At 40.2% G+C, this 60,991-nt stretch overlaps 4 protein-coding genes across 5 annotated transcripts; 2 read left to right on the forward strand and 2 right to left on the reverse strand.

The window, feature by feature from the left end:
• Positions 1–9,449: 9,449 nt before the first annotated feature.
• LOC306867720 (sterile alpha motif domain-containing protein 3-like) lies at positions 9,450–15,097 on the reverse strand. 2 transcript variants are annotated; one of them, XM_079413554.1, is made up of 9 exons: positions 14,950–15,097; positions 14,252–14,449; positions 13,750–13,910; positions 13,486–13,573; positions 12,993–13,148; positions 12,535–12,741; positions 11,634–11,802; positions 11,260–11,339; positions 9,450–10,482 (listed from the first exon to the last, which is right to left on the reverse strand). In XM_079413554.1, exons 4-9 carry the CDS (start codon positions 13,534–13,536, stop codon positions 10,189–10,191), a joined length of 957 nt encoding a protein of 318 aa, XP_079269680.1. In that variant the 5' UTR covers positions 13,537–13,573; positions 13,750–13,910; positions 14,252–14,449; positions 14,950–15,097; the 3' UTR covers positions 9,450–10,188. The 2 variants fall into 2 exon arrangements, with proteins under 2 accessions (XP_079269680.1, XP_079269681.1); XM_079413555.1 differs by lacking the exon at positions 13,750–13,910 and having other exon boundaries at positions 14,950–15,089.
• Positions 15,098–21,077: 5,980 nt separating this feature from the next.
• Positions 21,078–28,238, forward strand: LOC306867137 (methylosome protein WDR77-like). Its single transcript, XM_079412683.1, has 10 exons — positions 21,078–21,261; positions 22,715–22,900; positions 24,354–24,495; positions 24,576–24,625; positions 25,684–25,754; positions 25,837–25,891; positions 26,499–26,570; positions 26,648–26,756; positions 26,879–26,947; positions 27,741–28,238. Exons 1-10 carry the CDS (start codon positions 21,177–21,179, stop codon positions 27,862–27,864), a joined length of 963 nt encoding a protein of 320 aa, XP_079268809.1. The 5' UTR covers positions 21,078–21,176; the 3' UTR covers positions 27,865–28,238.
• LOC306867136 (uncharacterized protein) lies at positions 27,975–36,650 on the reverse strand. Its single transcript, XM_079412682.1, has 5 exons — positions 36,453–36,650; positions 34,805–34,893; positions 32,111–32,198; positions 29,845–31,954; positions 27,975–29,141 (listed from the first exon to the last, which is right to left on the reverse strand). Exons 1-5 carry the CDS (start codon positions 36,529–36,531, stop codon positions 29,042–29,044), a joined length of 2,466 nt encoding a protein of 821 aa, XP_079268808.1. The 5' UTR covers positions 36,532–36,650; the 3' UTR covers positions 27,975–29,041.
• Positions 36,651–41,962: 5,312 nt separating this feature from the next.
• Positions 41,963–46,872, forward strand: LOC306867342 (guanylyl cyclase-activating protein 1-like). The gene is made up of 4 exons (XM_079412948.1): positions 41,963–42,319; positions 44,610–44,759; positions 44,857–44,947; positions 45,028–46,872. Exons 1-4 carry the CDS (start codon positions 42,122–42,124, stop codon positions 45,165–45,167), a joined length of 579 nt encoding a protein of 192 aa, XP_079269074.1. The 5' UTR covers positions 41,963–42,121; the 3' UTR covers positions 45,168–46,872.
• Positions 46,873–60,991: the final 14,119 nt, after the last annotated feature.

Below are 60,991 nucleotides of genomic sequence, written 5' to 3' on the forward strand. Positions count from 1 at the left end.
TAATACTAATGTAAGGCCCTGTTTGGCTTGTTGATGATAACTTCAGTGATGAGTGGTTAACACGGCATTTCCTAGGTATTGTGAGTGGTTGCTAGGGTATTGTGAATGATCGCCAAGGAGTTGCTAGGATGTTCTGGGTTGTTTCCAAGGTTTTGCTGGGGTGTTTTAGGTGGTTGCTACTTGCTAGTGTGTTTTATATGGCCACTAAGGTGTTCTGGGTAATTGACAGAACGTTGCTAGGTGTTATGGGTGGTTGCTACGGTGCTTTGAGTCATTGCCAGGGATTTACTATTGAGTAATGGATGGTTGCTAGGGTGTTTGCCTGGGCATTGCTAAGATACTATAGGTAGTTGCCAGGGAGTGGCTATTGTGTTCTAAATGGTTTTTAAAGTGTTCTGGGTGGTTGCTAGGGTGTTGCTAGGGTGTTCTACATGGCTACTAAGGTTGTCTGGGTGGTTGCTAGTGTAGGGTATTGTGGGTGTTGCCAGGGAGTTCCTATACTATTCTGTGTTGTTACCAAGGTGTTGCTGGGGATTACAGGTGGTTGCCAGGGAATTGCAAGTGGGTTATATGTGGTTACTAGGGTGTTTTAGGTGGTTGGTACTTGATAGTGTGTTTTATGTGGTCACTAAGGTGTTCTGAGTAATTGACAGAGCGTTGCTAGGGTGTTATGGGTGGTTGCTAGGGTGTTATGGGGCATTGCTAGGGTGTTGCTAGGGTACTGGAACCCTCCATTTTGTTTACTGCTGAAGCCGGACCTCGAGACCGCGGCCTCGCCTACTGATGCTACCCGCACAAGGCAGCGTCGCAAGCGGTGTGAGAGAGGACGGAAGCGCGGTAAGCGCGGAGGTATACGAGCTAGGCTAAGAGCTAACCCCACAAGACCGACTCTTCCAACACTCATGATCTCAAACGTTCGCTCTCTGGAAAACAAACTGAACAACATCAAAACCAGCCTCCCCAAAACACTCGACCCGCTTCAGTTTGCATACTGTCCAAACCGATCTCAGTCAGTCCGTGTCGGCCACAACACCTCGAGCTCTACCACACTGAGCACAGGTGCCCCACAAGGCTGTGTGCTCAACCCGCTGCTCTTCACTCTGCTGACCCACGACTGCACTGCCAGGTTCAGCTCCAACCACATCATCAAGTTTGCTGATGACACAACAGTGGTAGGTCTCATCAGCAACAACGATGAAACGCACTACAGAGAGGAAGTGGCACAGCTGGCTGAATGGTGTGGCACTAACAATCTGTCCCTCAATGTGGAGAAGACAAAGGAGGTTGTGATGGACTTCAGAAGAAACTCCGTTGACCACCCCCCACTGACCATCGACAGCTCGACTGTGGAGAGAGTCAGCAGCACTAAATTCCTGGGGGTGCACATCACAGAGGATCTCGCCTGGACCACCAACACCATGTCCCTCTCCAAAAAGACACAACAGTGCCTACACTTTCTCCGCCGGCTTAAAAGAGCAAGTCTCCCTCCACCCATCCTCACCACATTCTACAGGGGCACCATTGAGAGTGTGCTGACCAGCTGCATCACTGTCTGGTATGGGAACTGCAGTGCTGCTGACCGCAAGACCCTCCAGCGGTCAATGAACACAGCTGCAAAGATTATCGGTGCCCCTCTCCCCTCCATCCTGGACATTTTCCTTACACGATGCTCCAGCAGCATCGTGAAGGACTCCACCCATCCCTCCCACAGTCTCTTCCAGCTCCTACCATCAGGTAGACGGTAATCAGAGCCCGCTCCGCCAGACTGCTCAACAGCTTTTTCCCCCAGGCTGTGATGGTGCGTTCACACCAGACGCGAATGAAGCGTTAAGCGCGAGTGATTTACATGTTAAGTCAATGCAAAGACGCGAATAGACATCCTGCGGCGCGATTCGCGCGAATGAGGCGGCGCGAATTGAGCGTTTCGAGCGTTTGACGCGCGGAACGCGCGATTCCCGCGAATCGCGCAAGTTCAAAAATCTGAACTTTGGCGGATATTCGCGCCGCGCTAACCAATCAGGAGCTTGCTCTAGTAGTGACCTGATTACGAGGCAGAAATCAAAACAACAGAGGACTAAATCATCGTAGCTGTATCCGGAGCTGTACTATAGACCAAAGATTACCTGTTAGATTTACCCAAAACAAATTATATCTTATGTTTATCCACTACAGAGACATCAGAGCCAGCGGCAAATGTCAGAAGGACTAGCCGAGGTTATGCTCCTCTCTTCGGGATACATGAGCACGAGCGCCCGGTGATCGCCTGGAGCTCACGGCTCCGAAATCGGCGAAGCACATTTTCAAATAGGGGCTGTTTTTATAAATAAACTGCAGATTTGAGTTTTAAACAACTACATTCTCGGCTGAAATACACGCGTCCAGTGTTTCCATAGCACATAAAGGGCTGATTTTATTTGCCAAATTCTATACATATGCTCTCTGTGGCAGTCATTGTGCCCCCTGGCAGAAGCCCCGCCCATGACGCGAATTCGCGTCTGTTGTGCAGTGAATTTCACGCGCGAATGAAGCGAATTTCACGCGCGAATGAAGCGAGTAAACCCAAAATGTTCACGCGTCCAACTACGCGCGATTTATTCGCGCAAGTCGCGTCCGGTGTGAATGCACCATAAGAGCCCTGAACTCAAACCACCCCGCCCCCCCTCTGAAACCCCATGCAATCCCCTACCTCCTGAAACATGCTAGGATGTTCTGGGTTGTTTCCGGGGTGTTGCTGGGGTGTTTTAGGTGGTTGCTCTTTGCTGTGGTGTTTTATGTGATCGCTACAGTGTTCTGGGTAATTAACAGAGCATTGCTAGGGTGTTCTGAGTCATTGCCAGGGTGTTGCTAGGGTACTATAGGTAGTTGCCAGGGAGTGACTAGGGTGTTCTAACTGTTTATTAAAGTGTTCTGGGTGGTTGCCAGGGTGTTGCTTAGGTATTATGAGTGCTTGCTAGGATGTTCTTTTGTGCTTTCAAAGATATTCTAGATGGTTGCCAGGGCATTGTTTGGGTATTATGGGATGTTGTGCGTGAAGTGAATGTTTGTTAAGCCCTGTTCACACCAAGAACGATAACTTTAAAGATAATTATAAAGATAACTCTGTGCCTTTATCGTTATTGCTGTGGTGTGGACTTTGCTATTCTTTAATATTAAGAACAATTTTTAGAACTGTATCTCTTTATCGTTTTCTTTATAGTTATCGTGCTTGGTTTGAATGGACGTTTAGGGTGATATATTGTTACTTAGTGTTATTGGTGGTTGCTAGGGTATTATTTTAGAATAAAATAGAACAGAATTGAGCTGAATATGTGACCCAGTGGTTTCAATAAACCAAAAAAAGCAGTGCGGATCCAGACACAGTGACCGTGGTGAACGTGTGTGAGTGTGTGTGTTTGTGTGTGTATGAGGTCAGCTGGAGTCTCTCCCAGCAGCTGATCATGTTCCTCACGTCTCTGTGGGCGGATTCAGTCAGGATCGGCTGTATAAATGCTGAATTATGGTGCGTTCACACCGGCCGCGACTTGCGCGAATAAATCGCGCTATTCGCGCATAGTTGGACGCGTGAACATTTTGGGTTTACTCGCTTCATTCGCGCGTGAAATTCACTGCACAACATACGCGAATTCGCGTCATGGGCGGGGCTTCTGCCAGGGGGCACAATGACTGCCACAGAGAGCATATGTATAGAATTTGGCAAATAAAATCGACGTAAAAAACGGCGTTTTCTCGAATATTAAAATCAGCCCCTCCTTTTCTACACAGTCCAGCCCCTTTAAGGAAGTAGGCAGTCATGACTAGTAGAATGTGGAACTGAATGGCGATCTGCTTCATCCTGTTCAGTAATGTTAGTGTGACCAACATTTGGACTTTCATCATGTGATATTTTTACTTTTTCATTGGGTACATGTGTATCTTCGTCTTCTTTATCATATGTACACAAATTGTACAATTGTATTATCCTTTGTGTATGTTGATGTTTGTCAAATACGGTGAGCATAGGCTTGTAAGTACTGTTAGCTGAAGAGCAGTGGTCTGGCTCATTGTAACCTATGTTGCTTTAGTGAAGGGAGTTCAAGTCTGAGCTCCGATGCTCGTTTTTTCACCTTTTCGTTTGTTGTGTATTACAATGGCTTTTCAATTTTGGAGAAACTACCCTTTCTGTAAATAACAGGAATAAAGGGAAACGTTATTATTCAACAGCTTATATGAATCAGTTGAAGCAGTGGCGTCGGTTTTTATTGTTGATTAAATTTGATTTGCCATATGAAGGCGCTTGTTTTGCTCCTTTAGCTATAGACTTGCTTGCAGTTATGCCTTGAGTACAATATAAGTACATTTCTGTTGAATAAAAAATTTCAAAATTCTGGCCTTTTTTCTACGGTGACGCACTGCTGCAATATTATTATTTCCACTCAATGAATAATGCTGTCATTAAAACGACATCATTTTCTCGTTAAAACGATATATTTCCTCGTAATAACAATATATATTATGTCATAAAATCGATTAATTTTTCCCGTTATAGAGATTACATGTGAGCCAGCTAAGGATTGTCGATGCTGTCCCACAGGATCTGACTTGCTGAAGATGATCAGATTAAAACAGTTATTCTGAATAACCGACTCGGGCTTGGGATATGTCCAATGACTCAAATTTGATTTAACACCAAATCGAAATGAGAACAAACAAACCAAATAAAGATAACTGACAATGATAATTGATAAATGACAGTGGAGCGCAGCATTCCTACAGTATAAAGCATGGAAGTAAGCCTACAAAATAGCATTTAACACAGAATCAATCAGATCTGCTGAACAACAAGTTACAAAATGAAATGGCAGTGTTGGAACTATACCGTGGACTTTGGGGGAGCCCACCTTTTTTTCTTTTCTTTTACGGGGGTCTATGGGATCGTGCGCAATAGACCTAGCCCGGCCCGCGTCCGACAGCTCATCAGAATTACCGGCCGAGTCCGTCTTTTTTCCCTCTTCTCCTAAAACAGTTTATACTACTGTTTCGGCTATTAAAATAGTTCCGTTTTGTGTGTAATGGCAAAATTAATATATTTTGTTTCTTTTTTTATTAAGTTAATTTAGAAAAACGTTTGGAGCATTTTTGTTCTTTAAATAGCCTATAAGTTTTAGTTTTTTAAAGTAACGACCAAGCGGCCAGCGGCATGAGCTGATCATAGCCTATGTTTGATAAATTTAGCCTTCTCATATCATCACGACTTGCCTAAAATAACATCTATAGATATACTAAAACAGTTCAAGTATATAACAATGTTTAAACGTTAAACCTGCTATAATAATAATGTGCTGCTAGCCTATATCTGAGTTTGTGCGGAGAGTGGACGCTAAAGCGCGCTCTGCAGGACATGGAGGCTCCAGCAAACACTTTCAGTGGAAACAAATTAAAATAGCCTGCACTGTCATTTTTTATTTTTTTTTATTTTTTTGATAAAGGCAAGAGTAATACATCATTCGGAACTGTAAAGGGTCTACTTGTATTTGTGCGGCAATGGACGGCGTTTAAAGTGGCAAAGAGCGCTGCAATAAACGCGCCGCAGGGTTGGTGATAAAGTGGCCAGCAGTTTAAAGATATAGGCCTTTGGTTAGCCTATAGTACAGATTGTAGCCTTTTTTTTTTTTTTAATTAACCAGGCTTTAAAAAATTATGAGATCTTGGTGGAGAAATTGTACTAATAACCTTACGAATATATTGTAAACACTTTAAAAGAGACAGACTTTTGTGAAAGATGTTTTTTTTTTCTGTTTTAGAACATTGTTAAATTTATACAATATTTATTGCCTCAAAAGTTTTTAATATTTTAGGTTATAGGGGTGGATAAATTTATCAGTTATTTATTATTCATGCAACCATATTTTGCTAGTTTTCATGAACCATTCCTATGGTGCTCTTATGTATGTCTTTAGCATGATTTTGTTAAAATGTATCTATGCTGTACTGAATGAAATAGCATAGACATTTTCATGGTTTGCATATTCCATTTCACAGGGTGCGAACTACGACTTCAGCGCAGCGGAATAGTTCTGCGTTCAAATGCATACAATAGGCTAAAGCTTGCTGCAAACCCCAGCAAACATGAATGTGTCTGCAGGAAATAGTAAGGAGAGATTTGAATTATTTACTACTAAACTAATGTTTTCTGAGTCTGTGTCGCAAGGATGAAGTTGTTGATCCTGACTCGCAGTCTCCTCATTAGACGCGCCTTTAGAGAGAAATGAGTCTTTGTTGATTATGATTAAGACTATAATAAGAGTTTTTGTTTTCGATTTTTTTTATTTCGTTAAGTGATAATTTAAAGCTTTCTATAGATATATTTATCATGTCTGTGAGGCATGTTTTCGCTCAGCTTCGGTTCATTTTTGTGAAGCGCACCTGTTCAAGACGCAGAAAGCGCATCATGCTTGTTTTATTTGTTTTATAAAATAACTACCTTTTGTATTGTGAGTGCACACAAATACAAGTAGACCCTTTACAGTTCCAAATGATGTATTACTCTTGCCTTTATCAAAAAAAAATTAAAAAATAAAATGACAGTGCAGGCTATTTTAATTTGTTTCCACTGAAAGTGTTTGCTGGAGCCTCCATGTCCTGCAGAGCGCGCTTTAGCTTCCACTCTCCGCACAAACTCAGATATAGGCTAGCAGCACATTATTATTATAGCGCAGGTTTAACGTTTAAACATTGTTATATACTTGAACTGTTTTAGTATATCTATAGATGTTATTTTAGGCAAGTCGTGATGATATGAGAAGGCTAAATTGATCAAACATAGGCTATGATCAGCTCATGCCGCTGGCCGCTTGGTCGTTACTTTAAAAAACTAAAACTTATAGGCTATTTAAAGAACAAAAATCTCCAAACGTTTTTCTAAATTAACTTAATAATAAACGAAACAAAATATAATAATGAACTATTTTAATAGCCGAAACAGTAGTATAAACTGTTTTAGGAGAAGAGGGAAAAAAGATGGACTCGGCCGGTAATTCTGATGAGCTGTCGGACGCGGGCCGGGCTAGGTCTATTGCGCACGATCCCATAGACCCCCGTAAAAGAAAAGAAAAAAAGGTGGGCTCCCCCAAAGTCCACGGTATAGTTCCAACACTGCCATTTCATTTTGTAACTTGTTGTTCAGCAGAACTGATTGATTCTGTGTTAAATGCTATTTTGTAGGCTTACTTCCATGCTTTATACTGTAGGAATGCTGCGCTCCACTGTCATTTATCAATTATCATTGTCAGTTATCTTTGGTTTGTTTGTTCTCATTTCGATTTGGTGTTAAATCAAATTTGAGTCATTGGACATATCCCAAGCCCGAGTCGGTTATTCAGAATAACTGTTTTAATCTGATCATCTTCAGCAAGTCAGATCCTGTGGGACAGCATCGACAATCCTTAGCTGGCTCACATGTAATCTCTATAACGGGAAAAATTAATCGATTTTATGACATAATATATATTGTTATTACGAGGAAATATATCGTTTTAACGAGAAAATGATGTCGTTTTAATGACAGCATTATTCATTGAGTGGAAATAATAATATTGCAGCAGTGCGTTACAGAGCCGGCGCCAGGGCACCTCCATCAGGGGGGCATTTGAATTTCCAGGGGGGGCACAAATCACGTGTGTGTGTTGGGGGGGGGTGAGGGGGTGAGTCGCTGACGCTCGCTAAAGCATGCAATCGCTTTCTTATGTGCGCTGTTTTATTGGTTTCACTTTCGCTTTTGAAATCGATCACGTTCAGCAAGGAGATTAAAAAGAGCTTGTCAGTAAAACTTCGTAACGCCATTGGATCCTCAAGATCTCAGCGAAAGCTCGTAACTAGAGCCCTGCACTGGCCTCAAATTTAGGCCCTAGCCCCGTCCGACAGTTTATCAGAATTACTGGCCCGAGTCCAACCCGAGCCCCCCCCCCTTCTCCTAAAACAGTTTATTTTGATTAGATTAGATTAGATTCAACTTTATTGTCATTATCTGAGTACAAGTACAGAGCTAATGAAATGCAGTTATACTACTGTTTCGGCAATTAAAATTGTTCAGTTTTGTGTGTAATGGCAAAATTGTCATATTTCGTTTTGTTTTTTTTATTAAGTTAATTTAGAAAAACGTTTGGAGCATTTTTGTTCGTTAAATAGCCTATAAGTTTTTGTTTTTAAAAATAACGACCAAGCGGCCAGCGGCATGAGCTGATCATCAATTTAGCCTTCTCATATCATCACGACTTGCCTAAAATAAAATCTATAGATATACTAAAACAGTTCAAGTATATAACAATGTTTAAACATTAAACCTGCTATAATAATAATGTGCGCTAGCCTATATCTAGTTTGTGCGGAGTGACATGGATTTATTTCAGTGGAAACAAATTAAAATAGCCTACGCCGTCATTTATTTATTTATTTATTGATAAAGGTAAGAGTAATACATCATCCGGACCTGTAAAGGGTCTACTTGTATTTGTGTGCACTCACAATACCAACAAAAGGCTTTTATAAAACAAATAAAACAAGCATGATGCGCTTTCTGCGTCTTGAACAGGTGCGCTTCACAAAAATGAACCGAAGCTGAGCGAAAACATGCCTCACAGACATGATAAATACATCTATAGAAAGCTTTAAATTATCACTTAACGAAATAAAAAAAATGAAAACAAAAACTCGTTTATTATAATTTTAATCATAATCAATAAATATGCATTTCTCTCTAAAGGCGCGTCTAATGAGGAGACTGCGAGTCAGGATCAGCAACTTCATCCTTGCGACACTGACTCAGAAAACATTAGTTTATTAGTAAATAATTCAAATCTCTCCTTACTATTTCCTGCAGACACATTCATGGTTATGTTTGCTGGGGTTTTGCAGCAAGCTTTAGCCTATTGCGTGCATTTGAATGCAGAACTATTCTGCTGCGCTGAAGTCACTTGCGCACCTGCTGCTGCTGCGGGACACTAAACACCATCGAGCTGCTCTCAGTCGCGGCACGGTCTCCTGTTGTTTCCACCAGCGCGGCAATTTTTTTCATCGCCAATGGATAGATGTCTACAATATAAAATAAGGAGAAACCCAAAACAGGCCCGATGCCCGGCCCGCGTCTGAACTATGATGTGGAAATTGGCCCAAAGCCCGGCCCTAGAGGCGTAAAAAAGTCGGGGCCCGTCGGGCCAGGGCCGAAATGCAGAGCTCTACTCGTAACTCCACCCCACCTCCTTTCAGATTGAGCGCCGCGCACAGCCTGGAGGAAACAGATATCCGCTTTTTCTCAATGCAACACTCTCAGAAAATAAAGTACATAATTGTACCTTTAGGGGTACAATGGCTTGTCACTGGGGCTGTACCCTCAAGGGTACAACTTTTGTACCCTTGGCATAGGGTACATATTTGTACCCTTGTGATTTGTACCTTAAGAGACCAGTCTTGTACCTGTGGTGACAATTTTGTACCTTTATTTAACAGTACAAAAATGGACCCTTCAAAAAGGGTACAAAATTGGCTTTGACAGGGTACAATCGTTGACATATTTATTACTCGCACACGCTGTATTAATATCAGAATTTATTAAGTCCTTTTTATTTTACATTTCATTTTAAACACAATGTCTAACTGTGACATAACTTGTGGTCAACTGAGTTAAGTGTCATATGCCTTAAAAGTCCATTTCATCTCCTGGTTTCAGTAAAGTCCATTCTTTATCAACCTTGACACTGCATGCATGAAAGTGATGGTCATAGAACAGAGGAATCAACATTTTTCCACATAGTGTCTATGTTAAAGACGTACTTGATTTGCCAAAACAATGGAATACGCTCAGAATGCAGTACATCTATGACAAATACATCTGACCGCATACTTCACATTGTTGACGGTTACTTCAGACACACGTTGGATAGCTTTCTCGGTTAAATCTACATCACAGAGGTTGTGATTGTCCATCTGGGCTCTCTGCAGCTCCACAGGTAAAGATAAAAATGGAGTGGTCACACTTTTTACCAGGGCTTTCTCAAATTCACCCAGCATACTCCCACAAAACTCCCAGCACTGTCTGAACTGGTGTCTGTTGCTCAGTGTTGTAGCTAGGTTTATAAAATTTCTGCAGTTAGTTTCATCAAGGTGAATGTCTTCCTGGAGCATTTGGGGCACTGGTATGGACGAGGCATGGTGGAGTCAGTATAGGAGATTTATTTGCCTAGTGACAGTTATTGGCAGAGGCTGGTCACCATCCACAACTATTTTGGCAATGTACCTTTGGAGAAACATCAGAGTGTTCAGATGTCTTGGATATGCAAAATTGAACACGAAGTATGTGCAGAAGGCTGAGATGATTCCTTCGTCGATTCCTGAGTTGCGAAACACCTCGATGTGGTCCACTTTCAGAATGTTTGGAGCTCTCCTGGCAAAGGCCATTTTCCAGTCTCGGTCGGTGAACTGAATAGTTGGGTACAGGCTGTCAAGATCAGTCTATTCAAAGCCAAAAGGAAAAAAAGCAAAATTAACCTGACATTCTTACCATTTGGTGTAAAATATTAATACCTCACAAATTCTTGTAACGAACGAAAACAAGTTAATCCATTCTGACATATTGCACTTGCTCTTTAAGGAGGAATGGGAGGCTGTTGTTCATTGATAGGGTTGTTAAAATATCAATGATTAGCATTGTGTTATTGGGTAGATACACTAGATTACTAAGCACATGCATCATCTACATTCTTTGCATACACATTATATGCTCAAATAGTGGTTTATAATTAGAATGTGACTATATTCTGATGTGGTGTGCAGATTCGGTAGATAGTAAATTAGATTTTGTTTTGGGTGTTCATGCTACACAATTAGAGTAAAATTTTATTTTGTAGTCATTGTGCACAAATATTGTGCTTATGTACTCAAACTTCCGCCTTTTCCTTTCACACAAGAACAGATATGAATAGCGGTTAAAACTTGTTTGACTGGAATTAAGCAAGAACTGATGAATCTAAAGTAATTTAACAATGGTGGAAGACAAAAAGCAATAGGACCATCCAAGCAAGTCTTCAGCGTAGCAACAATGATGAGGTGATCAGCCTTATTACCACTTTACATACCACTTAAAAGTAATTAAATATTTAAAAGTGGATAAAGTATTCCTTTAAGTGGAGACGTGTGGTGTTAATATGATTTTCTTTCTATCAGTACATTTGTCAAGTGTATTTGGTGTTATGGAGGTGAACAAAAGAGATTTTAGCAAGCAAGACATACCTCTCCAAGTGTAATAAAGTGATCAATGTTCTCCTTGAAGATGTAAGGCAGAAAGATGAGGGCTGCCCTAAAGTCAATATCTGCAAGACATGAGATATACTTGATATTTAAACAACATTTTTCTAATTCAGAAGCAGTGCAAGTAAATATAAAAGGTCATCACTAGACATTTGGTCCAGTGTAGATGTCAATTTCAGGTAAGCAATTTGAATATAAAGATGATTTTCCCACAAAACCGGTGTTAATTAACACCTCAATTCAAGTACACCGTTTTATGACATAAGAATAATAACAAATCTAAAATAGAATTAAAGACATATTAAGGCCCACGACTTGGAAACACTGTGGTATAGGCATTAACATTTAATCAGTACCTGGAAGATCCTCAGTAAGAGCTTCTTTTGTCTCCAGGTAAAACTGGAATAGTGGGCATTTCCTTTGAGCTAGTTGAAGCACCTTCGGTACAATACATTTGAAGCCTTCATTGAATCGCTGACACAAGTTCCCTGTTGCTGGATGGATACGTTCCAACTCATCACACAACTACAGAAGAAAAAACATCAAGCTTTATTCCATACCAGAAATCATCATGCAGCTTGATACTAATCTCAGAAGCAGTACTTAAATGGCATATGGAAGATATGTGACATTTGTGTGTAGACTACATGTTAGTTTTCATACTAAACCATTAAAATTCACATTTATTTCCACGGTCACATTTTTAATGATGATTAATAACATTTCAGTTACATAGTGGTTTTTGCTTGTTTATTAGAGTACAATACATTCACCAAGTTTGACCCAATAACTCCTTCCCTGTCATGAAAACTTCACAAGGAATCTCTCCCGGTGCTCCGGTGACTAGCTGGCTTTTTTCCTGCCAGACTTTCAGCAACTTTCATATGATTGACACCAGCTTTGTGTCGCATCCTGCCCGCTACTCGGGACGTGGTGTTTTGAACGATTAGTGAAGGTGCACCGCAGCTGGCGGGGTGGGGGGATTATGGTAGGTTGTAGTTACTCGCACATTGTGCTCGTAAATCATTTTTCCGGTTCGCACGTATCGAATTTTAGGGGCATATGCGAGCAAAATGGTCGCACTGTAGAGCCCTGTATCTGTGTGTACGTCATTTTGGAGCAGTACACTCCTGGTGAAGTTCTCATTTTCATGACAGGGAATCAAACTTGGTGCATGCATTACACTCACACGGACCAGCAAATAAGAATATACCGTTAAGAATTCTAACTATGACCTTAGGATACATTTTTACTTACCCCGGTGGGTGTCCTTAAAAAAGGGTACTTCTTAACTGTGTCCTCTACAGTCATGCCATTAGCAATCTCCTTTTGCCGCCATGCAAACGTCTGCTGCATTCGGTCTCGTACAATCCTGAAGTCAGGTTGCATCTTCTGGTACTGGCTATTTAAGACATTCACATGAGCCTCAATGGAGGATGGATCCTCACCCAGAACACTTGGTGCCTTTATGGGAATTGAGATCGAGAGAGATACACTTACAAACACATCTGACATAAAACTAAACAATAAATTGTCTTGTGTAGTTCCATTGAGTGAACCAATCTTCTATCAATCTGATTGAACTTACTTGACCAACCTCATAATTGATAACTACAAAACTGTGAAAAAGAAAATACGACAGATACATTAACCAACTAACTACAACTTAACTAAGCCTCATTTATTACCAATGCACCAAGCTGGGCATCACTGACCTTGGACACCTTTCTCTGACTGGTCCTTGCTGTTTCTACAAGTTGCTTTGATTTTGTGTGGCCAAACTTCTCCTTACTACCTCTCACTTCACTGTTGTCAACCAGAGGTGCACGCTCCCATTTGAATTTACGCCTCAGAGACATGTGCCATGTGTGCTAATTGAAACAGAAATATTAATTAATTAAAAGACTGCTCAGGCATGAAAACTGGTCAGGGGTAAAAAAGGTGAGATGGACACGGCAGCAAAAAAATGCAACAAGATAAAGATACCGACACGTTTTATCCTGTTGTTGACGTTAGCCTACATTACATCCAGGTTGCTGCTACTCGTCTCCATAAATGAACAATTAACCTAGGTAACATTACCTAAGTTAGGGTAACATCCCAAACCCCACCCCACTTTTCTTTTATGACAGACCTGCACATAACATTGAGAAGATGTAATACCTCATGTTAAAAATACTGTGTATAGTTATTTGCTAATGCACTTACATAACCATTTCCCTCGAGATCCTTCAGGAAAGGATATTTCGCAATCAGCATCTTTACAACTTGCACATATTCTGAAGTTGTGGGATACCTACAAGAGAAGAAATGTAAATCAATTGAAGGCCATCTGCCTTGAAATAATCATGCACCAGGACAAACACAATCCATTTTTTTTTTTCAGCATGAATTTTGTTTCATGGGGCAAATATGCTCTACAAAGACTTCAGTTAAAATATTGGTGTCTAACATTGCCTTCAATACACTTACGTGCATTGTGTATTGTGCCACAGCCTCAGAGAACCCGGATCATTGTGTGTCTATCCTTTGGATTTTTCTGGCATGGTTCTTTGTTGTCTAGTTTTGTTTGTAGGTAGCTGGGGAATGCTGGAATGTCAAAACTACCAGGCAGTCTCACATTAGCTCCATTCCTGTATTATAGATTTTTTTTAACTTTTAATTTTAGGTGTAAATCAAATTAACAAACAGTTTACACTGCTAAGACCCTTCCAATTAATAGGTTACCAAACACCACGTAAAGTGCAGGCCTGCAGTCTTTGATAATATATCTTAAATCCTTGCAACAGGTCAGGTATGAAAATTCAGGTAGCCTGAATTAAAAAATGCAATGTCTGCCCCAAATATTAACTGCTATGAGGACAATAATTACTAGAACAAAAGTTATGGTACTAGTGTTCTTAAGCTTCAAGTTGGTCACTAAAGCTAAGATGAAACTTGGAAGATGCTTTGAAAACATCATACATTCACTAACCTTGGTATAAATTAGCTGAACTAGATTGCTGGCATTCCTCTGGAGGCACAGGCTCTAATGTCAGCGTTACTACAGGCTCTTTCAGCTTGCATACAAACTGGTTGAATTTGACCTGCTTCTTAAAAGATCCTTGAAACAAGTATGATACCATAGTCTCTGTGAGGCCACAGTCAACTGTTTCACCAGCCACGTCATTATCTGAAAGAAAGTAAACATAGGGATATGAAACAGCTGTGCACTTGACTAAAAAGTAATCCAAACAAAATGAAATAATTTGACCAGCACATAATAGCAACAACATTAGCTTTGTGGCCAATGCTCATGTTAGGTTCGGTGCATGAATATACACGATATAAAAATAAATAAAACTCGCGTGCAAATTAATTAACGTTAATGTAATGCGGAACTACTGTTATGCCTGGTTCAGACTGGCCTATGACGCCACCAACTGTCAAGCTTATGCACAAGGCCCGGTCATAGTTTAAAGTACTGAAAAGTCCTCTGCAGTCCTAATAATGTATTATATTAATATTAAAAAACATTGCCTGACCAGCCAAGGAAAAATTCGGTAACATTCCACGTTTCATCCACTAGCAGAGGACATAGCAGTATACAATTTGGCGGGGTAACATTAGCCCGTTAGCATTGGCTACCACAAATATTTTGTCAAATAAAATGGCATTTAAATAAAAACTTACCTCTGAATCTCTGGGCTTCGACGTCGGTTACTTCTATGCCTGCTTCTGATATTTTTTGAAGGACCTCCTCGGTTGAAAGCCCTGTAAGAACCATGAGTAACCGTCTGCCTTCTTCTCCACCGATTGCCGAAAGAAAGACCGCGAAGTCGCGAACTGGACGACGTTCTCTTCAATTGAGATTCAAGCAGCCAATCGGAGCTGGCTCTACATATGTGACACATCTTTCCACCAATCAAAAGTAGTGAGCTGGCAGTCTCCGTTCCCGCTCTCTCCAGTAAATTAGGGAGGGATAATGTACTCAGGCTATGCAATGCAAAAATGTTTCTGATGAAATAAACTGAGAATCAGCCATTTGTGTGTTTATGTGTGTTGTTTTTCATTTACATAATCAATATAATATTATAATTTCATCAGCTGGATAATTGTATTATAATGATTTAATATCAGCAAATTGACTTACAAAACTTTTATTTCCTTAATTTCAAGGCTACTCAAATATAGTGATTAGTTCAAATCTACCTTAAATAATTAAGGTGTCATTAAAACCTTTAAACAACTACTTTTATATAAATAAAAAAAAATTGGCTTAGCAGAAGCTCTCTCTTGATATTGTACCTTAACCTTTAAAAGAAACGGTACATATATGTACCTTTTAATGCTGGGGAACATATATGTACCTTTTTGACCCTCAAAAAGGTACATATATGTACCTTGAGGTCCAATAATAAACCCTATGGGGTACGTTAGTGTAGATTGTACCTTGGGGTACAGAAATGGACTCCTACTGTACCCCTATTTCTGAGAGTGAAGGGTAAATAAATAATAACTTATGTTTGAATAGTACAAAGTTTTCTTTACTCAGCAGGCTCGTCCAGGGGGGGCACTAGTGACTCACAGGGCGGGCCAGGCCCCCCATTGCCCGCCCATGGCGCCGGGACTCGTTACCGTAGAAAAAAGGCCAGAATTTTGACATTTTTTATTCAACAGAAATGTACTTATATTGTACTCAAGGCATAACTGCAAGCAAGTCTATAGCTAAACGAGCAAAACAAGCGCCTTCATATGGCAAATCAAATTTAATCAACAATAAAAACCGATGCTACTGATTCATAAGCTGTTTAATAATAACTTTTCCCTTTATTCCTGTTATTTGCAGAAAGGGTAGTTTCTCCAAAATTGAAAAGCCATTGTAATACACAACAAACGAAAAGGTGAAAAAACAAGCATCGGAGCTCAGACTTGAACTCCCTTCACTAAAGCAACATAGGTTACAATGAACCAGACCACTGCTCTTCAGCTAACAGTACTTACAAGCCTATGCTCACCGTATTTGACAAACATCAACACAAAGGATAATACAATTGTACAATTTATGTACATATGATAAAGAAGACGGAGATACACATGTACCCAATGAAAAAGTAAAAATATCACATGATGAAAGTCCAAATGTTGGTCACACTAACATTACTGAACAGGATGAAGCAGATCGCCATTCAGTTCCACATTCTACTAGTCATGACTGCCTACTTCCTTAAAGGGGCTGGACTGTGTAGAAAAGGAGGGGCTGATTTTAGTATTAGAGAAAAGCCGTTTTTTACGCCGTCTTTGTCAGACAGAGCGCCGTACATTACAGCGCATTATGGATGGCCAAACGGCGAAATTAACGGCGTTTTGGATTGCACCAATAAACGCCGATATTGACGGCGGTTCTGCCGTGAAAACGCCGTAATTTACGGCGTCTGTACTACAAAACGCATGTACGGCGGTTTTTCGACTAGAACGCCGTAAAAACAGGCGCTTTCTGGACACCAGGCGCCTGGTTAATGGCGAATTATGACCCTTCGGCGTTCCATATAATTGAGCGTTTCGAGCGTTTGACGCGCGGAACGCGCGATTCGCGCAAGTTGAAAAATCTGAACTTTGGCGGATATTCGCGCCGCGCTAACCAATCAGGAGCTTGCTCTAGTAGTGACGTGATTACGAGCGAGGCAGAAATCAAAACTACAATAGAGGACTAAATCATCGTAGCTGTATCCGGAGCTGTACTATAGACCAAAGATTACCTGTTAGATTTACCCAAAACAAATTATATCTTATGTTTATCCACTACAGAGACATCAGAGCCAGCGGCAAATGTCAGAAGGACTAGCCGAGGTTATGCTCCTCTCTTCGGGATACATGAGCACGAGCGCCCGGTGATCGCCTGGAGCTCACGGCTCCGAAATCGGCGAAGCACATTTTTAAATAGGGGCTGTTTTTATAAATAAACCGCAGATTTGAGTTTTAAACTGTGATAAGGACCCGAGCAGCCACAAGGAGGTTCACAAATGCCGGAGCGAAGTTGGCGTCCACAAAGATGTTTATTTAGAGCAGATGTGCAAAAATGTGCAAATAAATAGAACTGAGAGCTTACAACACAGATTGATATAAAAACAGTATAAACTGCTAAGTACTAAGAACAATACTAACTCCCCTCCAATTCACTGAGGCTAGAGTTTTACATGCTTCACAGCGCAATCCCATTCACAAGCTCATTATCCTTTGCAGTAGTGACGGCCATCATAAACAGTTTCCCGCTCTCCCAAATTGGGACATACCATTTCTATAATATAAAAACTCTTGACTTTGATTCATACATGAGATTTAGAAACAAGAGCCTAAATAAATACCAATAATAATGCAAATCAAAAACGAATAAATCATAACATTTGAAATGCACTCATACATAGAATTAGCATAAAATTAGCACTTTTACAAGAGTACATTTACTGCCACGCCTACTCGGCTGGATCAGAAATACATTCAAATAAAACCAAGTCGAACGCAGTAAAGCAGTGATGGAAGGCAACTAAAGTCTCTCCATCACATAAACAACTACATTCTCGGCTGAAATACACGCGTCCAGTGTTTCCATAGCACATAAAGGTGATTTTATTTGCCAAATTCTATACATATGCTCTCTGTGGCAGTCATTGTGCCCCCTGGCAGAAGCCCCGCCCATGACGCGAATTCGCGTCTGTTGTTCAGTGAATTTCACGCGCGAATGAAGCGAATAAACCCAAAATGTTCACGCGTCCAACTACGCGCGAATAGCGCGATTTATTCGCGCAAGTCGCGTCCGGTGTGAACGCACCATTACAGAGCCGAGACGCAGAGCTGGACTTCAGCAAGTGAGTAAATAACACTCGTATTGGTCAATGTTTCATGTGCTCTGATGATAGAGCTGACCCATGTCCTCCAAACAGATCCGATCATCATGGAGACGCTGAGGGAACTGGTTCCCTTCATCAGAGAGGTGCTGAGCCAGAAGCCGAGCCGTGGGCTCCTGAAGGTCTATCTGGTGGGCTCGCTCCTGGCTGTCCTGGGCTCAGTTTTAGGACTGCTGGAGCTGGTGTTTCAGCCCTTCAGTTCTGAAGACCTGGAGATCAGCTCTCTGATGACCCCACAGGACAAACACAAACTCTCTGAAACCACACTCAGAAGCTCTGCTAACCGGATACACGCCTTCTAAACTCACTCCAGACCCGTCCCGCAGGAGGAATGATGTTTATATCGCACCAAAGACCAGGGGCCTGTTTCAATAAGGAGGTTCAACCAACTCTGAGTTAAAACTTGAACTCTGAGTTGACTTACCCTGAGATGGGAAACTCTGAGTTTTCGGTTACAGAACAGCTGAAATGAGTTAGTTCAATCAACTCTGAGTTGACTGACTCTGAGTTAAGCGCGTGCACCACGACTATGAAAAGTCATGATCAGCGGAGCGCCGAAATTACGATTCACCATGGCAACAGCTCCCGCCAAAAAGACGTCAGCGCGCGTACCTCCGTCAATGCGTAACATTCATTCTTAATAACTGTCTATAACTTAATAACTGTTATAATATCTGAGGTGAAAACTGTAAATTATTGAACTAATATTCATTTTAATGGTATCTCATGGCCACAAAAAAAAAAAGACAGAAAAAGAAACAAGAACGTGGCAGCAGCTAAAAATGAAGTATAAAAACACAATTGAATCAAGGTAAAGCTTTAAACATGAAAGGTTCATGGGTGTGGGCTAAATGACTTTACAGACATTTGACATTAAATATCATTCAGTGTCAATAAAATTAACTACTGACAAGAAGGCAGAGGGAGAACCTGGACCAGCACCACTGACAGATGAAGAGGAGATGGTCAAGTATTGGAAGATTTCTAAAATTCAAAAGTAAAAATAATAACTTTTGCTTTTGTATTAGGAAATAAAGATGACCAAAAAATTTTAATAATTTGCTTATTTAACAGCTGTAGTGGTGGTTATGGCTCGTACTACCCCTCCATCTGGCATCCTTCCATTTCCTACAGTAATCATGCTTGTCATCAATTCATCCAAACACACTGGAAATCCTGAAGGAAATTCTGATTATTTCGGGTTACTTCCACAGGTCACAGAAAGATGTTATCAAGTGAACATCATTTATCAGATTAGCCTCATTTAAACCCATTGCTACACCATTGACCTACAGTCCTGTGATACTCCTCTTTGACGGATTTGTGCCCAGGAAACAATTCCCAGAAAGAGCGTGAGAGCGATGCACACTTTACTTAAAATCTGCATATCTTATAATGTGCTCTGCATCTCTGATGTTTAAAAGAAAACTACCATTTAAAATGGTACCGCTCAAATAAATATGCACATGAATACGGTGTAAAAAAACATATAATAACATAAATAATAGGCTATAAGGTATTTAGTATTGTTTCCATGAGGGAAAAAAAGAATAAAATATTATTTTATTTTCCAAATTATCTGGCAATGGGATAAGAAATTAAAATTAGCCTATTCTTGTTTCCGTTTGCATTAAGATTATTTTTCTTACACTCTGTAGAACAATTTTATATTTTAACAAGACTAAATATCTAAAAAAAATGTTTTCATGTATAGAAAATGCATCTTAACTTAAATTTTAAATGTTTGTACTTGAAATAAGACAAACATACTCAGTAAGAAAAGCAATTTTGCGGCGTGAATGAATGAATGAGGTATTAAAACATCGCTTACACTTTAAAAAGGGGGAGGAGACCGAAAGAAACTCTGGGTTTACCAAAGAAAACCTGCTCCCGACCAGGTTAGGTTCACAGAGTAAGTTGCCATGGTAACTGACTCCGAGTATAAGTTACCTCTCTTTCAGAAACGGGCTTGACTTACTCTGCTTTCTCAGGTTTAACATACCTCCCATTCTGAAACCGAAAACCCAGAGTTTCCCTCATTTCAGGGTTAACATACTCAGAGTTTTCACTTAACCTCCTTATTGAAACAGGCCCCAGGTCTGAGGTGGTCTGAGTGAGGTTTTAGCATGTTTACACATCACTGTGAGCTCTGTGAGAGACAACGAGCATCTGTGATGATCAATTTGATACAGATGTTCAATGTTTTAGAGATGCACAATGACTGTTTTATGACTTTAAAAAAGTCATTTTTCAGATTCAAGTGTTTACATTGTTTTATGAACTTGATATTTATTTTCAAACCAATAAAGGACTCAGAACATAAGCACTATAACAGAAAACGATGCACATTTATCATGTTTTTATTTTGTAATAAGCCAGATTACTATTGTTTTAATTAAAGTTCATTTTATTGACAGTGTCTGTGCTAATGTGTTGTGAAATTAAAACTATAGAAATAATTCAGTGTAAAAATGCATTAATAGGATGGATTTACAGAAAAAAATTTAATAGATAAATAATATTTTAATGCGTTTGCGTTCTATCGCAACTTTTGAAATATATTGAAAACATTAAAATATAGGTTTTCTCCAACTTCATTTTATGTTCATTATCAGTTTTGCGTTCACAAGTTTCGTAATAGTTTATTTATTTCCTATCAGAATAATGCATTGAATGTAAAAATGGCTCAAGCGCGACACCTAGAGGAGTATTTTAAATACATTAATTATATTCATTATCTGCGAAAGAACTAGCGGCACGTGCACACTAAATGTTAGTATTTTTATCATAAGCGTAAGATAATAGTTACATGTCGTAATTTATATAGTATATCTATAATATCACATACAGCGCGTTGTATTTATTTTTGCAGCTCTTATTTTGAAGCGCTTTCGGCTTTTATTTTGAAGAGTGTTCGGCGCTGGAAGCGGAAGTGCCGCACACGCGTGTCTCCTTCATTCATTGCGGGAGTTTGCTGTGATATATCAGTAATTATTAAACTCATTAGAGCTGATCATGATTAAAGAGAACTGCTGGAATATTCCTGTGAGCGCTCCGGCGTGTATGGAGAGACATCTGGACGCGGTCGATTACAGAGCAGGTCAGAATAAACCATCAGCTCTCATTCTCAACATTATTGCATTAGATGCATTTTGAAACACATGCATTAGAAATATACACTTAATATGCAAGCATTTCAACAACAGACATTGATAAAGCAAGGTTCAATATATATTGTTTGATTTTATTGATATATTAAAGAGGCATTTGGATTTCTCTGTTTATCACTCCATAAATCAGAAAATACTGTCAACAGATCAAGTTTTTGGGAGTAAAATGTTGCATAAAATCATATAAATGATGTATGAACAAACCCTTCTGTAGAAGTCTTGAGAATATAGATAGAAATTTTGGTGTATATAAGTGCTGCTGAAGTGGAGATATTTAATAAAGATGTTATTACGACATAATTGAGTGGAAAAAGTAATATATGTGTGAGTAATATATAAATTCCTCTGTATGTATAATGTGTATTTACCAGTCTATATGTGACCCTGGACCACAAAACCAGTCATAAGGGTCAATTTTTCAAAATTGAGATTTATGCATCATCTGAGAGCTGAATAAATAATCTTTCCATTGATGTATGGTTTGTTATGATAGGACAATATTTGTCTGAGATACAACTATTAGAAAATCTGGAATCTGAGGGAGAAAAAAAATCTAAATATTGAGAAAATCTCCTTTAAAGTTGTTCAAATTAAGTTCTTAGCAATGCATATTACTAATCAAAAATGAAGTTTTGATATATTTACGGTAGGAAATTTACTAAATATCTCCATGGAGCATGATCTTAATATCCTAATGATTTTTGTCATAAAAGAGAAATGTATAATTTTGATCCATACAATGTATTGTTGGCTATTGCTCCAGATATACCTGTGTTACTCATGACTGCTTCTGTGCTGCAGGGACACATAGTGTTTATATTGTTCATTTTAAGTTTAAATGTCTGTTTTTTAGTGTCATGTATAAATAAAAGCCGAAAGTGCTTCAAAATAAGAGCTGCAAAAATAAATACAACGCGCTGTATGTGATATTATAGATATACTATAGCTAATATCTTATGCTTATGATAAAATACTAACATGTAGTGCCGCAAGTTCTTTCGCAGATAATGAATATAATTAATGTATTTAAAATACTCCTCTAGGTGTCGCGCTTGAGCCATTTTCACACTCAATGCATTATTCTGATAGGAAATAAATTAAATATTACGAAACTTGTGAGAGGGGACGCAAAACTGATAATGAACATAAAATGTTACATGTACTTTCTATTATTATAATAATAATAATAATTATGCATAATTACATGCAAGTAACCCTAAACCTAATCCTAACCATATAGTCAGTACATGTAGTTAATTAATATTACCCAGTACTTAAATGAGTAATTACTCTGTAACATGGACACCTTAAAATAAAGTGAAACCCTGTTTTTTTTGTTCCTGAGTTTCTCGGGCGTAGTAGTAATATCGGTGTGTGTTGTAGATGGCACGCTGCTGCTGGGCGCGTCCAGTCTGGCGGGTCGCTGCTGGCAGGGCTCGGTGTGGGTGTACAGTGACCCTAAACTGGCCCCCAGCGAGGGCTTCTGTAAGGCGGGCGTTCAGACTGAAGCTGGAGTCACAGACGTGCGCTGGATCTCAGAGCGCTCGCTGCTGCTGGCCTCAGACGCAGGTAACTAAATACACTCTTACTCACCTGTTACCACAAGCTGCCAAGACTGTGTGTTTATGGACATGATGGTAAAACCATGGTATTTCTATGGTACTTCCACTAATACCATGTACTTCACGTTTTTTGTATAGTATACCATGGTAATATCATGGTTTTTAGGCTTGTACCATGCGAATACCATGTTTTTATGTTATTTTAGGGCTCAACCTTTTGAATATTGTGTTATATCATCTTGCATAGAAATACACTGTTTCTGAACATGTACCAGGGTTTTATCATAGTTTTTGGACATTTACCATGGTAATACCATGTTTGTTTTTTTTGCATTTGGTCAACAATAATATAGTGCTTTTTGACATGTACTGTATTAATATAATTTACCATGGTTTTGGTAGGGTTTTGGTGATATACTGCAGTTATAGTAATATTGTGTTATTTTTGCTAATTTATCTGCTTTTGAGCATCTACCAGGGTTATCATCAGAGTTTTTAAACTTTTTGTGTAAGTACTGGGGTTTTATCTTCGTTTTTGGACTTGTACCATGGTAATACTGTGGTTTTTGTGGATGTTGAACAGTAATATTGTGTTGTTTTAGATTTTTTTGGACATTTACCATGGTATTAGTAGGTTTTTGTACATGTAATATCAGTGTATTTTAGGCTTTTTGGACACTCACCATTTGTTTACTAGGTTTTTGGGCAATTTACCATAGTATTAAAAGGTTTTTGAGTTTCTACCAGGGTTTTATATCCTAGTTTTTGAACATTTACTGTGGTATTATGTATATTTTAGGATGTAGGATGTTCAACAATAATATTGTGGTGTTTATTTTATTTGGACATTTACCAAGGTATTGTCCAAAATACCAAGTTTTAGTAGATTTTGTACAAGTACTGGGGTTTTATCTTGTACCATGGTAATGCCATGTCTTTGTGGATATTTAACAATAATATTTAGTTATTTTAGCCTTTTTATGGACATTTACCATGGTATTAATAGGTTTTTGGACATATAATGTGGTTTTATTTCAGTTATATCCCAGTTTTTGATCACATACCGTGGTATTTCTAGGTTTTAGATCCTATGATGGTTTATATCCCAGTTTTTGATCACATACCGTGGTATTTCTAGGTTTTAGAGATCCTATGATGGTTTATATCCCAGTTTTTGGTCATATACCGTGGTATTTCTAGGTTTTAGAGTTTCTGTGATGGTTTATATCCCAGTTTTTGGTCATATACCGTGGTATTTCTAGGTTTTAGAGTTTCTATGATGGTTTATATCCCAGTTTTTGGTCACATACCGTGGTATTTCTAGGTTTTTGGGTTTCTGTGATGGTTTATATCCCAGTTTTTGGTCATATACCGTGCTATTTCTAGGTTTTAGGGTTTCTATGGTGGTTTTGATCATGTCCCGTGGTGTTCTCTGATATATGTGTGTGTGTTGTGGTCAGGTTCGGTGGAGCTGTGGGAGCTGGCGGAGGACGAGCGGCTGCTGATGAACCGCTTCACTCGTCTGGAGCATGATGACATGGTGACGGGCGTGAGTGTGTGCGCCGGCGGGCGTCTCGCGGTCAGCTGTAGTGTGGACTGCAGGTCAGCAGGCGGCGCTGTGAGTCTGTGAGAGCCTCGTCATGATCTCAGGGACCTCAATCTCTCTCTCCGTCTCCTTTCAGGATCAAAGTGTGGGATCTGAACCAGGAGACCGTCACCAGCTCCTATAACGGTGAGCAGACAGGAAGTGATGTCACGGCAGATTAATAATCCACAGACTCAGATATAGCTGCAGTATCATTATATATATTTATGAGACGTCATGCACTCTTAATCTCTGTCTTGATTTGATTCTTGGCCGTGAATCTGGATCAGGTTGGTTTGGTTGAAGAATTTATTTGAATTCTTCTGAAGAAACTGAATGAAAAACATTTCCGTAAAAACAGATGATGAAAGACTGATGAGTTCAGTACAAAATAATCTCTTGCATTTGAAAGTCATGGGTCAATAGATTCATAGTTCAATAGTTCATATGCATATGTGATTATTTATAAAAAAAATTATATATATATATATATATATATGTGTGTGTATATATAATTTAGCTATTTTAACAGTATTAGTATTAATTATTGCATAAGTGTTTCGTATGTAATTTTTATTTTAATAATTAATGAAAAACATTAATAAATGATTATTCAATTCATATAGAATATAATTTTACTAATAATTGCATATTCATTTGTGATTTATTTAAACTGTAAATCTTATTTATTATGTAAGTATAGATTTTTATTTTCTTATATTTTAAGTGAGTAATATTCAAATGTGATTAATTTGAGATATATTATTTATTAAAATGTAAATATCTATTGTTAGAGCATTTTCATATATATCTTTTAATGAGTAATGTTCATTCATATGTGATTTTGTGAGATTTAAATGTATATTCTATTTATTAATTAGTATTAATTTATAATTAATGCTATTAGTATAAAAGTATTTTCATAATATTTGACAATTTGAGCTTTATTGAAACTATATATTGTTCATGTGTTCTTAAATATGTGTGATTTGTAAATGTTATTTTTTTCTATTCTTATAGTATTTTAATAGATTTCAGTAATAAACAACATATTTGATTATGTATTGCAGTTTTACGTAAATACTTCTAAATAATTTTTGTTATAAATTGTTATACATGTTTTGCAATTAATGAAAGTTATAAATCTAACTTTTAGGTGTCTGTGTGTCTATAAAAATAACCGTGTGTGTGTGTGTGTGTGTCAGCTCACTCTCAGCCGATCAGCGGTGTGTCGTGTTCTCCTGTGGACGAGTCTCTCTTCCTGTCATGTGCTCAGGTCAGTGCCGTTACACGCACACACACACACACACACACACACGTGTCTTTGAGTGTGTAACCGTCTTGACACTCTTCTGCAGGACGGACGGCTTCTGCTGTGGGACCGACGGAAACCCAAACCTGCCTCTCGCCTGGGTACACACACACACACACACACACTCTCTCTCTCTCTCTCACATGCACACACACACGCGCACTCACACACACACACACACACACACACACACACACACACACTCTCTCACATGCGCACACACGCACGCACACACACTCTCTCACATGCGCACACGCACGCACACACACTCTCTCACTCACATGCACGAACACGCACGCACACTCTCACACACACACACACACACACACACACTCTCTCACATGCGCACGCACACACACACTCTCTCACTCACATGCACGAACACGCACACACACTCTCTCACATGCACGCACGCACACACACACTCTCACATGCACGCACACTCACATGCACACACACGCACGCACACTCTCTCTCTCACTCACACACATGCACACTCTCTCTCACTCACACACGCGCACACGCACACACTCTCACACACTCTCTCACACACGCACACACACACGCACACACACACACGCACACACACACACACTCTCACATAACTCCGTGCTCTCAGTCTGTCTGTCTGATTCTAAAGCGAGATCCTTCTGAGCGCTCTGTCACTTCCTGTCATGAGAGACCTAACTTCCTGTCCATCTCGTTTAGACGTGGTGTCTCCCAGCTGCAGCCCCACAGCCGTCGTCTGGCACCCTCATCAGAGCAGCACTATCGCATACGGTACGGCCTCATATCCCACGATGCACTGCTCTGTCCCATGATGCTCTGCTGATGTTGATGTGTGTGTCTGGTGTCAGGTGATGAACTGGGTCGAGTGACTCTGAGGGATCTGCAGACTTCAGACGGCGTACGGACGATAAACGCTCACAGCCGCCGCGTCTCCAGACTGACGTTCTCCTCCGACAGGTACAGAAGAAAACACTGCCATAGTTTTAAAAGCAGTGAATCAGCCTGTGAAGTACACCATATTGTAAAGTATGCTGTGAGCCGGATAATGACTGGTGATTATTATGGGCTGTCACCTGCAGTTCACCCCTGCTGGCCTCTATCAGTGATGACTGCTCCGTTGCCGTGGTTACTGCAGAGCTCAGAGAAATGTGAGTATTGACACAGGCCTCTCTCCTCATTGGTTGTCCTGCATCGACCAATCAGAACACAGGAAATTCACACACCCCAAAGTACATGAAACTGACTGATTAAACATATGTTGTGGCTTAAATTTTTAAATACATATATCTAATTTAACTACAAACAATTAAATAAACACATATATTTAATGCAGTTTGATTGAATGTATTAAATATTTAATTAGAAACGATACATTTTATGGACAAAAGATTAAATATATATGTTGTTAATTTATATTTATAATATTTAAATCTTATATTACAATAAATAATAGTGAGAGTTGTAGAAAAAAAATTCTTGTTTGAGCAATATTTTACATAAGTGTGTGTATTTATAGTTAATAAATTGATTCAATGTATTAAGATTTAATTAAATTTTTTTTATATTGTTTAAAAATATTACATATATTAATGCATTTATGTAATACATGTATTATATAAATGTGCTTGTATATGTGTAATGTAATAATAAATTATTCAAATAAAAAAATAGAAAAGTTATTAAAAACAAATTGTAAAAAAAAAAAAGTGTATGTATGAATATATATAAAATATGTAGTAAAATTACTACAAAATATATGGTTTGTGTGTATCTTTATCTGTATTGTTTTTTTTTTTTTCCATTTGTTTTTAATAATTTTTTAATTTGTTACTAAATGTAGGTGCTTTTAAATAATTTAAAGCACCTTAACATTAACATTGAATTGAAGTGCATGTATATCTCAGAGCGCCGGTCTGAGTCTGTCGTGTGGTCCGTGTTTAGTTTCAGGGACCGGCGGCACCAGGATTTCGTGCGTGGAGTGTGTTGGGTCCCGGGCAGCTCGGCCGTGTTGACCACCGTGGGCTGGGACCATCAGGTGCTGCACCACAGCGTGTCTGCACCCTAGAGCATCATGGGAAACCATAGCAACCTCCAATGCATTCCCATTTCTGTTGTTCTGTCACCATCAAATAATGATTCATGAGTTACATACATAATCATAGTAGGCTCAAAATTCAGAACATGCAGAAGATGTATTTTTTAATAACAGAAATGGGCATGAATGCTGTTCTCTTCTCACATTTGGGCACATTTCACACGTTTCACTGTTTAATAAAGTTTCTGTCATCTGTGTACTTAAGCTCTCGCATATTTTTATTACACTGTATTGTGGTTATATTCTTTCTTTAGGGGGTAACAGAGGGTTAAATATCCAAAATAACCATTTATGAGCAGTCATACAAATACACTTGCAGATTATTAAAGCACAATTATTGACCTATTTGCAATTGTGTCTGACACATTTCACTCAATTAAACCTGTGGCGATGTGAGATTTCCAGAAAAACAAGTTTGTTGCAGATGCTAGCTTATTTCTTCAAAGGCACTTTTAACCAGTATATTCATGCAAAAACAAACTTTGCATTATTTCTTTGATTCTTGCTTAAGATTAAAAAAACTGAAAAGCAGCAAAAGCATGTTCTTCATTAAGAAGAACCATCAGTAATGCGTTCAAGGCTTCGCAACCATTTCTAACAGCATTTTGATCAAACTTTAAGGCTTATTGTATACTTTTGATAAATTCGTAAAAAATACAACATGTTTTGACCTGGAAAAAATCCAGCACCACTGAAAGAAGCTCTCGTATCGAGAGCTATAGCTTAATTTTGTACATTAATGATTAAAGACATTCAAAAATATTATGCAGAAGATACAACTAAGAACTGGTGTTCTTAATTTTAAATCTGATTAAACAACTGATTAGAGACTGGATTAAACAACTGAATTAAATTAAAAGGTTGGACTGTAAAATGAGTTTCCATGTAGTTTATCTAGTATATACAGGCACAGTTGCTCCATTGATTGATTTTTAGCAGCTCTAGAAAGTCCGTGATGAAGCTGCGGTCATAAGAGTTCGGCAAAACCAAAATATAGTGACAGCTGAAGATACATCCAGTAATACTTTAACAACAGCAGTAATAAAGCTCCAGACCGGGTGCAAAACGATAAATATCTGTCAGATAGCTGCATATGTACAGGTAAGGCATGTCTTTGGAATAATTCCAGTCAGGAATGTGCTCCGGATCAGAATGAGCCGTCTTTGATAACGGGTGTTATTGGTTGTTTGGCTCCTGGTCTCACGGTGAATGTCATTCCAAACTGCTGTTTGGTTGATGATCCATTACTGAAAGATAAAGAAGAGTCTCATTATTCTTAAGTAAATACAAAGTTATAAAAACAAAGTACTAGAACCTCAAATAACTGCATTTTGATTCCACTTAAACCAGTGATTCCTCAATATTATGAAAGATTTTGGGCTGGATCGAAACCTGGTAAGTACATGTATACTGCATGTTGTTGTGTTTAAGCTTCTAAATATATCAACTTAAGCAGTTTCATATGCATTGTAAATCATAAATGTCATGGAAACAACTGTTGAGTGTTGTTCCAGTATCACAGGCAGTTTATTTATCCTCCTGATGATTCATCTCAGCTATGTGCATGTGCTACAAGGGAGGCGTTGACTGATGATGACTGTGTAATTGTGTGCGTTATTCCAAAGAAAAAAACGTTACGTAATCTTTCTGTGCATAATCTGATGTCACCAAGTCTCCTATGGAATCTTGTTTCTGACTCAAAGTAAAAATTCAATAAAAAGGTAGTTGCCACTTTATTTCTTGTAATTGCAACTTAATATCTCCCAATTGTAACTTTATCCCTCACAATGTGGATCTTTTCTTTTCCCTGTTGATAAAGCCCTGCCTGACTCTTTTTCTCGTTTAATGTCATGTTTCACTCGAAAATTGCACATTACAGAAGCAAAACTGATTGTGAATACCATTTCATGTTGACTTTAACCATGTCACTTGCGTTTACTTTTAGTTTACCTGTTGGATTTAGCCGAAGTGGCCAAATGTTGACCTTTTTTGGCCGCTTTGCTTTCCAGCTCCTTCATGTCCACTCCCCGAGTTTGCGTCGGCAGGGTGGCACTCCGGTTTGTCATAGGATTGTACGTGGCCTCGTCATCGGACAGCGGAGAGTTCCAGTCATCCCCGTTGGTCTCCACCTCCTTGACAGCCGAGAACTTGGGGTCCATCTCTAGCATCTTCTTCTGCAGGATACTGAGAAGTGTCGCCTGGCTAGCGGAGACGGATGGAGCCACTTGTGCAGGGGGTTGAGTGGGTTTCGTTTGAACAGTTGATTTGTATTGGGGCTGGATATTTGGGGGAGGCCCTGGGGCCTTGGGAGGAGAGCTGGGTGGTTTAGGTTTGGGCAAAGTGAGAGGCCCATTGGTGACAGGAGGAGGTGTCGGAGGTAGGGAGGGCTTGGCAGGTGGAGGCGCAGGAGCAAGTTGGCTTGGCGGGGGACTATTGGTGATTGGAGTAGGTAAGGATTTAGAAGTTGGAGGAGCAGGTTTTACAGGGGTAGCAGGAGCTGGGTGACTTGGCGGGGGGCAGTTGATAACTGGAGCAGGTGTAGCAGGTAAGAAGGTTTTAGCAGGTGGAAGAGCACTTTTTAGAGGGGGAGCAGGAGCGGGGTGACTTGGTGGGGGAACTGGAGGTTCCTCCTCAGAGTCCGAGTTGGCAAATTCAGGAGGCGGTGGAATGAAGACCAAGTCTTCTCCAATTCCCACATCTCTAACAGGGACACCCAGTCCACTAACAGAGCTATTCATTGGGCTTCGTAGAGGGGTTGAGCTTAGCTCTGGCTTTGAGTAGGACACTTCTGGAACATCAACTTTGGTTGATGACGAGGTGATTGGTTGCGTGTTTGTGGTCGACTTTAATTGTACATTGGGACTGTCTGGTGTTGGGTCTCGAGGAATGATGGTGAAGGAGTTTGGTTTATCTACACTAGGTTGAATCACAGAACTGACTGCTTCTGTTGAGTTGCTGTTCTTTTGGGACAGAGCAGTTCTCTGCTTATCTCTTTCCTTTGCAGCCATCAGCAAGGCCAAAGGTGAGGTTGAGGTCTCTTTCTTTACTGAGCCGTCTGCGCCCCGTGTGTTGAGATGTCGGTGGTTCAAGATAGGGCTGTACTTATGAGGCCTGCCAGGGGACGCAACTGGGGTCATGACCTGCCTAACATCAGGTATCCTTTTCTCCATTTTGGGTGAGAATTTAATTGGTGCTTGTACCTCAGTAGGGATGTTTTGAACCGGTACAGGCTCAGGATTGATTTTGGGCTCCACCTTAGCTTGTTCACTTGGTGCTTGTTCCATGTCTGGCTGGTCATCCTTTAGCTGAGTGGCAGAGCTGTTCCGAAGGGCTGGTTTGGATGGTGGCACCCCTGGTTGGAAAGATCCAGCATTTTTCCCACTATTCCCATTGACAACACCAACCGTGTTTCCAGTAGAATCTTCCAGCAGCAGAATGGACTTGACTTTTTTTTCTCCATCTGTCTGTACACCAAGTGTGCTCTTCTGCACGTTGTAGAGTTTGGCTGTGTTCTGGGGGTTAAAGCTAGATGGTGTTGGGTTAGAAGAAACTGATGGCTCAGGAGTTTGGGACTGGATGTTCAGATTAGATATGGAGGACATTCGGACAGGTTTTGGAGGTGCTGTTTTCTGAGCATTTGCAAGAACAGGTGATGCTTTTCCCGGGGGTGGTGGTGGGGTGAACTTGGGACAATCTGGGATATCTTGAACATTGAGGCTAGAGAGGGAACCTCTGAAGCTGGAAGTTTCAGATGGAGGTTTTGGAGGAGGCATTGGAGGAGGTTTGAGGGAGGCCAAGTTTAAATCTGTGCTGTAATTGGAACTGGTAAGTGATGGTGGTTTTGGGGGCGACATTGGAGGGGGATGCAGGCTTGCACGGTCTAAAGAAGGGTCCATTTCACCAGAGAACTGTGGTGAGGGAGAGATGAATGGAGGAGGTGGGGCTGAAAAAGGAGGAGGTGGTGGAGGGGCGTAGCTAGGCAGAGGCGGTATAAGTATTTCCCCCTGGAGGAGGTCAGGGACAGAAAGCATCCTTCCATTTGGGAGGTTTGTGGTACTTCCTACAAAAAGACAACATGAAAATCAACCACAGGTTCATTAAAACACCTCAGCATATTGAAAACATTATTTACTTGCTCCCATATTTATGTTCTAGTGTTCCCTGATCAAAAACAAGAAGTTAACTGTTCCCAGCCAGTTCTGTGTTGTGAACTCACCTGTACCATTTATCTTGGGTTCGTTGAATGGCGGAAAAACTGGTACCTTGGGTGTTGGAACTGCAAAGCCGTGCACACTCTCAGAGGACTGGGATTTAAAGAGAAGCATTTGTCAGAAACATCCTGATTCAAGGAGACTGTTAGAAGGTAAGGGAGTCTACAGCAACAACACACCTTTTATTGTAGGAGCCACTGAGTCAGTTTGAATTTCTAGATACTAAACCAACCAGTTTTCCTGAACTATTCAGAGAGCTTATGACATTCAAGGTTATAGATCCTTTCTCTCGGCTTAGCTCTTTCTTTCCTCGTCTTTATTTCTCTCGGACATGCTTAAACTGTTGAGAATCTGCAGGACCCATTGCAATCTCATACTCACACGTGGGATGAATAGGGTGAGATAATGTTCCAGATGTGTGTCTGTAAATCAGGTTTTTGGACACTCCTCACCAACACCCCATAATGTGAATGATTGTTATGAGACATTATGGGAATGTTCCAGGAACATTCAGGTTGCTTAAACAAATGCGCCGAATGTAATTTCTTTACAAAACAGAGCATAAACTGTGTCTGATAAAAATCATATTCAGAAATAGTTTTGATAGTCTTTCCCTCATCCAACTTCAGTTGGATTTAGCTTTGTCTTTCATTCCTGTCATTTCAGTTCTCTGGCATGCAAAAAGGGACACACCTAAATGTGTGTTTGTGTTTCAGGTTTTGCTGTCTTTATGGGATCATAACTCTAGAAAAAATCACAACCTAACCAAACCTTCAGGTGTGGACGTCCTCATAAGGGAAAACGACTCTACAGTGACCTAATATCATATTTAAAAATTATGCATTTTTTTTTTTCTTAAGATTTATTTGAGGTGTTTTGCCTTGTTGTTATGATACGACAGTGGAGAGCAGACCGGAAGCGAAGTGGGAGAGAGAGGAAAGTGGGATTGGGAAAGGTCCTCAAGCAGGGATTCGAACTTGGGATGCCCGTAATGCAATGACGTTATATGTCGGCACACTTGCCCACTAGGCTATCAGTGCCAAACATCATGAAAGTTGTGTTTTATGATTAGTGGTAGAATTTACATTTACCATATGCTTTTATCCAAAGCGACTTGCATGAAAATGGGAGTGGTGTTTGCTCATGCAAAAGTCCCTGCTGTGGTTGCTTCGTGCCCAAAAGAACTCATGTAGAAGGCTTTTTCACTTATTTTATCATCCAGAAGGTGATAATCAAGCATCTCCAACCCTAACCCTAAAAGTTTAATACTAACCCTAAGTATGAGCCATATTAATAGTACTTGCCTTAGCAAATGTCACGTGTGTTGTGTACATCTGCCTGATCTCACAAACAAAACGTGTATTCAAAACAGCACCTGCAGGTTTGGATAACTCGGCTGGCACAAACCCGCATCTGCATGCCATCTAACCTCAGCGTGGAAGAACCGGAGGAACATCTGAATCATCAGGATCCTGATCTCATGAGGTGAACGAGTGAGTCGCTCGGGTCCGAACACGCTCAGACTCTCAATTACTGACACACGGTGTGATTGTGTTCGCTGTGATGTGGGCATCACCAGGGCGATACAAACACAAAACTGATGATGTGTGTGATCTGCGCTTTGTTCTTTCAGAGTAAAAGTGTGTTTACATGCTGAGGGTGTGTTTATCCTGAAGCTAAAGGTGTGTCTTTAGCAATGTGTGCACAGGACGATTTCAGCACATTTCTCTCAAGACTTCTATTATCAACGAAACAATTAAATGCAAAGCGTACAGTGGCAACACACCAAAACGCATTCAGATTGTGTGTAGCAATTGATATATACCGGCAGTATATTTGATTATCATTTTCATATACCATGTTATTTACATGGTACTTAATGGTACTCAAAAATACCATGGTATTACCATAGTACATTTCCAAAAAAATGGCACTACTAAACATGTACAAAAACAGCATAATACCAAAAATACAGTATTACTATGATATGTCAAAAAACATGGTGATATTATATTTTTAGTGACCTCAACACTAAAAACTTGTTTACAACAAAATGCTGTGATTTTTTGGTTACATGGTTCTGTGTACCATGGTTTTACCATATAATTTAGACATGTATCATGGTTTGACCCTGTTTTTTAGACCTGTACCATGGTTTTAGCCTGTTTACTTGGACATTTGCACAAGTAAAAGCATTATTGTATTGAATTGTTTATGTATTTTGGAAGCAGGCCTACATTGGAGCCCATGGTAGTATCATAGTACATGCCCAAAAAACGAAACAAAACATGGTAATACTATTGTAATTATTTTGTAAGTGACCCTAGCACCTATCACGGTGGTACTATGGTACAATGATCATTTACAAAAGTGAACCATGGTTTTAGCCGGTTTTTCATGCAGGTAGCATGCTTCTACCCTGCTTTTTTGGACATGTACCATGGTTTTAGCCTGTATTTTTGAACATTCGCATTAGTAAAACCCTTACTGTATTGTTTATGTACCAAGCAGCTTGGAGCCAATATTGTTACCATAGTACATATCCAAAAAAAACATGGTAATACTATGGATTTTGTTTTTTGTAAGTGGCTCTAAAAACTTGTTGAATAGTATTTTCTATTGAATCCACTTTACTACTAAGTTAGAGATCGTCTCATGAGTGAAGTGTGGTCATGTGTTAGGCGTGTTTTGGGACGTACCATGAAGTGTTTGACTGTCGGACGTGAGCGCACACTAGCGGTTCCAGACTCAGGGATGGCAGCTGAGTCCAACACCAGCTCCACATTATCTGAAAAACAGAGACGCATGGTATTTACCTTGTTAACTAGCAGCCTGTGCTGTTCAAAGTCACTGCTCAAGACCATGTGACCCGCAGAACAACAGGTTCATATACATCGTAATGGCTTTATGACAGGTCAAAAGTCAGTGTCTGGTTCGTCACTTCACAAATTCATGAAAAGCCAATAATAACTTTGACTAAACACAAATTCCTATTATTATTCAGATGAGATTAATTTCTGAAGCATAAAATAAACATTGGATGTTCACTTCCTGTTTGACGTTTCTTATCTAATTTAATGGTTCTTATCTGATTGCATTATTTTCAGGGTCCAATAAGGTGTGCATCAGACCAATCAGGATTCGAACTCGAGACCTTTGTGTTCCAGGTATATGATCTGTCTACAGTCTCATAACCTGTTCTTGGTCATCTGTGTTTGCTCATTAACAACTTCCAATGTGTTAATGATGTAATTACCAGAGATTCCGCAGCCCTCATTGTCATGAATCATTACAAACAGGAAGTTTGAGCTGAATTATGACAGCAGACGTCAGTGTTTTTATCTGATCTTCCTTCAAAATCAGACATCGAATGAAGAATAAAAATGCATGTATTAGTTTGTGCTTTGAGACTGACTTAAAAATAAAAATGAAAGTTTCATATTTTAATTATAGAAAATTAGTAATACTATGGTACTTTGAAATATACCTTTGGTACTAAAATCATGTACAGTGGTATTTACATGACTACTGTGGTGCATGTCCAAAATACAATGGTAGTACCATTTTTGTAAGTATCATTACTGTATATCCAAAACCACTGTAGTATTATGGTACAAGTCAAAAAACATGCTACTACATGTTGAAAATGTACCTATAAAAATATAATACCATTGATTTACATACACAGAAGTACCATAGTACCATGGTAAATGTCCCAAACCATGGTAGAATCATGGTAAAAGTCCAAAAAACATTGTACTACAGTGGTACATGTCCAAAACACAACGGTAACACCATTTTATAAGTGTAATAACATGGTATCATTACTGTGTATATCCAAAACCAATGTACATGTCCAAAACATGGTACTTTCATGGTAAACGTCCAAAGAAACATGGTATTACCAAGAAAAAAAAACCTATTCGTAGTTTCCTGTCAGTGTAATCGGACACGTCCTCAGAGGAAGCCAACGCTCAGACAACATACAGAATTATCTCATTTTGCCATCAGTTTCTGCCATATATAAATATACTGTGCAAACTTAATTTCCTGTAGAGCTGCTTTGCAATGATTTGTATCGTAAAAAGCGCTACACAACTTGAACTTGAACGTATTTGTCAGGTCACGGACCTCCGGATCAAAAACAGATATTTGTTTACGTTTTTTGCGGTTATTCTGTCAGAAAATAAATACGTTTTTGCTACTAACTTCAGAGTCTGTTTTGAAGGTTATTCCCGTCTTTAAGAAAGTGTGACGCGCGCGCGCTCCGCGACAGGTGCAAAGCTCGCCACTTTAATAAACTCTTATCATTTCTATTTAATCTCTACACGAGTCAATCTCTCTTACCCATCTCCTTGAACTCCACATTGGTGGCAAATAGAGATTGGTTCTTCCGACCCAGGAAATTGAGCGATCCTTTCTTCATGATTGTGAGGAGAGTGATGTATCCGCGGTGATTTAAATCAGCGTGATTTCATGATTTCAGAGTTTTAGAGCAGCTGACTGTGTTTGAGCTCGAGTCTGTCACTGATTCAGAGAAACACTGAGGAGAAGGAAATGGCCCCACACCCGAACCGCCCTGTGACCCCGCCCACTCGAGACAGGTAGGCTACAGGTACAGGTACACACACACACACACACACACACACACACACACACACTGTTTACTTAGCTATCTAAATGGGGACATTCCATAGGCGTAATGGTTTTTATACTGTACAAACTGTATGTGCTATTGCCCTACCCTACACCTAAACTTAGCCCTCACAGGAGACTTTCTGCATTTTTACAATTTCAAAAAAAACTTTTTTTGACGTCCCCAAAGGGAGGTTTTTGGAGATTTCGTCAGGTTTACCTCACTTTTTGGTACAAATTTGTCTCAAAATATGGTTAAGTACGTACACACACACACACACACAGACAGACAGACACACACACACACACACACACACACACACACACTCAGCGTTACTCACTCTGCTCTCTATTATTATGAATGAAAGCCAAATATTTGTTGACATGGTGAACTTGAGTCTCATTCAGGAATCAGGCCAGATTTACTCTGCTAATGTTTGCATGAATCTTTCCAGTAATTTACGCTTTGTTTGTGTGTAAAGACTTGCAAAGGACTTTTTAAACTTATTATTATTAATTTAATAAATAATAACAATTTTAGCACTATCTATAATAACTTGCATTTACATGTTTAATAGACTATAATTTGACTTAGTATGTAATATCTAAATAATATATTACATTTTGTCAATAATTAACCTGTTATAGCTAAGGCTTGTAATATATTTAGTATAATATTTAGATATAATTAAATTATATTAAGTTGTGAAATATGTTACATCAAACGGTTTTGTTAAATTGAAATATTTATAATGGATTTAATATGTAATATTTAGTATAAGGCATACATTTTAATTTACAAGTATTTTAATATAATATTTAGATACTTGATTAATGTATAATAAATAGACAATTCATGTTTATAAATTATATAATTGATCATTTAAATGATTAAATTTGTTTAATTTTTATAGGCTATTATTATTATTATTGCTATTTAGTGCTCTCTATGTGTGTGTGTGGATATATTTATATAAATATGTGAAAATGCTGCTGGTGCTCAGGAACTGTTTTTAGAAATCAAGTGAAAATCTGTCAGAATGTTGTATCTGTGTAAAATCATAAAGTATATTATATATGGTCTTGAAACAGTTAATTGTGCCGTCCATTATAGATGTAATAAAAAGTGTCTGAGAATAGACTCTAGAGTCCGTTAAATGTATTTCAGATAACTTTATGGTTTTCAGATGCTTTGAAAACCTGTGGAATAAAATGAATCAGTGAATCGTTTGACTCCAGAGAGTCAGTGTGAACGAATCCCAGCATAGAGAGAGAGAGAGAGAGAGGCGTATCCCATCATTCCCAGTCGGCATGGCAACAGAACACAAACCTGTCTCTCCTGTTCCTCCAGGTTGTCATGGTGATCTGAGAATGTTCAGAATGCATCACAGAGTTCCGTCGTTCAGCTGCTCGAGTTTCTCAGGAACGGTTCTCACGTGCTTCACATGATTTATGATCGATGATTCCCACGATGCCTCTCGGGCCTCTGCTCATCCGTCGTCATCATCACTTTCATCACGTCAAAACACACTAGAGGTGCTTTATTATTATTTATTATTTTTATCCAAAGCGAGTAGATCCAATTGTAGTATTAAAACAACTAAAAACAGATCCAAAACTAAAAGCTAAAACTTTATAAACACCTGTACACATTTTTACACAAATTTTAAAACAACATTTAAATGAAAAACAAAAAACAAAGCTAAAACCAATTCAAAATATTAAAGAACAAAAGGTTCTTTACATATATATGCATACACATTTATAAATTCAATATATTTCATTTCCATTTAGTTTGTTGAAGTATTAAAACAACTCACATAAACTTAATACAGACATAATAAATTCAGACATAATTTAACTAAAATTCTAATAAATTACAAATCAAATGTCAGTATAGTTTATTAGTAATCCTTAAAAATAACACTGTCAAACACACGCTAAAAACAACAACTTACACATAGTGAGAAATGGTTATAAAAACTGAAACAGAGGTGAAACAAGTAGGAAATAAAAAGTGATATTTATTACAGTTCACCCAAAAATGTAAATGTGATGTTTATCTGCTTACCCCCAGGGCATCCAAGATGTAGGTGACTTTGTTTCTTCAGTAGAACACAAAGGAAGATTTTTAACTCAAACCGTTGCAGTCTATCAGTCATATAACGGCAGTCAATGGGACTCACGGCTTTGAGAGGAAAAAAAACATACACAGACAAAACCAAATTAAACCCTGCGGCTCGTGACGATACATTGAGGTCTAAAGACAGAAAACGATTGGTCTGTGCAAGAAACTGAACAGTATTTATATAGTTTTTTACCTCTGATCCGCTGCACTGTCCAGAGCGCGTTCACAACATCCATTGTGGCATGTTAATATACAATATATGTTGATGTAAAAAGGTTAGTTTTTCTGTGAAATATTATAAAAAGATATGTATTTGTCTATCCATGCAAGCAGAACAGCATCCCTCATCCTGGAGAAGCAAACATACACTGTGAGGGCAAAGTATAGCAGAAACTTTTATTTTGCCACATATCACAGCATGATGATGACTGTTAATGGAAACAATTTCTGAAACCACCAATTTTTCTTTTTTTGTGTGTTGTGGCAAAATGTTTGGATTTTGAATCATTTATACTCTTTATACAGTTTTTATGAAGGCTTTAATGAGTTCAATCATGGTACAATAACAGTCATAACCAATGTAATATACCTGTCTGTCACATGTTCTGACTTCTAAAAACGACCTGCCTTAACCATAAAAAAAGAAAAAAAAAAGAAAAGCAGTTTGAAATCCCGAAATGAATCAAATGACTCGCGATCCGGTTGGAGTGAATCATTGAACCGAATGTTCGAAGTCACTAGTTTGAATCAATCGGAGCAGTTCAAGCGTAATGACTCACTCATTTGAATCAGTTTGTTTGTTTCTTTCGCTTTTCTCGTCTTCAGTCATGTTTACACGACACTGTCAGTACTACTAAAGGCTCAGCTCACTAGTTTTATGACATTAGTCTGATCTGGAATCATATGACATGGACCCACAAAACCAGTCTTAAGTGTCAATTTTTCGAAATTGAGATTTATACATCCTCTGAATAAATAATCTTTCCATTGATGTATGGTTTGTTAGGATAGGACAATATTTAGCTGAGATACAACTATTCTAAAAATCTAAATATTGAGAAAATCACCTTTAAAGTTGTTCAAATGAAGTTCTTAGCAATGCATATTACTAATCAAAAATTAAGTTTTGATATATTTACAGTAAGAAATTTACTAAAATAAATTAATGTAACATGATCTTTACTTAATATCCTTATGATTTTTGTCATAAAAGAGAAATGTATAATTTTGATCCATACAATGTATTGTTGGCTATTGCTACAAATATACCTGTGTTACTCATGACTGCTTTTGTGCTGCAGGGACACATATTTGAAATAGTGTTAGCACTGCAGTTCAGTTGGTGACAGTTCAATAGGAATCAGTTGAAAGCATCCATATTAGTCTATATAGAGTGATAGTCAGTGTAAAAAGAGTGAAAGAGGGCAAACGTCATCATTCACCTGAACTGTGCGTTTGTTTTAAACACTTCGACTCTTATGTTCTTACTCCACACATGTATTTCTTGAAAGTGCACGCTTTTCTAGCTTATTTCTTTGACTTCTCAGGTAATGTCAATGGTATGACCTATTTCAAATGCAGCAGAAATTACAATAGCAGTGGTTACATATTTACTTGTTTGATCAAAATTATTGCTAGGGATAATTTATTAGTCGCTGGATATTGGTAGGGACATCTCTACTAAATTCTACACCCTTGATCTTCTGACAGCTTTGGAAAAATGTCGAGTAAATCATGACACAGCATTCAAATATCACAATATTTGTATAATTTTTTAAAGCTCTTGTTAAAATAATGCATGTAGTTAAACCTTTTTAAATTAAACTTCATAAACATTATATCATTTACACGAAATAGCAAAATTAATAATTTACAATAATAAAATAATACATTTTAATAATTTTCAAAAACTACATATTTTATAGATAATATAATTGACACGATTTAAAAAATTATATAATTTATAAACATGAATTAAGATTCTATTATACAGTATTTTAGTATCTAAATATATATATATTTACTCCAAATAAAGATTCATTAGAAATAAATGCACTTGTTTACAAGATAAGCATCACTTATAAGCAATATTTTTATTTGTGCATCATTTTAATCAATTTAAATCATTTGAAAATATGATTTAAATTTGTACACCACTGGAAATTGTAAGTTAACTAATTAAATATTCTTATTTTTGGAATGTCTGCATTAACTATGAAAAATCCATTTGTGTTTGTTTGTTCCCTGGGAACTCATGGAGATTCTAGAATGAATGTGTTGCCATGGTTACGTCTCTGTGATGTCATCACAGCCGCTGAACTCAGATCAGAATCAGATCAGATGCTGATGGACAGACAGAAGACGAGTACTTCTGCTGATATGATGGAGATGCAGATGGGAACAGGAACCCAGCGGACTCAGGTAAGAACCTCGTTGACATTCAATATTTCTGATATTAGTTTGAGATACTCATGATTTCATACATTGACCAGGCTTTGGTGGAGATGCGAGACTCCGTCAGATCTGTGGATTTGCCTCCTAACACTCCTCCTGAGCATCTCCGAACTCCTCCAGACACCAGCGGAAACTCTCTGAGACCCTTCTACACGGCTCAGAAACCCGCGTGTGGCTTCAGCTTCTCCTGGCACACGGACCACAGACGCAAACGCAACGGCCTGCAGGCCTGCAACCCGGTGAAGTGGAGGAACCAGTGTGTGTCCAAACCACAATAAACCCGCATTCATTTACCGCACACCATCTGTGTCGCTTCATTCAGCTTTATAGAGTTCTATATAGCTCATATAGGTTTGTTATATCAGCAAAACCTAAAAATAACCATCGGAGTATGTTCTGTAAAATATTTATTAGGTTGTTACACAAAAATTTCCCTGCAGTGTTTGGAGAACATAGATATAAAATGTCCACGAAATAACTAAACGGGAATAATCTGCTAAAGATGGATGGATAGATATATGGACAGATCGACGGGCAGACAGACAGAGGTCATGATCTCAGGTTAGTGGGTCATGCTGACTGCTGACACACTGTATTTAGGATTCCCTGTAAGCAGGAGGTAATTCTCTGTATTTTCCAGAGCGGAAAAGAACAGCAGGGAATGACGTCAGTGTTAATTGGACGGGACACCCTCCTCCTCGCCCTGTCCCGCAGGCTGAGCTAAGCCCTGTGTCAGTGTGTGCTGGCGAGGGCAAGCATCGACAGATCTCTGCTCAAGCTCCGGCGCTGCAGAGGCATCATGGGAAACTCCTCCAGCATGTCAGTGAAGGAGCTGAGCGCCTGTCAGTCCCATCAGTGGTACCGCAAGTTCATGACTGAGTGTCCGTCCGGTCAGCTCACCTTCTACGAGTTCAAGAAGTTCTTCGGCCTGAAGAATCTGACAGAAAAATCCAATGAGTACGTCAACACCATGTTCAAGACCTTCGACATCAACGACGTAAGACAGTCTGTTATTATAATACTAATTATTTACTGTTTTACTAAATGGAACTATTATACTTGTGCATATTTATATCATACTCACCCTCATGTCGTTCCAAACCTGTTGAACACAAAAGAAGATATTTTGAAGAATGTTGGTAACCAAACAGTTGACGGTGCCCATTGACTTACATAGTATTTTTCTCCATACTATAGAAGTCAAAGGCTACCGTTAACTGCTTGGTTACCAACACTATGGAAGATTTAGTGAAGAATGCTTGTAACCAAATGGTTGATGGTAGCCATTGACATTCATAGTGTGGAAAAAAATACTATGGAAGTCAATGGGTACCGTCAATTGTTTGGTCACCAGCATTCTGTGTCAGTTGGGGACACTTAATTTCTAGTGATTATCGTTGATTTGATTTCACAGATACTATTTAAACTAAACTCAGCTAGACAAATGATATCTCTGAATTCAATAATGAAATGCCTTTAACTGAAAATTGAGTGTTTAATGTTATTTTTATACATTACTGACACTCTATCCTCCAATTTGATACTGTTAAGTGCTTTGACACAATCTGTATTGTTAAAAGCGCTATATAAATAAAGCTGACTTGACTCGACATTCTTCAAAATAGCATCTTTTGTTGTAGAGAGGCTATTGTCAGGGAAAATTTGGATTTGTATCTGGTTAAAGTTGTGTTGATAATCAGTTCTTATGAAATTAGGACATTTTATTAAGTATAAACCTGATTCTTCGATGCACCCCAAACAAAACATAACAGATAAATGATGTGCATCATAAAAAGTGCTATGAATTTAACTAAACAATATAGATCCTTGAGAGTTGAATTCATGAACTCATTGGTCAGCGTTTTCCTCGTGTCTCTTCTGCTTCGGTTAAGCTGAGGATTGTGGGTAATGAGATCTGTGTTAATATAGTAAACTCAGGCCAAACATCAGCGATGCAGAAGGTCAGAGATCTTCACTAAGATCCTGTAATCTGGTTAACTCAGGAGTTTATACAGTGACCGCTCTACTTTATTTCTGATCTCAGCAGCTTCCACTCACGTCATGGCACTTTCCATGAAAAATACAAGGCCATCTAGATTATTTGCATCATCAATCACAGCATTATTGCTCATAGTGACATTAAAACCCATCTATAAACCATTCCTCCAGGCCATTTCACCATGTGTGAATATTCATGTGCATTCTGTTATTAAATTGAACATGCAGTCAGACTGTTTGTACAAATAAATAAAATGCAAATAAATAAAATGCATAGGCAATTTGTCGAATATTATTTGTTTTTATAAATCTTAAGCCATTAACTGTCTGTATCTCACTAGTAGGACACTTGGCACTCATTTTTAATTGCATTTTCCCCTTATCACTTGATCCTAATTAGGTAGCTTTCAAAAGCTTAAACACTCAAAATGCATCCTGTGAAAACCGTTTGGAAATCAGACATTGCTTTACCATGGAAATGACACTTTAAATACTTTTAGCAGCCTCCACCCCTAGTTGGTCATATTACTAAATTTACTACAACGTTATAAACATAATGTTGACAAATCACTTATCTTTTGAAAGATCAGAGTCTGAAGGTTACATATTTGGTGACCTATATGTGATAGAAGTAGTATTGTGACAGAAATGATTAATTTGTGACAGGACAAGATACATTTTATAGCTAAGTTATAAATAAAATCTTACAGGAACCTCAATTTTTGTGATATCAACTTCAAATTTGGAACATAACTTAATTAGACGTGACTTTTAGATTCTAAAATATTTTGTAAAATACTTTCAGTACAGTATATTTTCTTTACGGTAAACAAACTTCTATAACTTTTTTTTTTACACTTTTACATTTTTCAATGCTTTTCAATCTGCTGATTCAATCTGCATTAGGCCCGTATTCCAAAGCATTCATGAATTATTACAATTTAGGTTCAGATGAACAAATTTAAGTGCATTTTCACATCTGTGTTCAAAAAGGTAAAGATGTTTTTAATCATTTAAAATACAATAAAAATGTAGCATGATCACCTATTCTTTTGCATATATGAATAAGCGCAGGTCAGTATAAGTATGTTGTTTTATTCTTACATAAATATATATGTTATGCTGAATAACGATGGAATATTATTTCTCCCATATTTTTCCGATTTTATTGTCACAAGTTATTTGAAGCCTTAAACTTTGAAAGACAGTTTACTTGCATGCATAACTGTTCATAACGGATCATAACTGTTTCCAGTAGCGTAATTTGTTGTGCATTATGTCCTCCTCAGGACGGCTGTATTGATTTCATGGAGTATGTAGCAGCTCTGAGTTTGGTTCTGAAGGGTGGAGTTCAGCAGAAACTGCGCTGGTACTTCAAACTGTTCGATGTGGACGGCAGCGGCTGCATCGACCGTGAGGAGCTGCTGCTCATCTTCAAGGTATATCTGATGAATTCAGTGCTTTCTGTGACATATTTGACTGAAAACCATCTTATAAGACGTCAGAACAAACTCACAAGTTGTGTTTCTGCTCCAGGCCATTCAAGCCATTAACGGAGTAGAGCAGGAGTTTACCGCTGACGAATTGACCGACATGGTGTTTAGCAAGATTGACGTTAACGGAGACGGTAATCTGTCTAATTCATCCATGCTAATTAAATATGCAAATGAAGCTGTGTGATTTACAGATGCATCTGTGTGTGTTCAGGTGAGCTGTCTCTGGACGAGTTCATCGAGGGCATCCAGGCGGACGAGGTTCTGTCGGTGATGTTGACCCAGAGTCTGGATCTGACTCATATCGTCAGTAATATCTACACAGACATCGGCTCTGAGCAGCAGCTCAACTGACCCCAGACCAGCCTGAGATCAGGGTGCCAAACGAGACCAAGATGAGGAGTGTTTCTCAACTCTAAACTGCTGAAGAGCTTTAAACCCTCACAGTATTAATAGTGTTCATCTGCATTTCAACAGTCTGATTATTCCCTCTAATCATACAATAACTGAGACTAGAGCAAACGCATATTTAAGTGCACTTATGTAGCTTTTATTTGGGATATTAACACCTCAGGTTTGAACAAAACCTGTAAAATATAATGTTTCTTTAGCCCTGTGATGTACATCAGACAGATAATCTGTCCTGCAAGAACTCCATCTTAATATTACTCGGTATTGTTATTATTATTATTATAGATATGAAGTATTGTAGTGTGGATTTGTAATGTTACTGTACTTTTACACTTTCCCCATTTCAAAATAAAATATGAAACGTGTTATTTTTGGACTTACTCGGATGGACACAAATCTCTCAGGTTTCATTAAAGTATCTTAGGTTTTATTTCAAAGATGAACGCTAGTCTTAAAGGGTTAATTCGGAACAACGTGAGGGTGAGTAATTGTTGACAGAGTTTAGAAATTTTATTTTGTGCACCTAAATAGAAAATGAAGTGATATCGTCAAGTTCAAGTCATTCATTTTCATTAATCGTCAAGTTCAAGTCATTTTTGGGGAAGTCGTGGCCTAATGGTTAGAGAGTCGGACTTGTAATCCAAAGGTTGTGGGTTCGAGTCTCCGGCCGGCAGGTATTGTAGGTGGGGGGAGTGAATGTCCAGCGCTCTCTCCACCCTCAATACCACGACTGAGGTGCCCTTGAGCAAGGCACCGAACCCCCAACTGCTCCCCGGGCGCTGCAGCATAAATGCTGCCCACTGCTCCGGGTGTGTGTTCACGGTGTGTGTGTGTTCACTGCTGTGTGTGTGCACGTTGGATGGGTTAAATGCAGAGCACGAATTCTGAGTATGGGTCACCATACTTGGCTGAATGTCACTTCACACTATTAATTGTCATGTGTACAAGTATCATGTACAAAATACAGTGAAAAACTTTATTGAATGCTTCTCCGCAGACTATAGACAAGACAATACAAAATAGCCATTTTTTCCTTTCTCAAGTGTTTCTTCAGACGCAAAGGCACGGGCCTTATATCTGGGATCCAGGAGTGTTGCTAGGACAAGAGAACCTTGGAGAACCGCTTTGTCAGACAGTCAAGCATGGTCTTGCCAAAGTTTTGATGCCTGCTCTTCCTGCAGCATCAGCTTCAGAACAGACACACTGGGGATATTGCATGCTGCTGAAGAATCTGAGTTTCTCATCCCCATTGTGACTTCTTCGATGGGAATCAGTGTGTCAATCAGGTTTGTGACGAGCGTCCCGAGCACTCATCAGCGTTGCCCTGGAGACTGAAGCGAAACACCTGCACTCGCTCATCACGGCTGGATCGGCCACACCTGTGGCCCATTTGCCCGCGGCCATATAAGCCGCGTGAGACTACAACATGGGGAGACCGGCCTCCATGAAGCTGAGGACTAACGTGTTATCTCCCACTGATTCTTGTGGATTCCAGCGTGTGACCGACCCAGCCCTGCCACGAGCACAGCACCGACTCACCGCACCGAAAGGGAATCACTCACGGAGAGCACCGCATCACCTCAGTGAACCAGTCTTCACCTGGCACCATTTTATTGTTAATAAATCCACCCTCCGGGGTATTTATTTGAGCTGTCCTTGTCGCGTGATTCTTCCACCCCATCACAGGTTGCAAACAATGTCCCACTGTGTGGCAGATAAGCAGCTGATGTGGCCGTGTTCACCAGTGTACACATTCAGTGCTGGTCTCTATTCATACATTCATTGAGGCATATGAAGTGTTGAGTTCCAGCGAGTTGGGACGGCCTGGATGATGTTGTGCATTGGGACACCCACCTCCTCCTGAATGGCCCTTAGGTCCTGTTTACACTTGGTATTAAGATGCGCCTTGGTCGATCGGATCACAACTGGACAATGCTAAATACAGGTGTAAACGGGGGTGTTCAAAGTTTTGAGCTTGTCCACTTTCAACCACTTCCAGAGGTAGTTGAAAACGCATTCGACCGGATTGCTTTCATGGTGTAGACGCTGATGTGGTTGAATGCATTCGAGCAGCCACAAAAGACCACCTACTCTCTGCTTACTATTTTATTTTGATGCTGACAGAGGGATCTGCCCATTTACCCTCCTCTTGAGTAATCAGCACCACGGGGGGTAATCTGGTCAGAAGTGGTTGAAAGTCGACAGAAGAGACCAGGTGTAAATGGGTATGTATCTCCATCATCCACTTGTGATCCGATCGACCAAAACGCATCTTAATACCAAGTGTAAAAAGGGCATTGGCCTCTGTTTTGCAGATACAGAATGGCCAAAGTGAGTTGCACAGCTTTTCAATATGGCAATAATAAGCTCTCTGACTAGATAGGCCCTCATTAATAACTAAGAGACCACACACTCCTTTATTGCTGATTGCCCTATGGTGGATGTTTTGATTCAGAATATTCCTTGTAAAGGCTTGTTTAATTATTGGAATGAATGTGATTTCATCATGTTGGAGTGCCCTGTTTCGGGGCCCAAGCCAGTCGTTCTCTTCAGAGCCCCGCAGAACAGCGAGTGTGGAAACAGGCTATGGTGATGTGTCAACGCATTGCTGCTCGTACCCGAGATGATGGGTTTCTAGGCTATGTGTGGCCAGCCAGTCGCCACAAGATATGGATCCCACGTCAGAGTGAGATTATTGTGTGGGGGTGTGCCCGAATGGGCCTGCAGAATCGTAACTATTGTAGCTTAGTGGAACCCCTGGATGAGTCGGATGGAGTGACTGCTGCATGGTCCGTGGCTGTAGTTAAAGATGGTAAGATTCCTTCCCGACTGTGTAATGTACACCCTTACAGAGTGTCCATAGGCCGCTATCAGAGACTTTGTCGACTGTATGAGATGTCTGATGTGGATATTTATGGTCAAAGAGACCTGGACCTTTCTCTGAGTATTGACGGGTTTGTCGACATCCATGTAGTGGAAGCTGCCATCTCTGAAGAGGAACCTGCTGTCTGAGGGGAGAGTCCACTAATTCTGGGATCTGGCATAAATGACCAACAACGACAAGCTTTTGATGCACTGTTTGTTTATGTGGAAAAATAAGGTGGATATGTTTATTCATATACAGGTGCATCTACAAAAAATAGAATATTGTGAAAAAGTTCATTTTTTTCTGTAACTTATTTCAAAAAGTGAAATTTCCATATATTCTATATTCATTACATGGAAAGTAAAACACTTCAAAAGTATTATTATTTTTTTTTTTTTTTGATGATTAGAGCTTACAGCTCATGAAAGTCAAAAATCAGTATCTCAAAATATTAGAATATTTACATTTGAATTTCAATAAATGACCATCCCTACAGTATAAATTCTGGGTCTCTTGTTCTTTGAAACCACAATAATGGAGAAGACTGCCGATTTGGCAATGATCCAGAAGACGAACATTGACGTCCTCCACAAAGAGGGTAATCACAGAGGGTCATTACTGAAAGGTGTGGCTGTTTACAGAGTGCTGTATCAAAGCATATTAAATGCAAAGTTGACTGGAAGGAAGAAATTGGGTAGGAAAAGGTGCACAAGCAACAGGGATGACCGCAAGCTTGAGAATACTGTCCAGCAAAGCTGATTCAAACACTTGTGAGAGCTTCAGAAAGAGTGGACTGAAGCTGGAGTCAGTGCATCAAGAGTCTCCACGCTCAGACGTCTTCAGGAAAAGAGCTACCAAGCCACTTCTGAACCAGAGAAAACGTCAGAAGCATCTAACCTGGGCTGTGGAGAAAAAGAACTGGACTGTTGCTCAGTGCTCCAATGTCCTCTTAAGATAGTAAATTTTGCATTTCATTTGGAAATCAAGGTCCCAGAGTCTGGAGGAAGAGTGGAGAGGCACAGAATCCAAGCTGCTTGAAGTCCAGTGTGAATTTTCCACAGTCAGTGATGATTTGGGGTGCTGTGACATCTGCTGGTGTTGGTCCATTGTGTTTTATCAAGTCCAGAGTCAATGCAGCTGTCTACCAGGACATTTTAGAGCACTTTATGCTTCCATCTGCTGATTTCCTTTTCCAGCAGGACTTTAGCACCTGCCCACAGAGCCAAAACCACTTCCAAGTGGTTTGCTGACCATGATATCACTGTGCTTGATTGGCCAGCCAACATGCCTGACCTGAACCCCATATAGAATCTATGGGATATTTTCAAGAGAAAGATGAGAAACAGTCGATCCAACAATCCAGAAGAGCTGAAGGCTCAATAGTGCCTCATCAGTGCTACAGGCTGAACGCTTCCATGCAGACCCGGCGCCAGAGGGGAGTATCCCTGTGCCCCTGCTCTGGACCGAGGGGAACGGCCGGACTTTAGTTTGGCATATATAATAATCTAACTCATTGTGTAAAATAGTCTAACTGATTGCTTTTAGATAGAAAAGCTGCCCATAACTCCTGGTCTAGGATCTGTTTTCTTCGTAATTATAGCATAACAAAATAAATTTGGCAAACAATCCAGTGTCTCTGCCCTTCTGCTTTGGAAAGCTTTTACAATGCATTTTCGCAGAGGGGAGTAAATTGTTGATTTCTACAATGCAATGGCCAATCAGAGGTGTTTAGGTTGGAACTCACCGCTTTTTGTCCAGCGTTGAGTTCTATCCATACAGTCTATGGTTCTATCATGCTCATAACTTCATTAAAAAAGTTTGGTGTGTGGTCACATTCATAGGTTAAAACGGAACTTTGTGAGATCATGATGAATGAGTGACAGTATTTAATGAATTTAATGTATGCCGTATACGACGATAATATATTCAGAATTTAAATAAATCGTGTGTTTTTCATGCTTGAAAGCGACAATGCGCGAGAAAGAGATAACTACAATATATAGAAAAAGATAATAGCCTAATTTCAGAAGCACAAAGTGATGTAATTCTGCAACAGAGCCTGGTCCAAACACAGGATTTAGGAAAGGATGCGCTTATTAATTAGCATTGCCTAATCATGCACCTGCTTGCTTTTCTGTTTAATTTAAGTGTTTTTGTGAATGTAATGCTTTAATAACAAATAATTGTAACATTTTACAATAAGGTTCCATTAGTTAATGTTAGTTAATGTATTCAAGTGTTCATTAATTATTGTAAAGTGTTACCCAAATAATGTATTTTGAGCGTTCACATGAAACTAAGCGCAAACTGCGTCTATGAAACAGAATAAGATCGTTCTGTGTGTATTTACAGCCTATTATTCAAGATTAGAGCGCCACCTTCTGGCTGAACTACGCAAAGAATCAGAATCAGAATCAGAATGAGCTTTATGGTCAAATAAAAAAAATGCGCAGATATGCCACTTGGGGGCGCTAAAAGACGTAAAAAAACATATAAACGGCTATAACCAGGCAACCGTTGATCTGATCAACTTTGAAAATCGATCAGATTTAAGCACCAAAAAATTTAAGCACCTATTAAACAAGGTTAACGGAGGTCGATCGGAAAGAAAATCGGTGGGCATGTTCGACTCATGGCCCTAAAGGTCTATAAGAATTTTGAAAGAAATCGGCCTCTAGTTGGCGCTAAAGAGTTTTTTGGCTCTGTAATCACGTGGTGTTTAACATATCCACACAATATGCATATCATTTGATAGATCTCCTGACAATGAGCAACTTTGCCTCTAGAACCATTGCTGTCAATCAAATCGTTCATTAATTATTCCAAAATATGTTTAAAACCTACTTTTGCGCACTAGTCCCTGGTTTTTCTCTCAATCGCGATCAAACCACTGCAGTAATAATCTCTGGACTCTGTAGATCAACAATTATCAAAAAAAAAAATTAATTTTGTCCTTTGGTTAGCTATAACAATCATTTAGAAAAGAGACGTGGCTACATATACCCAAAAGCCTATAAAACCTAAACGAAAACTCAAAAGTTTGCAAAACTTGGTGAGAACATGTGTTAGATGACTCTTAACAAGTATGAAAAGTTTCATGGAGATTGGACCATAGGTGGTGCTATAACAGTGAAAAAGGCCTCAAAAACACAGTATTATCAAAACAATGTTGAACATTTGCATTTGGCCAATTATAAATCTGTCATTTTATAATATGTTCTTTACATAGCGTACCCAAAGGCCTGTAAATCCTAAAACAAACGCCACATCTTCTCTCACAACTGGGTAAAATGGGGCATAATATCAGTCTAAAGAAGCAAGCAAAATTTAAGAGAGATTGGGCAAAAAATAACTCTATAACAGTTATAAAGATAAAAAAACAGTGTTGTATGAGAAATGGCAATTTCTAACCTCCAGATGGCAGCGAAAGACCACTAATGGGCTCATTAAACCCTAAAACAGTACTGTTCATATTTTGCTTATGGAGATGCTATAAAACCACAGATGTAACATTTAAACTCACATTTAGATCAAGTTTACCATTTTGTTCATACAGATATGCCAGTTTTTACAATTTTGCCATATTATAATCACAGAGAAACCTGAAAATGACACATAAACTCTTAAAAAGAGAAGACTTGCAATGAGTATTGTCACCTATCATTTATTGCAAATATGCATATCTGCAACAAAATGTGTGTGCATGTATGTCCATGTGTGTGTGTGTGTGTGTGTGTGTGTGTGTAAGAATGCTTATTAATTATTAATATGATAGTTTAACCATTTCATTTCTGTGTGTGTGTGTGTGTGTGTGTGTGAGTGAGTGTGTGTGAGGGTTAGGTTTAGGTGTAGGGTTGGTGTAGGGCAATAGCATATACAGTTTGTTCAGTATAAAAACCATTACGCCTATGAGAGTCCTCTCAAGTATAGCAAAACCAACATGTGTGAGTGTGTGTGTGTGTGTGTGTGTGTGTGTTTCTGTGTTTCTGTGAGCCTATTGTCCATTTTCGGTGTGTTTCAATGTCAGCTATACATCCAGGTTGGCTTAGACCCTAAAAGCATACCACCTTAAGGCCTTAAAATGCTTGAACCCCGGTAATCGCTGCTTTGCTGAAACTCTATTGTAACTGTTAGGATTTTTATTATTATTATTATTCCCTAAAACTGATCGTGCAGAACAAACCGTAAGGCCTAGAGAGCTGAAACTTGGTCAGATGGTAGTAGTCCAGCCTTCTTGTCAGATACCAAGGCTCGCCCCAATCGGGCTATGAGGGGCGCTACAGCGAACAAAAATGCGAAATCGCTCATAGCCCCTAAACCGCTTGTCATACACCCAAAAAAAATTAAGCCGGTCAAGGCAGTCAAAAGCCTAAAAAATCAGATTCGCGCTGCGAGGTACATTTTTTCCGCAAAATTGTCCAAAATGTCCAAAACCTACTTTTGTGAACTATACCTAGGTTTTTCGCCCAATCTGAACCAAACCAGTTCAGAAAAATTCTCTGGACAGTGAATATCATTTCTTCATTACATTTACGTTACATTTTGCAACTCAGGTGCCACCATCTCCCTTACCGGTTACTTTCAGACGCAACCTACGCTCCCTTTCCCCCTCCCTTCTTTCCTCTGTAGTATCCTCCTCTCTTCCCTCGCCTACCCATTTCTCCTCTCTGGATGTAAATGCAGCCACTGACACTTTATGCTCTACCTTAACCTCTTGTCTAGACGACATCTGTCCTCTCTCCTCTAGGCCAGCACGGGCTGCTCCTTCTAACCCCTGGTTATCCGATGTTCTTCGTGAGAATCGGACCAAACTCAGAGCGGCAGAGAGAAAATGGCGCAAATCAAACGATCCGTCGGACCTGAGTAAGTATCAGTCTTTGCTTTCATCTTTCTCTACTGAAGTCCACACTGCCAAATCCTCACATTTCCACAACAAGATCACCAGCGCTCCAGACATGCGTAATCTCTTCAGAACATTTAATTCTCTCCTCTGTCCCCCTCCTCCACCTCCCACCACTTTGATAACCGCTGATGACTTTGCCTCTTTTTTCACAGACAAAACTAGAACAATCAGCAACCAGTTCTCAACTCCGCAGGACCTCCGATCAACCACATCCACCGCTCCAGCTCCCATCTTCTCCTTCAGTCCTCTCACCGAGGCAGAAGTATCCAAACTTCTCCTCTCCAGCCATCCAACAACGTGTCCTCTCGACCCGATCCCCTCACATCTTCTCCAAACAATCTCTGCCACACTCTTACCGGCACTCACACACATTATCAACACATCTCTCCTCACAGGCATCTTCCCCACAGCATTCAAGCAGGCTCGGGTAACCCCACTGATCAAAAAACCTACATTAAATGCTTCTCTTTTAGATAACTACAGACCTGTCTCTCTCCTTCCATTCATAGGGAAAACACTCGAACGAGCTGTCTTCAACCAGCTCTCGCGGTTTCTCTCACAGTACAACAAGCTGGATGCTAAACAGTCAGGTTTCAGGAGTGGCCATTCAACAGAGACTGCGCTACTCTCAGTCACTGAAGCCCTACGAACTGCAAAGGCTGATTCCAAATCATCAGTCCTCATTCTGCTGGATCTCTCTGCTGCTTTTGACACTGTCAATCATCAGATTCTCCTGTCTACCCTCTCATCACTGGGCATCACTGGAATTCCTCTTCGCTGGTTTGAATCCTATCTCACCGGTAGATCCTTCAGGGTGGCCTGGGGAGGGGAGGTATCCAAACCACATCAACTGATCACTGGAGTTCCTCAGGGATCGGTTCTTGGACCCCTCCTCTTCTCCACGTACACTACATCGCTGGGTTCCATCATACATGCACATGGCTTCTCCTATCACTGCTATGCCGATGACACGCAGCTCTATCTCTCTTTTCAACCAGATGACCCAACGGTGGCTGCACGGATCTCAGGCTGCCTGGCGGACATCTCGGCATGGATGAAAGAACATCACCTACAGCTCAACCTGGCAAAGACGGAACTTCTGGTCTTCCCTGCCACTCCGACTCTACGGCATGACTTCACGATTCAGTTCGGCTCATCAATGATTACCCCATCAACTTCGGTCAGAAATCTTGGTGTAATCTTTGATGACCAGCTGACCTTCAAAGAGCACATTGCAAAGACTGCTCGTTCCTGCAGGTTTGCACTACACAACATCAGAAATATCAGGCCCTTTCTGACAGAGCATGCTGCGCAACTTCTTGTCCAGGCCCTGGTTGTTTCTAGACTGGACTACTGCAATGCTCTTCTGGCTGGTCTGCCATCAAACGCAATTAAACCTCTACAAATGATTCAGAATGCAGCGGCACGACTGATCTTCAACGAGCCCAAAAGAGCGCATGTTACACCACTCTTCATCTCCTTGCACTGGCTACCAGTGGCAGCTCGCATCCAGTTCAAGTCACTGATGCTTGCGTACAGATCTACCACAGGCTCTGCACCCTCCTACTTCCACTCACTATTACAAACCTACATCCCCTCCAGAAGTTTGAGATCTGCTAGTGAGCGACGCCTTGTGGTACCATCACAGAGAGGCTCAAAATCACTCTCCAGAACATTCTCGTTCACCATTCCTGGCTGGTGGAATAATCTTCCCACCCCTATCCGGAACGCCGGATCTCTGGCAACCTTCAAGCAACAACTGAAAACTCATCTCTTTCGGCAGTACTTGACTTCATCCTAAACTTAAAAAAAAAAAAAAAAAAAAAAAAAAAAAAAAAAAAAAAAAAACTTTCCCTCTATCTTTCTCTCCACCTACTAGTTTGTACTTATTTGAACAATGACTGAGACTTGGTGTTACAAGCACTTCCTCTGTCTGACTGCCTCTTCAAGATGAATCGCTTTTTGTATTCCCCAATTGTAAGTCGCTTTGGATAAAAGCGTCTGCCAAATGACTAAATGTAAATGTAAATGTAAATATCAATAATTATCAAAAAAAGTTGAAATTTCGACTCACTCTGACAATGGGGCGCCAAAACGTTCGAAAGCGGAGGGCCAATTATACGAAAAAGGTTTTAATCGTGAACAAAATGAGATATATTCACCAAACTCTGTACACATGTGTAACAGCTCAATCTTTGGTCAAATAAAAAAAATTGTGAAGCTCTGCCACTTGGTGGCGCTATAAGATGGAAAAAACATAAAAATGGCTATAACTACACAAGCGTTATTCCAATTGACCTGAAAATTGGTATGCAGTGTCTTTGTCAATGAGGGCATTGGCGTATCTAAAAAAACATGGCTGCCATCGGCCAATGAAGTTTGAGCACCTATTAGACAAGGTTAACGGCGGCTGATTGAAACGGAACTCGGTGGGCATGTTTGACCCATGGCCCTAAAGGTCTGTAAGAATTTTGAAAGAAATCGACCACTAGTTGGCGCTAACAAGATTTTTTGGCTCTGTAATCACGTGGTGTTTTAGCCTTCCGCACAATATGCATATCATTTGATAGGTCTCCACATAATGAGCAACTTTACCCAAGGAATTTTTGCTGTCAATCCAATCGTTCATTAAATACTCTCTATTATGCCTCAAGAACCATTGCTGTCAATCAAATCGTTCATTAAATATTCGTAAATATGTGAAAAAGTCTCAGGTTACGTATGTAACCATGGTTCCCTGAAGGGAACGAGACGCTTCGTCGAAACGCATATGGGAACGCCTTCAGCGTGACCAGGCTCTGAATATGATGTGTAATCAGTCAAACAAGGGCGAGGCGTCACGGGCGGGGTGACGTCACGACCAGGAAGCATATAAGCACGTGCGGCGGAGCCGGCTTCAGCTTCAAGTCATGAAGCAAGCGCTGGCAGGGATGCCGGAAGTGTGGCAACGCGACGCAGCGTCTCGTTCCCTTCAGGGAACCATGGTTACATACGTAACCTGAGACGTTCCCTTCCAGGAATACCAACGCCGCCAGACTGACAAGTCCCTGCCTGGTGTCAGGACGAAAGGACAGAGGAGCCGGGAGTGGCTCGGATGTCGAGGTCATAGAACCTAACGAAAGTCAGGGGCGTGGACCACCCAGCTGCGTTGCAGATGTCCTGCATGGAACACCTGCCCAAAAGGCTTTGGAGGCCGCCACACCTCGGGTTGAGTGCGCTCTGACTCCCACCGGCGGGGGGAGCTCAGAGGCCTTGTATGCCAAAGCCATGGCACCCACAATCCACCTACTAAGAGGAGGGCTTCGTAGCAGGAAGACCCCTCCTAGGCGGACCATAGCACACGGGCAGCTGGTCCAACTTTCTCCACAGGGAGGACCTGTGGATGTATGCGTCTAGTGCTCGCACTGGACACATACGGTTGTGCTTCTCCTGGTCTGGCTCCCCGAAGGGAGGAGGACAGAAGGCCTGCAGTACGACGGGCTGTGGAACGACCGATGGGATCTTCGGAACATACCCCACGCGGGGGTAGAGGAATACTTTCGCCGAACCGGGCGCAAAGTGAATAGAGGCCGTAGTCAGGGCCTGAAGGTCACTCACCCTCCTCAGAGAGGTGATAGCCAATAAGAAAACGGTCTTGATAGTGAGGAGTCTCTCAGTTATCTCCTGAATGGGCTCGAAAGGTGCAATGCACAGAGCCTCCAGAACCACAGCCAGGTCCCACGTAGGGACGCGCGATCGTACCGGAGGCCTCAGCCTCAGCGCACTGCGGAGGAAACGTGTAACTAGGGGGTGTCTACCCACTGACTGGCCACCAATAAGGGCGTTGTATGACGAAATAGCTGCCACGTAGACCTTAACAGTGGAATGGGTTACCCCTGCGGAGAAACGGGCCTGCAGGAACTCCAGTACTGCACCAACGGGGCAGTTGACTGGGTCGAGCATGGCTGTCCCCGCACCAAGGAGTGAAGAGCCTCCACTTCAAGGCGTACAGTTTCCTCGTTGAGGGAGCTCTGGATTGGAGGATGGTCTCGACAACCTCGGTTGACAGACCGGAAGCTATGAGTTGTGCCCCCTCAGGGGCCACACCCACAGCTTCCATAACTACGGGTGAGGGTGCACCTCGGTGCCCCCGGCCTGTGAGAGGAGGTCCCTCCTGATGGGCACTTCCCACGGAGTGCCGTCGAGGAGAGATATTCGAGGCCGAGGCCGAGTATGGTTCTGAGAGATATCAGAACCATACTCGGCCCGGCCAGAACGGCGCTACCAACGGTAGACTGACCTCTTCCCGGCGCATTCTCGCCAGAACTCCCGGGAGCAGAGCGATCGGGGGGAAGGTGTACAGACGGAGCCTCGGCCACGTCTGTACCATAGCGTCCAGTCCCGGAGGAGCTGGAGGAACCAGAGGGGACATTGCGCTGACTCTCGAGTGGCGAAGAGGTCCACCTGTGCCTGGCCAAAACCTTCCACATCTGCTTCACCCCTCAGGGTGAAGCATCCATACCCCGGGCCTCGGCCCCTGTCTCGACAGGACGCCTGCTCCCACATAAAGATGCCCAGGAATGTGCACAGCTCTCAGTGATAGGAGCTTGTCCTGGGACCACACAAGGATCTGGTGTGCCAGCTTATACAAGGGGCGCGACCGCAGACCTCCTTGGTGGTTGCTGTAAGAGACCACTGCCGTGCTGTCGGTGCGCACCAGCACGTGGTGATCTCTTAGGTCTGGGAGGAAGTGCTTGAGCGCACGGAACACAGCTAGGATCTCTAGCTGGTTGATATGCCACGTCAGGTGGCGACCACTCCACAGACCGCGGGCAGGGTGGCCACTCATGACCGCACCCCAACCGGCGAGGGAAGCGTCCGTCGCTAGCGAGACGCGGCGACAAGGAGCTCCCAGCATCGGGCCCCCGGGACAAGAACCAAGGATTCCTCCACATGTCGGGGCGCCAGATCTGGCGGATACGGGAGGAGATAAGGACATGCCCGTCTCACACTCGCCAGCCAGATCAGCCTGCGAGCCCCACGAGTGCAACCGCCGCTCTGCCTCGGCAGCAGCGGGACCGGCACCGCGTGGGGAGCTCGCGAAGGCTCCCTTCTCGAAGAGAGCCCTCCGGGTGCGGAGACCGATTCTGCGTGCTCCGCACCCAGGCAGACCACGCACAAATCGTGTGTGTCCTCGCTCATGATATAGCGAGGGCCATGATGCACACACGACTCAAAACGTGGTCTGAAAGCTTCACCCCTGAGCTTGCCCTTGGCTTTGGCATGATACTGAATGCTTTCCACTTAAAACTAGGACAAACAACAGTAAATAAGACTGACACACACAGAGCGCTTCACTGAATGACTTGAAGCTGAAGCCGGCTCCGCCGCACGTGTTTATATGCTTCCTGGTCGTGACGTCACCCCGCCCGTGACGCCTCGCCCTTGTTTGACTGATTACACATCATATTCAGAGCCTGGTCACGCTGAAGGCGTTCCCATATGCGTTTCGACGCAGCTCGAAGTTCCTGGAAGGGAACCTACTTTGCGAACTAGTCCTAGGTTTTTTGCTCAATCTCGATCAAACCACTGTAGTAATATTCTCTGGACTCTCTAGAGCAATAATTATCAAAAAAATATTGAATTTTGTCCTTTGGTTAGCTGTAACAGGGTCATTAAAAAGGGGTGTGGCCAAATATACCCAGAAGCCTATAAAACCTAAACGAAAACTCGAAACTTTACTAAACTTGCTGAAAACATGTGTCAGATGACTCTTAACAAGCCTGCAAAGTTTCATGGAGATTGGACCATAGGTGGCGCTATAACAGTGAAAACGACCTCTAAAACTCAGTATTTCTATAGTAAACGACCTCAAATTGCAATAAAATGTTCATAATATTCACTTATACACTACATCTTCATATAATACGATATATCTTCTCATTCTGATCAGCTTTGCCTCTCTAGGTCAATAATTATCATAAAAAGTTGAACATTTGCATTTGCACAACTATAAATTGGTCATTTTATAATTTATTTACATAGTGTACCCAAAGGCCTATGAATCCTAAAAGAAAGCCATCAAATTCTCAAAACGGTGTAAAATTATGCATAATTTCATTCTAAACAAGCATGCAAAATTTGAAGAGAGATTGGGCAAAAAATAACACTATAATAATTATAAAGGTTAAAGCCACAGCACTGTTTTGAGTCTCTGAGCAACATGACCGTGATTCGTTCCTGAATGAATCAACCTTTTAAATGATTCAGTTCAATCGCAATGACTCACTTATTAACAGTGACTCGCTGCCACCTGCTGGCGGTTTTAATTTCACATTTAAAGTATCTTCATTTTTAAAAAAATAATTTCAAACATCAGTTTTCAATGTTTTATGTTTCAACTTTCAAAACATTATTTATGCATTTGTAACTGCAGGTTAGCATTCTATGTCCCTCTGAGCTGCATTAAACAGTGTGTAAACACATCTAAATACCACTTCAGATGCATTGCAAAGATAAATCTTGCTGATACTGATTTCATTTGCTTGGTAACAGCCCAAATGCAAGAATTTGACTCAAAAGAAGATGCACACTTTCAGAAAAAATGGCTTAAAGGTAAAAAAAATGCCCATAAAACTTATTGGAAAAGATTAATTTCTATCACTGATGTGAACTGACCACAGAATATGAAGAATATTAGAAAAATTCAGGAGTCAGATATCCATGGTAATCTTTAAGATACCAGCACAATGACACACTCAGCAAAATATCGTCTAATTATTGTTATCGATAAAATCCCAGAAAATATCAAGATATCATTTTTTTGCACACCCCTAATTCATGTTATTTAATTTATATCATAATTTATTGATAATAATTGTTAAAATCAATATAATTAATACTTTTGACATTCATTTTCTTAAAAATGGTTTAAAGGTTGAAATGTAAAGTTGATCATTTTATAAAGCTTTTTATTTTTGTGAAAACTTGTATCTGAATGCTTTTGGCAGTCGTTTTACAGTTTAATATGGTACTATAGACATTGCCCTACCCCGCTCATATGGTATTAATTTTATTTGTGCAGGTCTTAAAAAGTTTTAAATTTGAGCTTAAAAATCCTGCAGAAACCCTGTAGCTATCGGTTTTGTTTTACAATTATGCCAGATTATGATTACAGTAAAACCTGAAAATGTAAAAAATAAAAAGAGAAGACTTGCAATAAGTATTGTCACTTACCATTTATTCCAAATATATATCTCTGCAACAAAATGTGTGTGCATGTATGTGTATGTGTGTGTGTGTATAAATATGTTAAAGGGTATTAACATACTAGTTAAATCATTTAATGTCTCTTTGTGTCTGTGTGTGTGTGTGTATGTTGTGTGTCTTTGAGCCTATTCTCCATTTTGGATGTGTTTAACCGTCAGCCATACATCCAGGTTGGCCAAGACCACCTTAAGTGCTTGAACCCCGGTATAATGGATTGGAATGTTGTGACATTGAGATTCACTGAGAAGGACTTTTGCAAATAGTTTACATTTCAGGTTTGAGTTGAACACTTGTTGCTCAGGGTCAAATAACCAATAGTTGTTAATCTCTAAACTCTATTATTGTCATTTTTAGATGATGATGAAGATTCACCATCAGATTCAAGATGTTTGAGAATCTTGCTGCTTGGGAGGACAGGAAGTGGAAAGTCTGCCACAGGAAACACTATCCTCGGAAACAATGGGTTTCACAGTGAAGCCATCAGTTCAGAGTTGGTGACCAGTGCTTGTCAGAAGAGAGTTGGTGAAGTTAAAGGTCGATCAGTAGCTGTTATTGATACTCCAGCACTCTTTGACCCTTCACTGACAAACAAACAAGTGCAGGAAGAAATAATGAAGAGTGTTTCACTGACAGCACCTGGACCACATGTGTTCATCATTGTACTGAGTGTAGGAAGAATCACCCAAGAGGAGAGAGAGACACTTTAGACATGATAAAGATGATCTTTGGCTCAAAAGCAGCAGATTTCAG

The sequence above is a fragment of the Barbus barbus genome, assembly GCF_936440315.1.
Source record: "Barbus barbus genome assembly, chromosome: 49".
In the NCBI taxonomy this organism is placed as follows: Eukaryota; Metazoa; Chordata; class Actinopteri; order Cypriniformes; family Cyprinidae; genus Barbus; species Barbus barbus.

What these genes read in the sequence shown, in the direction of transcription:
- LOC306867720 (XM_079413554.1), bottom strand. Translation starts at nt 13,536, where the DNA reads ATGCTGATTGCGAAATATCCTTTCCTGAAGGATCTCGAGGGAAATGGT. An exon ending in ATCTCGAGGGAAATGGTTAT is followed by an intron (nt 13,149 to 13,485) that starts GTAAGTGCATTA and finishes TGTTTCAATTAG; the next exon opens with CACACATGGCACATGTCTCT. An exon ending in ACTTTATTACACTTGGAGAG is followed by an intron (nt 10,483 to 11,259) that starts GTATGTCTTGCT and finishes GGCTTTGAATAG; the next exon opens with ACTGATCTTGACAGCCTGTA.
- LOC306867342 (XM_079412948.1), top strand. Translation starts at nt 42,122, where the DNA reads ATGGGAAACTCCTCCAGCATGTCAGTGAAGGAGCTGAGCGCCTGTCAG. An exon ending in AGCTGCTGCTCATCTTCAAG is followed by an intron (nt 44,760 to 44,856) that starts GTATATCTGATG and finishes TTTCTGCTCCAG; the next exon opens with GCCATTCAAGCCATTAACGG. An exon ending in GATTGACGTTAACGGAGACG is followed by an intron (nt 44,948 to 45,027) that starts GTAATCTGTCTA and finishes GTGTGTGTTCAG; the next exon opens with GTGAGCTGTCTCTGGACGAG.
- LOC306867136 (XM_079412682.1), bottom strand. Translation starts at nt 36,531, where the DNA reads ATGAAGAAAGGATCGCTCAATTTCCTGGGTCGGAAGAACCAATCTCTA. An exon ending in ACCCAAGATAAATGGTACAG is followed by an intron (nt 31,955 to 32,110) that starts GTGAGTTCACAA and finishes GTCTTTTTGTAG; the next exon opens with GAAGTACCACAAACCTCCCA. An exon ending in ACTTCGGCTAAATCCAACAG is followed by an intron (nt 29,142 to 29,844) that starts GTAAACTAAAAG and finishes TTTATCTTTCAG; the next exon opens with TAATGGATCATCAACCAAAC.
- LOC306867137 (XM_079412683.1), top strand. Translation starts at nt 21,177, where the DNA reads ATGATTAAAGAGAACTGCTGGAATATTCCTGTGAGCGCTCCGGCGTGT. An exon ending in GCTGCTGGCCTCAGACGCAG is followed by an intron (nt 22,901 to 24,353) that starts GTAACTAAATAC and finishes TGTTGTGGTCAG; the next exon opens with GTTCGGTGGAGCTGTGGGAG. An exon ending in GAGCAGCACTATCGCATACG is followed by an intron (nt 26,571 to 26,647) that starts GTACGGCCTCAT and finishes GTCTGGTGTCAG; the next exon opens with GTGATGAACTGGGTCGAGTG.